The sequence below is a fragment of the Wyeomyia smithii genome, chromosome 2 (assembly GCF_029784165.1).
Source record: "Wyeomyia smithii strain HCP4-BCI-WySm-NY-G18 chromosome 2, ASM2978416v1, whole genome shotgun sequence".
In the NCBI taxonomy this organism is placed as follows: Eukaryota; Metazoa; Arthropoda; class Insecta; order Diptera; family Culicidae; genus Wyeomyia; species Wyeomyia smithii.
Window position 1 is genome coordinate 26,729,352 of NC_073695.1, and position 72,089 is coordinate 26,801,440.

At 38.7% G+C, this 72,089-nt stretch overlaps 2 protein-coding genes across 7 annotated transcripts; both read left to right on the forward strand.

Moving 5' to 3' along the window:
- Nucleotides 1-2,919: 2,919 nt before the first annotated feature.
- Nucleotides 2,920-38,027, forward strand: LOC129721841 (thioester-containing protein 1 allele S3-like). 6 transcript variants are annotated; one of them, XM_055674892.1, is made up of 14 exons: nt 2,920-3,949; nt 17,782-17,968; nt 18,039-18,401; nt 18,462-18,789; nt 18,889-19,187; nt 19,280-19,380; nt 19,443-19,698; nt 19,761-19,931; nt 19,989-20,031; nt 20,091-20,501; nt 35,720-36,013; nt 36,076-37,334; nt 37,403-37,556; nt 37,619-38,027. In XM_055674892.1, exons 2-14 carry the CDS (start codon nt 17,846-17,848, stop codon nt 37,705-37,707), a joined length of 3,891 nt encoding a protein of 1,296 aa, XP_055530867.1. In that variant the 5' UTR covers nt 2,920-3,949; nt 17,782-17,845; the 3' UTR covers nt 37,708-38,027. The 6 variants fall into 6 exon arrangements, with proteins under 6 accessions (XP_055530867.1, XP_055530869.1, XP_055530871.1 ...); XM_055674894.1 differs by having other exon boundaries at nt 2,920-3,464; XM_055674896.1 differs by having other exon boundaries at nt 2,920-3,405.
- A 20,696-nt stretch (nt 38,028-58,723) lies between these two features.
- Nucleotides 58,724-59,778, forward strand: LOC129721842 (uncharacterized). The gene is made up of 2 exons (XM_055674897.1): nt 58,724-58,898; nt 59,182-59,778. Exons 1-2 carry the CDS (start codon nt 58,866-58,868, stop codon nt 59,596-59,598), a joined length of 450 nt encoding a protein of 149 aa, XP_055530872.1. The 5' UTR covers nt 58,724-58,865; the 3' UTR covers nt 59,599-59,778.
- Nucleotides 59,779-72,089: the final 12,311 nt, after the last annotated feature.

Genomic DNA, 72,089 nt, shown 5'->3' on the forward strand with positions numbered 1-72,089 from the left:
AAGTCTCGAATGAACTACTAAGTTCCTTCTAATGTATCTATCTAGGATTGCAGCAAAAAAAGGAATCAAAAACAAAAACAAAAAGGAGTAACATTTGGCTGCATACTTTATCCTCGCGTATTCACCCCGCACCGCTTCGATTACGAGATCACAACTTCCTGGCAGGTAATGGCCAGGGGCCTATAAACGTCAACATTTTGCCTACCAATCATATATTCATCACGGCGGTGATATTTCATTTCGAATACTTACAAAACTTATCTTATTCATTGAAAGTGCACATTGTACAGAAAACCAAATGTCGAGCTCTTGTTTTTTCCATCTAAAACGACATTTACTCGAGAATAAGTCTACCGAAAAAATGGGACGTTTACTCTATTTCACTTGTTTTAGGGCAAGCCAACCAAAAAGTGGGTACCAGAAACGCTGGTACCAGAATCAATAAGTGGTAGATGGAAAATGTATGGAGTTTGACAGCCACAAGAGCCCCCTAGTAATGGCCACATACACATCGGGGACCAGATGCCCCAGTAATGCTGTTAAAATTTTACCCGGTCAAATGGATGTCAGGTTTTTTATTGCCTGGTGTAAAGCGTACCAACACTTAATTTGATATTGTTAAGTGGCTTATCAGGTGGGTGTAATGCGATCCGGTGCACAAAGTCCATTGTATCGCAAGGTTATTATCATTGATCGCCGCTGAAATTGCAATTTGTTTTGGTTATCGAACGAGCTTCAAAAAAGCAACTGTTTGCTGTACTGTATAACAATACAGGTAAGTGGGCGCTAAGTGAAGACAATTCGTGCTCCGGTTATGGGTGTGGCTGTGCTGTGCTGCAGCCACAAGTCGTGTGAACGAACGAATCGCACGGCCGTCGGAAACAAAACAAAAATACAATTTCATAATGGGTTACATCGCCTCACCGCTGATGATCGAGATTTGCTTCTTGATGCTTCCTCTAAGCAGCAGAGATGCAGCGTAATTGTGTCATATGCACCTATTGCGATCCGATGGCGGTACCATTAACGAATCATTGGTAACAAAGCCTAGAGGGCATCATCAGAGTGTTTCCAGCCAGAATGACCTGATAATAATAAAATTCTTCAATTTTTCCAGGTTTTCCAAAAGGATATTTTTTGAAATACTTCTTTCCTCAGTCAAATACCAATAAGCCTGAAAAGTTTCAAAGTCCCAGAAATGTGATATTTTTCATATTTTTTTTTTTTTGAGATGACACCATATCTCGACGTTTCATGCATTTCGAAGACATTTAGTATCAATACGATACTGAAGTATCGGACATACTATACTATAATTTCTTTTTGTTTCTATCTTTTTTCCACTTTCCGAAGTCTGATTGGACTTAAATTTTGCATGGAGATTTTTCTGGACAAGTCGAAAGTCGCACGATTGGTCGTTTGGCATAGAAATACTCATTAGCCGCCAGCTTCATATAGTAAATAAGGAAGGACGCACAATTCCACGCAAAATATCTCACGCACTCTACGCTGTTCCGCCATCCATTATGAATAATGAAGATCAAATTGATAAGGATGGCTCATAATGAGATATTAGCATTGGCCAAAATCTGCAAAAGTATCGATACTCGAGGATCGATAATTTTTTTCAGGTCGAATCGATACCAGGTCGATATCAAACGCGGAGCATCGATATCAGATGTATCGATATTTTACCTGCTACTTAAAACAGGTCTATGAAAAGCGGCAATTTTTTTTATATTCATGACGGTCAGTCAGAGATGGCAGATGTTTTTGAAGAAAGTTTGCAACTGCTCGAAAAACTGACAAAATCTGCTTGAAATTTGAAAAAAAATCTGGCCGTGATTTGAATAAAAAATGCGTTTGCGTAGGCAAAGGCTGCAGAAATCTGCAAAGATTTTGAAAAAGTCTGCGCAAGTATAAAGAAACTCTGACAAAAACACAGAAATTATGGAAAAACTGCAATTATTTGCGAATCAAAAATCTGAGTTTTGCAGACAAATCTGCACATTTAGTATCCCTGCGGTCAATAGACCTAATGGGAATTATATGTCACATAAGCGCGTCTGCGGCCTGATTTGAAATTTCGGGCAGCACAAAAGCTCTGGCGTTTTATGGCCTTGCAGTGTTAAGGAGATGACTTGTTGAAGAAAGAAGATACAGTTTAACAATGGTAAGAAATTTTCAAATAGGGAACAAGAAACATTCTGCAGTGCTTCAAAACAGTACAAGACATCGACCTAATTTAAGTAAGGCTTCCGTTTTATGTTTAGAGTTATCCGTTTTACAAACAAATCACAATTTCTGGTGAAAATGATGCATTTTTGTCTTTAAACTGATCACTCTCTTTTGAATAAGCAGAAAGATTTTAGAACGGTTTGCTTAGCAATTCAACTCAATTTAGTCATATTTTACGCGTTTTCATAAAAATTTGAGACGAAACCCCCGCATAAAAAGACTGCTGTATAATTATTGGAATACTAAGCCATTCACCACAAAATGCTTGTCAGGTTAGTGACGCGGCGATTCCGGTTTTGCTCTGCATAGACAGTATTGTCAATTGCGAAACAATTTTTCTCGCAAGAGGCATGAAAATCATCTTAGAAGTGCGCGGGTATACGCAATCTGTTGGTGACTTTTACAAAAAGAGTTAAATTTCCGCGCAGCTTGTTTAAGACATTCAGGCAATTGGTCGTATCCGTAAATTCTCCGATTTTATAGTTCCCTCCAGTATGGAAAAAATATCGGGGCGAAAGTATCGATCCAGCTTAATATCAGCGTCAGTTGCATCGATAAAAAATTCCAATATTCAGGCCCCGCGGTATCGATACCGAAGGTATCGATATGGTATCGGCCAATGCTAATGAGATTTGTCTTTGGTCCGTGCATCACCCGATCGAATCACTTCGATCAGAATATTCGACAGAGACGGACGCGTTTCCATTAGCGCAGCATTATCGGACCAAATGTGGTTACTGCGAGTTCTGCTTGCCGCTGGGCTGTTTGTGGGCCTTTGTCAATGCCAGGGGTCAGTTATGGGTTGGATTACAGAAGTTTTCCCGAGTGCCCGTGTGTGGTGTTTAAAGTTGCAAGTTTTGGAGCGTTTTAAATTTGTGTTAAAGAAAAGCGCTTAGGGCGGTGTGTGAAGACAGTAGAAGATGAAATTAAACGTGTGAATTGCCTGCTTGTTGGTTACTGCAATGCTGTGTGTTTAAGGTGTAAGCAACAAAAATTCGTCTGGATAAATACAAACTTTAATTGGATAATTATACCAGCAGTAGCAGTGTGTTCAATAGCATTTGATACTGGGTTTCTATTCCGTGTGGTGTATGGTAAAAAAGTTGAAGTTTTGGTGATTAGTAACCATCTTCGGAAAAATATTTTCCTACCAACAAAAGTGTACAGGTACTATGTGTTCGGTTCTTTGTTTACTGCTATTTGTTGAAGAGAGTGCAAAACATTTGGTATGTTTTTTTTTTCTTCCTGTGAATTAACCTGCCTCAGTCTGTCAGCGCACGTGTGTATTGATATTCGTTGAAAAGCTGTGGAAGATACAGTTTCCTTTGTTTAAAGCGCGTTTGAACAAAAAAATATGTACCGTACTGCATCAAATTTCGAACACTTAAGCTACGATATTACTAAAAATCAACGAAAAACGGACTTTTTTTTGCTCGATCTTAATGGTTAAGCATGTTGGTTATTTCATTGTTGTTGCGATTAAATGCTATTAAATTAGATTTAAACACATTTTGTACAAGAAAACAAGGCGAATTAAGAAATCGGCTTTGATTCAAATTCCGAACACTTCAACGTAATCGCTAAGAGATAGATAGGAAAATCGTCTGAATACTGAGTGTCATTTTTTTCAACGCCTGCTGATGCCCCGGAAGTGGCCCAACAGTGAAGAGCTATACATCACTGGGTAAAGGACATTTCAAGGAACGAAATGGTATATGATAATCATTCTTTTTATTACACTAGCTATAATAATTCGATTTTTAGTGGAAAGTGCGCGAAGTTTGAGACTGTTCGAAGTTTGAATCACAACGGTACAAACCCCTGCTACAGAGTACAATCAATTCGCTTTGTATATTGAGAGCCGTGCTCCTCAGTAATCGAAGAAGGTGGCGGAAGATAAAACTATATATGCAATATTAAAATTATGAAATTTATCAGTGTGTGGAAAAAAACTTTAACAAAACACATATAATTAGCCTGGCAACAAAATTCACGTATTTTACTTTGAAGAAGTTTTAAATCAATATCTCTATAATCTTTTAGCGGGCAAATTCCTTAGAAGAAACCTTTTATTTTGTTTTCAACTATTATTCGGAAAAATATTCGTAGGTCACTTGACTCTCGAACTTCATATAGCTCCATAATAAAAATAACTCACTGACCATAAATCTAAAAACAGTTTTTAAAAATCCCTGTGCAAAGAAAATCGAAAGAAAAAAATCCAGCAGGTATGGTTCGTGACCATAGAGTAGCTGTTAGTTATATAAATTTACGGTGAAATATACTTAGCAATTTCGACAAAATATAATGAAGTTTCGCAAAAAATCATGCAGAAGCAAAAATGAGATCCTGGCACGATGCAAAATGTCCACAAAATTCGTACAAATGAACTGTGTATCTTTACATTTTTGTAACAAAAAGTTCAAGAAACCGATAATTTTGCTAGCGCCATTCTTTTTTCTCACAGTGAATTCACGTAGGTACCACCGTGCGGGAATTTTGACATTTTTTCCAAGTTTTGCCTTTCTCCTAGAAAGGTATAGTAATCACTGGCAAAACCGAAGGTGTAAAAGTACTCCAAAGAGCTGAATGGCATATATCACTCGACTCAGTTCGACGAGCTGCGCATTTTCTGTATGTGTGTGTGTATGTGCAACTTTTCAATCTCACTCGATTTTCTCAGAAATGGGTGAACCGATTTCCACAAAATTATTCTCAAAGGAAAGGTCCAGCTGCCTCATCGCACCCTATTGAATTTTACTGTAATCGGACTGTAACTTTGTCTGTAATGTATCAAAATGTGAAAATCACGAAACTTCATTATCTCAGAAACTATACAACCGAATTGAACAACACTGATATCAGATGAATGGTAGTTAAGGGTTAACTGATAAATTTGGTAAGGATTGAACACGTGGTTCAAAAGTTGTGAAAAGAATGTCATATTTGAAATAGAAAAGAGATCCTACTATAAATAATCGAATCTAAAATGATACTTTATCGAATGATATACAATCGAGTCCAACCTAAATATAAGTAAAGTGACGTTTCGATTATACCACAATCAAAAAAAAAAATTTGCGTCATATATTTGAAACAGATTTATTTCATGCACAACCTCACAATATGAGTAACTCCACAAAAAATGTCCCAGTTTTAATTATTTTTTCTTCAATTTTCATTTTTGATTTTGATAGATTTTTATTTTTGATAGATGTTTCTATGAACAAAAGATGCCATTTGATACTATTGTTTTTTTTTTTTTTGAATCAAGAGTCATCGTTGGTAAGTGTCTGATCTACGTAAAATGTCAGCAACATGTCGATTTTACCCCAATTCTCCTACAATATGAAATTAGGTTTACCTCGACGTTAAATTAACTTATTTGAAATCTGTTTAATGTAAAATCAAGAGTTAAAGCGATACTCAAAGATACAATAACAATTTGGCATCAAATGATCCTCCCCCTTTTGCAGAGAGGGGGTTGCATTCTTGGCCAGGACCGGTAAAAACATAAAAATCTCGCTTCAGCTATGAGACAGAATCATCGCGTCTTCGATAAAGTAAAACGCGACCCCCTCCCCGCAAAAAGGCGAGGATCATGTGATGTCAAATTGTTATTGTATCTTTAAGTATCGCTGACACTCTTTATATTACATTAAACAGATTTCAAATAAGTCAATTTAACGTCGAGATAAACCTTATTTAATATTGTAGGGGAATTGGGGTAAAATCGACATGTTGCTGACATTTTACGTAGATCAGACATCTACCAATCGATTTCTGAGACTTTTTCACTCAATATAAGATATAATTTGACTACCACTTTATCTATTTAAGCGCATTACCATTAATGCCCATACATACTCGATATTATATTGCTCTGTGAAATATTTAGTATATTTAGTATAACTATGCCAAAACCGGTTTCGTAGAATTACCGTTTTGAGCTCAGTTTTTGTTCGATTTAAGATCTGTTTTTTAAAAGATGGGTAAGAAGATGCTAATATGTGGACAAACTCATGGAATTTTGATATTTGGTCTTGAAACAAAATGGCGTCTAAAAAACATGAAAAATTTTCGATTTCTCAAAAGTTCAAAATGACGCTGTTGTTGCCCCTTAAGTTGAAATATGTTACTTTTGACGATTACTTTCTGCAGCATTTTGGAGAACTTCTCTGCTGTCGGCTTATTGAAGCAATGAAAGTTTTTTTCCAGAGTGACAACACCGTTTGCGTGCAACACCGTGCGTTATGAACTATACTGTCTCGTCTTTGGTGACTCATGCTACCCCAATCATTAGTTAGTTCACGATTGTGATATTCCTGTTTATTCTACAATTATTTATGCTAATAAGCATATTATTTAATACATCATGAGCAAAACTGCTTCTGTAATAAAGGTTTACTTCAAATCATGAAGCGTACGACGAAAGAACACGGTTTTTCAAAAGTGTGAATCGCGTAAGAAACTTAGCGAAAAAATATTTTTTTTATTAAAAACAAGCAATATGCAAATATGAACAATGAACACGTGATACATAGTCGAAAATACGTTACGCATCATGCAAAATAAGTATCACCACAAATAAAGTTATTGCACGTTCAAAAACGGTACTGACCCATCTTGCCCACCTTACCCTATCTATAATTGACCCAAAAACTACACTCTGAAAAAATGCACGTAAAATTTACCGGGAAAAGTGACAGATTCTCATCCACCTTCTTTTCACGTAACTTTTGCCGATTTCTCGAAAGCCGATCATGTGTCAGTGTGTTAGAGTCAATCAACCAGGTGTTGATCGGGTAATTGTTACCTGATTTTCACGTACCTTTTTACGTGATATTTAGGTGAAACCATAAATAAAACGCATAAACCCCACATGATTTTCACGTACTTTTTACGTGTTATTCAGATGGAATCCACGTGATCTTTAAGTAAACACGGCGCATATGACAAATAAAATTTATTTTCAAATATCAACAAATATTTACTTGCTCTGAATCGACATTTCCGTCAACCGTTCATCCAATCCACAGCTGGTGCCAGAGGTGTTCTGCTCAAGACTGACTGTTGACGATTCCAATAGTTCCGGAAAGAATTCACCAACTGAAAATTCAAAAGATTTATATGTTTCTTTTGTTAATATGAATATTATTCTGGCTACTTACATTGCCTGTTTTCCAATATTGAATTAGCTGGGGCAGCTCAGGAGTCCTTCGTCCGCCATATTGACTTTTTTACATACTAAAAATTCACGTAAATATCGTTGTCGGAAACGTCAAACCACAGCGGCACTAACACTAACAAAGTTAAAAAACACAAATACCAACGAACTGAAACCATCTACCGATTGTATGTGAATTGATTTTTCTTACTTACTAGTCACTTGCGTGTTTTTTCAGGTGGATTTTACGTGCGTGTTTTTAGAGTGTAGTAAACCAATTGGGTTCTAGAGCTTTAGGGGTACCTGGGGCAATAAGCACCGTTGAGGCAAGATGCACCCCCTCTGATTTACAATGGAGAAACATTTCAATAACAAAATAATAATTCTATTATTTGAAACTATGTTTTCTATAGTCACCCTGTCAATTTGGCAGCACTAAAGTGTCAGAAAATGTGAATAAATACAAAAAAAAAGTTTTCGTTGCAAACGCTCTATTTTGACGTAGGACTACGTCTAACCGCACTATATCGAGATACATTCCGCGAAAACAAAAACCTAGATGTAACGTCGGAATGAAAGATTTCAAACGGTTATACTGATGTAACCACAAGATGGATCACAATAATCAATATGTCGTTGGATTGATAAAATGATGGACAATTTTGTGATTCTTTAATTTTCATTATCACTTCATTGTTAAACAGTGAAAATTGAACAAAAGTTTCAAGGTCGAATTTTCACCAACAATGTACCAATCATATGCGAGCACGCCTGGCACAGACTTCATGAATAGACACCAACTGCCTGCTGTGATATCCTGTATAGCAGTGGCAAAAAAAATTGACAGAATCTCCCCGTCCCAATAGGTCAACTAATGTTAGCTTTCATGAGCCTAGACTATTGTGATGTCTTGAAGGTAAAGCTTTTTCGGAAAATTCGTAACCACTTCCACTATCAGACAGTATTACGTTCTGCTGTTAATAAATATGTTAATGTTAATAAAACTGATGTCTTGAAGGAAAACATGATGGTACAGGCAACAGTACTGCACCGAGCAATGTATGAACAGAGCGCTGGTTATTCGTCGTCTATCAGTGCAGAAAAACTCGACATTCATCTTCGTGCAAGCCAAGTGGAAACTACATTGCCGCTGTTGACGCGCAGTGGGGCGTGGAACACAATCAAGTTGCTGTTTGAATTGTCTTCTTCTTCTTCTTCTTGTTTCGTATAGCAGCAAATATAAGAATTCAATTGGATTTTTCGGGTGCCGCAAAATACCCTGCGCCGCCGATAACAAGAAAATACGTTGTTTATTTTTGAATCTGCTTTTCCCAGATTTATTTAAACAACTGAATATAGGGTATTTAAAAGACAATAGAAAACCAAAATGCTCCGTATAGATCCTTGAACAGGTAGTTAAACGAGCTGCACTGATGATTATATTTTACTAGCTAGATGAATTAAGTCCAATATGACAATACTAGTTGCATCCCGCGGTGGCGGTATAGAGAAAAACCAAATTCATTTCATCTTGATATTAGAGGTTCGACTTTAGTATTTGTATTTTTCAATTGTTTTTAATTAGCATTTGCAAAAAAATATTACTTTCCATAACCTTACTTGTAATTGAACAACGCTATGCAAACAATAATTGCTGAGGCTAATGTTGTGCATCACTCTAGCCCAGTTAATTTTCGAAGACAACAGACATATAACTTTCAAATATGGTATCTTCGTTATTCTTTGAAACTGATCAATTTTTTTCTGATTGATTCTGTATACTGATAAAATGTTTAAATTGACCTGAATTGAATGTTAACATGTTCATGAAACTCTATGTCAATTTCAAATTTTCTGTGAAAATACATTTCCTACTAAAACTGTAATTCGTTATCGATATTTTTTCCACGAGCTTGTATTTGCAGGAAAAAAAATTATGTAACATCTTTGCCGCTTTGTGATCGGTGAGTGAGCCAACTCCAACAAGACAAATAGATATAGAAGAAAATTTATTTTCTAATAAATCGTACTCAATTAAATATTTTATAGAAGGTTACCTTTTCGCGTATTGAAGAAAATTCGCTGTATTAGAATGAAAGATTTTTATCAATGGTCCAGAAACCAAATTTCAGGGAAAATTTGGGGCTAGAGCTCTATAGCAATATTTTAGAGAAAAACTTTCTTCTACAAAGTTGTTACATATGATAAAGCGCTTATTGAAAAAGTATCATAAATTAGAGTGACCAAAATTTTCGATGCTATCAAGTATCTAACTTTTTTGTTTTTGTAGATAGAAAAGACGACCTTAACAGTAGAAATGGCCACCAATGAACTAGTTTTAGTTCCAAGTCGTTTGAGGTGTCGCTTGATGAATTTGGGCTGACGACCTAGATACTTGATATTACCACCCGAAACAAAATACCCTCCTTTTGGAAGATGTTGAGCTTAAATTGGTTAAAATAAGTCAAGCAAACTACAAAAGTAAAACGAGCTCAAATCAAACATAGCTTCCCAATAAAAATATAAATATATATAAAACATATATAAATTATTGTAGTCCTACGTCAACTATGCGGTCGTGTCTTGGATACCACCCTCCTACTATTTTTTCTTCTCAGCTAAATTAAGTGTTCTTAGCTCTTAAATTGATGTTTTCCATCAGCAGAAAGTGTTATTGCATCGAATATATGTCGAGCAACATATTTCTGATGAAATATCGGTAAGTTTCAATGAGAGTTACCGTTATGTAACGAGAAGCATTCTCTTGTTACGTTCGGGACATAACGCTTCCCTTAGCTCGGACTCTTTGTAAACAAATTTTTTGCTTACATTTCATCTCGTTTCGAGCATTGTCCGGAAGTCCAATCGGCGGTCATGGATCGTTGAACAACTACGATCGGTGCTAGAGGCAATCAAAAACGGTGATTCCCAAAACCATGCCGCTCGAGTGTATGGAATTCCATAGAAACCTTTTTGCCTTTATTTATTAGATGACAAAATGAGTCGTACTGCCCCAATATTGTAGTGCGTTCTGCCCCCTAGACGGGGTGCATTTTACCTCATCTGTATGGTGCTTCTTGCCCCTTTGTTGCGGTGCATTTTACCCCAGGAAGAGTGCATTTTGCCTCGATTGACGACTTCTATGAAATTATTACACTCACTTAAGAAATGTGTATTATGCACGCAAAACTTTTCCTTATTACTTAAGAAGCAATAGCGCAAAATTGCCTTTTGGGTAACAAACCTATTACTTAAAAGGCAATAAAATTCTTCCCCAGTCGAGTAACAACACATACTGTCATATATTTAGCACGTGTTACGGGAGAACGACTATCTAATAATGGTCGTTTCAACCACATGCAAATTTTTTTCTATCGCAAAATGCTCCCTTTCCATCTCAAGTAAAAAAAAAACCACACACCGTCGCATATGTTGCACATGTTAGGCCTCTGCCAGGCTGAATGCCAACGCGAGCGATCGGGCGAGATTCTTGCCGTCGGTAAATAAACAGCCGTAAGTAAAACTGTTCATTAACCTGCGGCAGAAATCTCGCCCCATCGCTCGTGTTGGCGTTCAACCTGGCAGAGGCCTTTCAAGTTTCTTCTATCTCCAATTCATCCGGTGAGCGTGTATTAGTTCGCTCGTTGTATGCATACGGAGTAGCGAAAAAACATGGCAAGAGCTGCCAAGCAGCATTTTCCCCGTCATAGAGTGAGCAAACGTTGATGATTTTAAAGACTTGAAATGCGCCTTAAAATGACATCACGATCTGTAAACCGCGTTAGAGAAAAACAAAAACATTCGCTTTCTTGCAAGCTATCTACAGCACATAATCGTTGGTTCATGGAAACTTATTTGGACCTGTTTGAAAATACAAAACTTGTGCCCATCCAGAACAATATTCGCAACTTCGGCAACTCTGGTCAGACAGTATTACATATTTCCATTTCAAGTAAACACTGGGGAACGAAACGAAAGTGTTTCTAATTATACAATTGAGGTTGACGGTATAGATTCTGATTATGAGTGGATGAAAGGGACAAAAATAAACCAGATCTTTGCATCAATACAAATGTAGCGAGTGAAGTCTTGCTAACACATGCAGTGCGGTGCTTGGCTGTATGTTCTCCTGCAGGAACACATACAAGCGTGTGGCCGTCATAATTTTTGTTACTTTTTAGTTGTTACTAATTGTGTATAATGCGCAGTCATAAGACACAATTAGTAATAAAAAATTGCCCTAAAGTAATAAAATGTTCCCCGTTTGCGTTGGGTGTGCATTTTCTAAAATGTTTTAGCATCAGATGCGAGTTTGAACGAATAAATAAAGGTTTTTATATATTGATCAGTATATAGCATTGGTTTTATCTCTCAGCTTCAACAAGAATGTACTCTGCTTCCGTTAACTGGTGCGTTTTACCCCAGAAACCCCTAACAGTTTTGATATATCATTTGAAAGAGATACGTTTTCTGAACAAAACGTGAATTTTGAAAAAAGTTTGTCGTTGTTTGTGCTCATGTACGGTATATGAGCTAACTGTCATTTACCGTCTGTTATCGTTATCGACGATGACGCTTACGTCTTCAGACATTATCGTCATTGTCAATGACGATAGCTACTGTACGGTATCGAATCAATAACGTTTGTTTATTACCATCCACTGCAATACCATTTTTTGCTTTTTTAGTTATATCATTTAGATACATTTCAATGCAAATATGAAATTGCTACATACCTTACTATTCGAATTTGTGCTTTAAAAAGTGCCTCATAAGCTAGAACAATCAAAACTGAGGAATTTATTTTCCTGATGAGAAGCGAAACATAAACAAATAAGGATAAGTTTCTTCCTGTTGCCTAGTGATGTTTCGTCACCAATCCTCCGAAGTGAAAAAACGTTTCACACCCCGTGCCTGCTTTGATCAAGTCGTACACCATTCGCTACCACAGCAGACAAAACTGGCATAAGGCGTTAGTGAGCTGATAACGTCTGGTGACTATCGTTATCGCCGATATCGTTAATGTTTGAAGACGGTTATCGGTCGGTACGTTATCGGTAACGGCGATGCCGATTATCGACGATAATCTATCGTATTAAAAACCTTGATGGTCACAATATATGGACAAGGGGTAACATGACGAAAAAATGCATTTTTCTTCTTGAAATTTTCAATGTTCAGGGTCACTCTACTCTCCTCAACATCGCTAGAAAAAAAAATCCGAATATAGCGTTTTGTTGAGCAATTCAAGAGCTTTAATTTCATGTATAAGCCAAGTGCGCCAAATAGGGTAAAACGGCCTAAGAAAGTTTTTTTCCAAAAACTGTCAAAACCACTAAAATCTCAATATTTCCTGCTAGACTTAATAGATCTTGCTGAAAGTTTGAATAATCACTCTTCCTTACTAGATTTACCTACTTTACCAGAAGATACGCAATGCCCTCAAAATCATCAAAACTGCAAGAGCTCGGGTTAGACCGGATAGATTTACTCAAAATTTAGATTATTACTCTAGTTGAATAAGAAATTTGAGGGTAAGATGACAAGAGTACAAAAGTGACAAATATGTTAATTTACATGACGAAAAAAAAATATTTTTTTTGGAAAATACTTTCTCTACACAACCCGAAGTAAGCATTTTATAAAACAACTAAAGCAAAGCCCTGGTGTGCACCATTCCGATTCGAAACTCGACCTTCTGTTTATTATACACAGACTTCGCAGCCAACTGTTAAGTGTACAGGACAATTGCGGGGCTAGCGCTACGATCCTACTGAGACTAACAGTCTCTTCCGAGTCAAAACGAACCTCGACGACTGGCTTGTTAGGCCAGCATCGTACCTCGAGACCAGCTGGGAGAGTAAATCTATCAAGTCTAACCCAAGTTCCTGCAGTTTTAGTAATTTTGATGGTATTTTTCAAAGAAAAATTCCTTCAAGGAGCGTTTTACCCCAAGTGGCGTATCTTCTGGTAAAGTAGGTCGTTCTGGCAAGGGAGAGTGATTATCCCAATTTTCAGCAAAATCTATTAGGTCTAGTGGGAAATATTGTGATTCTAGTGATCTTGACGGATTTTAAAAAAACCTTCTGGAGCCGTTTTACCCCATTTGGCGCACTTGGCTTATACATGAAATTAAAGCTCTTAAGTTGCGCTACGAAACGCTATATTCAGACATTTTTTCTAGCGATGTTTAGAAGAGTAAGATGATCCTGAACGACAATTTTTGACTTTCTACCTTGAATAGACAAACAAACGCTGAAAATTCCTGCTCAATCGGAGAACATCAAAACCAATCACCAACCAAGTGAAACCAATCAGCCTCAAATTTTTTTTCCACAGAAATGATTTTTTGTTACGCCACTGCATCATTCAAGTAATAATGAGAGAAAATAGTTATTTTACGTTCGTTAAGGCAGTTTTGTAAAAAAAATAGTGATTCGATTTTCAACATTTGCAACAATCGATTGGACAGTTTGTTACGCGTTGTACTATTGAAGAATGTCAAGACATGTTTCAAATGTTGATTTCGATCAATGAGAGCTGTAAACAAGGTTAAATACGTGCCAATATGGGTATTTTTGGAAACTGAATGATATCTAGAGACCTGCAATCGACCTTAGTCGCCGTTTTGAATTTCGAGATGGTGTCTCCCGGCTTCTAGAAAATGGTCAAAATGGCCGAAAGCCACCCAATATAATTCTCGGAATCAAGATGAGAGGGCGGAAATCGACTCCAGGCATCATTTTGGAACACGATACGGTGTTACTTTCGATTTCCGATCAATAGCAAAAAATGGTCCCCGTGGCTCTGTGGTTAGCGATGTCGGTCGGCTAGCTCTCCCACACGGTCGTGATATCGGGTTCGATTCCCTATCGAGTCGAGCATCTTTTCGAGCTGGAAATTTTCTCGACTCAGCACTGGGGCACGGTGTATCGTTGTACTTATCCTACACATGCAAAATGCGCCAAAAACAATATCGATAACGAATTCTCTCAACTAATCTAGTTGATCGAGACCGCTATTAGCCCAAGGCTAAGCGTGCGATAAAAAAAGCCATTTTGAAATCCACAACGGCGACTTCCGGTTCCCATAAAACAGTTTGAGATGCCCAACTACCACCCAACACGGGTATTTTCGTAACTTAGATGATTGACATAGGGCAAAAAACGCCCCCAGAAGTTATTTTAAAATCAAGGAGGCAACTTCCGGTTTTCGGAAAACAGCCATATTGGATGGTTTTTGTCCATTTTGGTTATATCCGGAACCAAAATGCGCCCAGAAATCGGCCCCATTTTCAAAATTCAAGGTAGTAACGGTAGAACAAACCTTCAATTCCAAATTAAAATCTTGCGCAACTTATTTTTCTATACTTGTTTGTTTATTCTAGTGATGTAACTCATTTACAAACCTCATAGGAAAAACTCAGCTCCACATCGCGCTGATTTCCTGATACTCTTGGGTACTTGCTTTATAGCTTCCTGAATTCCGGATGTTTCAATTGTTTTGAGCTCCTTCTTGATTTTTCTCTCAAACAATCGACGTTTTTTGCTCTATAACCTTTATGGTAGACCATTCGCTTCAAATTTGCTCGGAAAATTTCAATAGACTGCAGCAGTGGCACATTTTGAGGATTGTTTTCTTTCGGAATAAATCCGATATTGCCTTGCCGCAAATCCGCTAAAGTTGCATTAGCATAGTTTGACAATGCAAGGTCTGGCCAAAACACTACTTTGTCATTTTTATAGTGCTTATATTTATAGTTTTAAACCCGTTTTATGCAGATACTAGTTCATCGTTTTTTAATCAATCGGATATTTATTGTCCAGCTCACGATATGTTTACGCCGACCGACCAGGCGTTTCCACCCTTAATTTCCCTCGAACTTTGCTCTCTTGCAAAGGCATTTTCGTCCGTTACCAGATTTTTTTTGAAGGTATTTCCATTTTCGAAGAGTTTTTCATTAATTTATATAAATGTTTTTTTCTATATCCAAGATCTTGTGAATAGTGGAACACTTCACTTTAAGATTTTTCTTCATTTCGCTCACAAAAATTGCAAATCAATTTACGACGATCTTCTTTCGGCCACGCCTTTTTCCCAACTAAGCGTCACTTGACAGTATCGACTAGTGTTACCAGTTATATAAAAGTGGATCTTCATTTTGTGGAAAAGTATTTTTCGATTTGTGCAGCACCTTGAAATCGTAGACCAATTTAAAAGTTGTTCGGATTTCTTCCTCACACGTTAACGGTGTCTGGGAAGCAGTCAGAAATGATAAAATACCACCTAATATAAGTACCGATTGTGCCAGCGGGGGTGAGATTGTGCCATATGTCATCCATCTCATGACGATCATAAGACCAAGCTCTCTTAAATAAAGTTGGCAAAGATGGCTGACAAGTTACGGGTTGGATAGTATAATTCCATAACCGGGAAGATATCCAGAGGCCGAAAATTGACTCTAGATGCTATTTTGAATTTTTTCAGGGTAACCACAATATTTCTAGAAAGTTATTTAATTAGTTTAATTAGCCTAAATAGCTCATTTAAATTAAGTTAAATTGGGATCATACTGATACTGCTGATTTTGCTAATTCTAAAACAACATTTTTAATACTGTTTTCTCGAATGCATTCGTTAGAATTTTGATAGAAATTAGAACATTGTAGAAACATGATTTAAGAAAACAGATTTTGGAGATGGTCGAGTTTGTTTTTTTTTTCAAACCCGTACCCGATTTTTTTTTCGGTTGAAACCCGAACCCGAAACTTTTTTTTTATCAAACCCGTACCCGACTCGTACCCGAAAATTTTATTTTTGTGAAACCCGAACCAGACATTTTTTCGGGGTCGATTTCTTAAACCAATTTGAGGCTGTTCTGAAGCTTTGAGCTTGCATGATATTAGACATCATTATCTTATAAATATGCTTATTTGATATGGTCGGATTTTCAAACCCAAGCTGGCCTAACAAGCCAGTCGTCATAGGTTCGAGTCTCGGCTTGGAAAAGACTGTTAATGTCAGTTAGATTGTAGCGCAAGCCCCGCAATTGTCCTGTATATTGACTAGTTGATTGTATATTGACTAGGCTGCGAAGTCTGTGTATAATAAACAAATGGTCAAGTTCCGTATCGGATCGGAATAGAACTCTATACCAGTGCTGATAAAAGTCATTTTCCCCAGCAAAATTCTTCGAAAATTACAGCCAATCATTTTCAATTTTCACTTCCAATGATCGCAGCACTCTTTCAGATACACTAGATTTTCGTCCTAGTAACGTGCTGTTATACTCAGATGAAATAGATCGCGCGCATCGTTCACGGTTACAGAATAAAATTTGACGATAAATCCAACCAAATGATCTTCACTTCAAAGCGAAAAAGAAAAACAAACAGTCCACTCAACCAAAATAAACCTCACCGAAACACTTTTTCACTGACACTGACCGATGCCTTGACAATCTTCGTTAACTGATAAACTGATTTTGTTGTCTTGCTTTTATCGCATGAAATATAATTCACTTCCATGCAAAAAGCGGGGAGGGAGAACTCTGAAGGGATTGTAAAATAATAACGTTTATGGATGCTTTTTTTCACTTTCACTCAAGAGTGTCAACAAATATCAACCCTGCTCTATACAATTCACAAATGATTAGCCAATTACGCTAGAGAGTTAAATAATTAAACTATAAAGATTGGCTAATCACTAGCCAAGATTAATTTCATCACCGTTTGAAAAAGTAATGGGTTACTTAACTTGCATACTGCGGAGCAGTGAAAACATTGTTATTTACCTATTTCCGGTACTGTACATATAAAAGTAAAAGACACGCCGAAATGATTATATCGCTACCGCCGCTAGGTAGATAGGGAACATAGAAATTTTCTCACATTACCTCAATTACGAATATAACTGCATTATAATTTATTTAACATGTGGGGGCTCGATTCTGTAACTCAGTTGTGCAAATGTACAAGACAGTTGTGGGCTTACGTGACAAGATGCACCACCGCAATCAAATTAACGCGCCGGCAGCAGAGTGGGCCGCTCAACCCGAAGACACTTTACCGGACATCTTACAATTCCGTAATATGAAACCTTTTTGGTAGTTACCATTGATTGATGTGCTTTTGGTTGCATTAATATCTGCTAATGGTACTTTTAGGTACCTTTTCCCTAATGGATGGGATAGGAAAACAGTAAGCAATAAATTCGGAATAGGTGCAACTTCGTGGTGTAGGAGATGCTTATAGTTGATTGATTGATAAATTTTGTAATTGAAATAACTTTAGAACGACAACTAATCATTTCATCGGCCTGGCTGGTGTTGGCTTTGAGACTGATCATACAATTTACAACAATCGCAATTATTGCAGCTTGTCGGTTATAGGGCCAAAATCAATTCGGTTGAAGCAACCGTATACGGTTGTGGTTAGTAACATGCTACCACACAGCGTTCGGCTCGATATGACGTTAGAAGGTACAAATGGAGATGAGACTCTACTCAGAGAAAGCACAGACGTCGTGGTAAAAAGCAGAACGGAGAATACAACTTCCTTTCAGGTAAATGATGTACAAATCGTTTGTCCAATCGTTTGTTTGTGTGATTACAATCCAATTTGTTACATTTCAGGTAGGAGATATTCCCTGGGGTACGTATAAGCTTTCGATGAGAAGCGTAGAAAGTGGTCTCAACTTCCAAGATGTGATAGATCTAAGGTACGATCCAATGGAGATCCACGCCTTGGTTCAAACCGATAAGCCTGTCTACAGGCCGGGGGATAAAATACGCTTCCGCGTCGTTGTTATCGACGGAGACTCCAAACCTGTGACCAGCATCAGAACGGTGAAAATAAAACTCCTCGACGCTATTGGCAGAATATTTCGACAGTGGCCCTATGCCAGGTTGAAAAATGGAGTGTTCGATTCTGAGGTACAATTACCCGCGCTGCCGGTGAATGGCAACTGGACTTTCTCTGTGATGACGCCGGAAAAGGTAGTCGAACTTTTATTCCCCCTTTATTCTACAATAATATTATGCTTTTATATTTTTTAGTCCGTTGAGAAAATCGTGCTCGTAGAGGAGTACGAATTGCCACGATTTTTCGTCCGAGTGTTTCCACCGGAAATCCTTTTGATACCGAAGAGAAAGATTCGAATAGCCGTGGAAGCGGTAGACGCATTCGGCATGCAGGTCGAGGGAACTGCACGAGTGGATTTGTACCTAGATAAACCGGGTGGAACACCGGAATATTCCAAAGTGATGTCCACAGCCGGAATAGCAGTCGCGCAGTTCGATCTGCGTGATGAACTTAAAATTGAAAATAGAAGTCACGGATTTAAAAATGTGCTAGTGAAGGCTCAAGTTACCGAAACTAACACTAGTGAGTTTTGTTTCAGAGGACGTTTTCCTCAAATTGCAATGAATTTTATGAATTGAGCTAATGAGTTTGGTATCGCTTTCTCGGTTATTTTTCTTCAAGATCACACAGTTAAACAGGAGCAAACTATACCAGTGTTTATGCATCCTTATAAGATAACAGCAAAACTCATGCCACAGTTCTCGCCGCACGTGCCATTTCCGGTGGAAATTTTACTAATAGATCACTACGGAAAACCGGTTCCAAATGGCCTATATGCTGAGATAACGGTGAGCTACGAAGGACTCGGCTCGCTGAACGAAGCCGAGTTGGTGGAGCGTTTCGATGAGCGATTCGACAAGTATGGGGTAGCTTCTTTCATCCTGAGGCCTCCACTAAACGCAATACGGATGTTTATCATGGTACGTAACATGAATTTCATTGGCTCGCTTTAATTTAGCATAGATTTCAGTTCAATTGTGCTTTAATTCATTCCATGTTCTAATCCTGGAAGGTAAACTACGCCTCAGTTGACTACGGAATCGTTGGCAGTAGCGAGATTGCCAATTCGCAAGATAAGCAATTTATTCGGGCAACAATGCAACCAGGCACAAAGTAAGTTTTGAACAGGAAGAAAACAACACAAACGAATATTTCTTTCCATCACCTTTTATCAGAATCAGTCCAGGTAGAAAAGTTACGCTGGATGTTTGCTGCTCGGAAAATATGAATCAATTTTCCTATGTGGTGGGCGCGAAAAATACTATGATCACTTCCGGTACGATTCCGGTAGAGAACAAACCCAGTTCCGAGCTTCAGCTCACTTTGATGCCGGAAATGTCACCCAAAGCCACCCTGCTGATCTACCACATCGGCAATGATTCACTGATATTCGATGAAATCGATCTAATTTTTGACACTTTCAGCAACGATGTAGGTATTCGAAAGCCCTCCAAATTTTTTTCCACCTGTTTATACCACGAATTTTATTTCAGTTCGATCTTCGCTTGGATCGTTCAGACCTTCTGCCAGGTCAGGACGTTGTAGTCGAAGTGGAAGCCTCCAACGATTCGTACATAGCACTGGGGGCAATCGATCAGAATGCATTCCTGGTGGGCCCCGAAAGTCATGATTTCACGCGGCGTAACGTTCTTGACCTTTTGAAGGTACGGTCGACATTTCATTCTTGTTTATTTTATAACTTGTTCTCTTTCTCGCGACAGATGATGGACTTTTTCATAAGCACCACAACTGATGTAAAAATGAGTGAGTTGAAAGTACGATTTTAGTTCCATTTTTAATACTCAACATTTTTTTCCATTTAGGCAGAACGAATGCGACACGAATCAATACACTTCACACTCCGGTTCTCAAGTCGAAGTTGTTTGCAAAAAGTAAACTACACGAGACTAGTCTTTGGAAAGCTTTCCCAATGAATGGTGAAAGCAAAATGTTGAACTCGATGGACCAGCTGCCGGATAAGGTTGCCCCGTGGTTACTATCGGGTTTTGCACTGAGCCCTACTCTAGGCCTAGGGTTCATGAGTGAACCGCAGATGATTAGCGTGCGGAAACTTTTCTATGTCGTTGCAGATCTACCGTACTCGGTCAAGCGAAATACGCCGATACACTTTTACGCGATGGTTTATAACTACCTGGATAACACACTGGTGACGGATGTGACGCTTTACAGTAAAAACAACGAGTTCGAAATACTCGAGAGAAAATCAGACGACGGTAAGTTTGTTCCGAATGTATGTCTAAAGTGGGTATTACACGAGGCTTGAAATGACGGTCGGTATCTGTTTTCCGGTGTAATATCAAAATATTTGCTCAATCTATTTATTAGAAAGTATTTGCTATCATATTTGCTGAAAAAAATTGACAAATATTTACTTCGTCTAATGTCGTCTTCGTAAAGCCCCCATGCAAAGTTCCTGCTCAATCGTGTAGGAATAAGTTGAGGCCGCCAGGCGCGGATTAATATGAAGACGAAACAGGCGGTCGCCAAATGAGTGAGCGAAAAATTAAAAAAAAAAAAAACTAGAATGATAATAATAATTTGAATGTTCGGCAGGTTATCAACTTTTCAAGGACTGCCTGGCAGTGCCTACTTCTTCAAAAATGCTCATAACATAAACTTAATAATGATGAGCAGGGGTGGCGCCAAATTAATTTACGCCTGCAGCTCAAATTACTCTTCGTCCGCCCCTGGAGGCCGCGATATCAACGTGATAATCATCTTCTGCTTCAATCAAACTCTAAAACAGATTAATATTAAGTCATATCGAGCTGTGGTTTCCACTTAACCAAACAATGAGTTTTAGAGCACGTGAATCAACTCAATGGTGCCATATGGCATCATTTGACACATTGAACATTTCTCGGGTTAACTTGAAATTCATTGATTATTTGGCAATAATTTTATGAACACCAATAGATGCCGCTTAGTAGAGAAAATCATGTAAGTTTAGTTTAGTTTAGTAGGGCGTCCCAGAATTGCCTCAAGTCTGGATTGTTGGGTGCTCGCCTTCCAAATGGTAGGAAATGGAGTAAATAACAATCTTTTCTCCGGCGGCAACTCTAAGAAAAGATGGCCCGATCAGTTTAAAAAAAAAAAAAAAAAATTGGGTTTTCTTATGTTAAATTCAACAAGTTTGTCTAGCTATTTAATTTTCCACAGGGTCCAAACCTATGAGGAAGAAAATTGTTTCGGTTTGTTTGTGGGCAATTTATTTTGCTGCAAATTGTTTTGTCCTTTGGAAAGGGAATTTTTCACACATTTTAACATTCAATCATTTAAAAGGAATGTCAAACCAAATGCTATCACCAACTTAATGCCACTAAAGAATGGGAAATTTTATGGCGAAACTTTTTGCCAAAGACTATATTGCCCTGGAAGAACGTGATTTTAGCCCATTCCCCGCGGGTTATGCCATATGGCATCACGTGACATATAAACTTTGATAACAGTTTAACAATTATACTTGAAATTTCTAACGATGAAATTATTCTAAGCAGTTAGAGAACAGATTGATCTTCAATATACAATATAGTTTGTGACAATTATGCATGCGGTTGCTAAGTCATAAGAGTTTGAATGTTTCATTTTTTAACGTAAAAACTGATTTCTCTCTATACGGGAAAAGGGTTAATTTATTCGTGATTTACTTTGGAATATAGGGTTGCATTTTTATTTCTTCCAACACTCATATGTTGTTTTGCCATATCAGTTAGTATTATAAATTCAACTAAACTCAATTAAGAAGAAATGGGAAGCAGAGAAATTGATAAATTGACAAGTGAGGCCTTTGAGAAATTATTTGGATTTTTGCGGTTTTCTTCTACCATTAGCTCATGTTTGTTTGACACAATGATTCTTTTTCTTGGCCAGCCTTGGGATCTTCCTCGTTCAAAAAACTGCTATCAAGCTGTATCCAAGGCCTGGACAAAAATAAATAATTATCTTGATGCCAAATCGAAATGTGATAGCTCTACAGATATCAATGATTCTGCAGAACGTGCCTAGAGGGTCCATTTTCCGAAAGTTTTTAGTTTCTCGGCATTCGGGAAATAAAAATTTGGTTTGCCAGGAAATCCCGGGAACCCGGGAAATACGAAAATTTGCTAAGAAATAAAAACCGGCAAATTGCTCAATTTGGATTGAAACGTTGAGATCCGGTGTTATCCCCAAGAAATATTCAAAAAAAAAAAATTAAGACTTGGGACTGGGAGACTCTTCCAGCTTGAAAATTTTCTTAGGCTTATAAAAGTCGACACGATATCTCGACACTCTATACGTTTCCACGGCGTATGGCGTCAAATAAATTTTTGCATTTCTTTTATCGACCAAAGGATTTAAGCTCTGACCGCTTTGAGGCTCCATTTGCCGAAGCCCTGTTGGACTTGTTTGTGTGAATACCAAAATAAACTTAAAAGATCAAATTTTTCCATACATTTCAGTACACTACGGAGCAGCGATGCCAACCTTTTTGCCTTTCTCCTAGAAAGGTATAGCAATCACTTGAAAAAACCGAAAGTATAAAAGTGCTCCAAAGGGCCGAATGGCATATATCACTCGACTCAGCTCGACGAGCTGAGCATTTTCTGTATGTATGTGTGTGTGTGTGTGTGTGTGTGTGTGTGTGTGTGTGTGTATGTGTGTGTGTGTATGTGCAGATTTTTATTCTCACTAACTTTTCTCAGAGATGGCTGGACCGATTTTCATGAAATTAATTGCAAATGAAAGGTCTCGTTGTCCCATAAGACCCTATTAAATTTCATTGTAATCGGATTTTTAGTTTAAAGGTAATGGTTCAAAATGTAAAAATCATGAAACATCATTATCTCGAAAACTACACAACCGATTTGAACAAAAATGATTTGAAATGAACGGGCTACCTGAAATACCCTTAACTTTTGCATTTCATAAAGATTGAACTTGTGGTTCGAAAGTTATAACAAGAAACGTGTTTTGAAGACTACTTAATCTCACTCATGTTTCTCAGAGATGGCTGAACCGATTTTCATAAAATCAGTGTCAAATGGAAGGTCTAGTTGCCCCATAAGACCCTATTGATTTGTTTTGCAATCAAACTATTACTTTTCCTGTTATGTTTAAAAATGTGAAATCCAGCTATGAAAAGGAACATATTCCGAAGACTACTTGAACTCACTCACTTTTCTCAGTGATGGCTGACCCGATTTCTACAAAATTAGTGTCAACTAATAAGTCTAGCTGCCTCGTAACACCCTATTGAATTTTACTGTAATCGGACTGTAACTTCGTCTGTAAAGTACCGAAATGTGAAAATCACGAAACTTCATTAACTCAGAAACTACACAACCGATTTGATCAATATTAATATCAGATGAGCGGGCTAGTTAAGGGTTAACTGATGAATTATGATTGAACACGTGGTTTCAAAGTTTGGCTGCCCTATACGTTCCCATTTCATTTGGTTATAATTGAACTTAAGCCATCGTTATGTATTAAATTGTTAATAAAACAACGAAAGTCTATTATTTCAAAGATTACATGACTAATTTGAACATAACTAGTGTCATACGAACGAGTCATCTCTCAAACTTACAAATAACAAACTTCATAACAGTTTGATATGTGGCTCAAAAGTTATGGAAAGAAAAGAAATTCAAAGGCTATTTAAAACTATACCTGATTTGATTGATATATGTAGTCTCAACATAATTTAAATGTGGTTTTGTACTATTTGAACGTTTCAAATTAATTGAATCCTCGCGATGTGTTTAAAGTCTGCAAATACACGACGAATCGGCCATAGGATATGATCAAAGTCAAATAACAAATCGTTTAAAATGATTGGTTTTATCGAAATGACAATATCCTCGACTTTTGGCTTTTGGCGCCCTAATTCTGAATATATTCATATTGGGTGGTATTCGATCATTTTCAGCAGATTTTCTGGCATCAATCTGACACCGGAAATACCCATATTGGGAGGTATTCAGTTATTTTAGTTGTTTTCCAGAAACTAACAGTGGTCGTCTTTAAATTCAAAATGGTGTCCAGGGTCAATGTTTGGTTTCTATGCATCATCTCGATTACGGAAATATCCATGTTGAGTATTATTTGGTCATTTTCGGCTGTTTCCTATAAGTTGCCATTTAGCGATTCAAAACGGTGCCTGAGGTCAATTGTTAGCTCATTGCATCATTCTGGTTCCAGAGATACTCATATTGGATGGTATTTGGTTATTTTAGGCTGTTTTGCACGAACCGGAAGTCGCCATTTTGGATTTCAAAATGGTATTTAAAAAAATTGCTGGCCTCTGAGCGTCATTCTGGTTGAAGAAACACCCATATTGGGTGTAATTCGATCATTTTCCGCTGTTTCCCAGGAACCGGAAGTCGCCAACCTAGAATCCAAAATAGGGTCTGTGGTCGATTTCAGCAGCTGTGTATCATTTGTTACCACTAAAAACATTCACCTGCCAAATATGGTTCCATTTAGTTGATTAGTTCGCGAGATGTGCAGAAATTTGTGCAGACACATGTGCTTCCATAAGAGGGAGGGGCGTCGAACCATTATGGACATATTTATTACCCTTTAAAACATCCACATGCCAAATTCGGTTTCATTTGCTTGGTTTGTTCTTGAGTTGTGCAGAAATGTATGTTTCATTTGTATTGGACCCCTCCTTTCCAGAAGTGGGAGGTGTCTCAAACTATCATAGGAACCTTTATCGAGACCAAAAACCCCTACATACAAATTTTCACGTCGATCGGTTCGGTAGTTTCGAGCCTATATGGATCAAACAGACTGACAGACCGGACTACATTTTTTTTTTCTCGCTTATTTTCCGTCGGTCTAGTTCCGCCACTGTTGTGGCCAATTACCGACGCCCAGGAAGGCGACTCTACACCCAGGTCCCTAACTCACGACCCGTTTATTAACGGACCGGCGCCAACGGCTTTACTTCCTCATGCGATGGAAGGCGTGATCCCAGAGATTTTTCGCCTCAGAAAATCTCCCGGTGTCGGCTAGGATTGAATCTAGACCAGTTGGGTTGGTTGTGAGTGGATCACGCCACCTCACAACCATCGACACCTATGTCGGCGGTGGTGGTTCAAAAATGCTACGGTGCAGCATTTTGCATGTAACCAAAAAGGCTGAAAGAAAATTGTTTACACGTGGAGTTTATAGTCACTGGCGTACTTGAAATTGAGTAGATTTCGAATAAAATCTTACAACCGAGGCGCATGAATGCACAAAATACTGAAAAGACCATACATGTAATGGGAATGAGTTCAAAAAATGTGTTGATGAACAGAAAACTGGATAAAACTGGAACAATTTTCAAAAAACTGGAAATATTCAACCTTCAGCTGTTCCGCTGACGATCTTCAAAAAACTGGAGATATCCAGTAAAAACTGGAGGGTTGGCAACGCTGCTACGGAGAATATTTATGGACGAAGAGTAAAGAGATGATTCATACTGTTTAGGGCCGGGTTTGTTATACAAGATTACGAATCAAAGAATATGATAGGTGGGCCCACTCGGAAATACTACAAGGTATACAGCCCTAGGGGTTGTATGAAATGGTGACGTAGGACTAAATTTATAATATATGCTAAACTAAATATTATTCAATGCTGCGCTAAACTGTTCATAGGTAACACTACCGTTTATTTTTGATAGTCGTTTTTTTAAAACTAACGATGCATGAATACATGAAAATTTTACACTAGTAGTAGTTGCGAAAATTCTCATAACTCTTATCTTCAAGCATCTATAGTTCTGAAAAGAACCGATTCCATAATATTCAGTTAGAAATTCGTGCTACAGAACGCTGATAATCGCACCATGAATATTTCGTTGGCCGCGCATAAAATTTGCTCTCCGCTGTGCCCTTCAGTAGCTGTGCCAGCAAAATATCCTGCATCGAATGATGGTAACTGTTGCTGCCGTATGCAGAATAAAGGTGTAACATGTTCCGCAGTGCCTGGAAGTTGACTCGTATGCAGCTCTCGTTTCTCATATCGCGTACCTTTACCAGCTGCACTGCTCTCGCTTATGTGTAACAAACTGAACTGAAGCTGAATTTTCCACACGCAATCTTTGGTATCGAGTTCAGCGTAGAATTTTACCATTAAGGCGTGGCCACGTAGCTTATAGAAAGAAAGAGAAACAAACCAAAACATCTTCAATACTACTGAGTGATTTTTATAAGCATCAAAAGAAAGTTTTTGCTTTCCCGATGCGCAAATCACTCTGGTTCTTAGATTAACTAATTTTCGTTTCTAATATTTGACTGATAACGGTGTTCGAGTGAACACAAACAAACAATTAAACCGGAAAATCACTCAATTTAGCAGTGTAAATTCTTGAAATGAGGGTTATGTCTTGTTGTGATAAACTATTGATAGGTAACACTACCGTTTATCTTTGGTGTGTCCTAGTCATTATTGTAAAAATGATTATTTAGAAATAGATGAGCATTTCACACTAGTAGTAGTTGTGAAAATTCTCATAACTCTTATCTTCATCATCTTATAGTTCTGAAAAGAACCGATTTCATAATCTTCAGCTCGAAATGTAGCTACAGAATGCTGATGATCACACCACCACCGGTAGCATCGAATATTTTGTTGGCCGCGCATAAAATTTGCTCTCAGCTGTGCCCTCCAGCAGCTGTATCAGCAAAATATCCTGCAGCGTAATGGTTATTGTTGCTGCCGTGTACAGAATAAAGGTAACATGCTCCGCGGTGCCTGGAAGTTGACTCGTATGCAGCTCTCGTTTCTCAATGTCGCGAAGCTTTAACAGCTGCACCACACTCGCTATTGTGGAACAAACTAAACTGAAGCTGAATTTTCCACACGCAGTCTTTTGTATCGAGTTCAGCGTAGATTTTTACCATTAAGACGTGGCCACGCAGCTTAGACAAAGACAAACAAACCAAAACACTTTGTTGAGACAAAATATGTAGGCAGTGGAATATATTTCGTCCATGTTATTGTTATCTGTGCTTGGGAAGCAAGCCAAGAACAAGGGAAATGAATGGGAAAGCTTGACCTTGGAACTTTTCACCTTTTTCCACCATTAAGCAGTAAAGCAACAATGTTGAACATAATATCAAAAAATTGTTACATATTTTATCTATCCACCGACATATAAACGACTAAGATGCATTAAATCGTTCGCTTGCTATAACCGTTTGAAATCTGACGCAACATTTGCCAGTTTCATTTTCATTTTCACAAAGTGTAATCTAGTATAGAAAACAAAGTCGTAGTCCTACGTCGAAAATCTGTGGGTACTTATCCACTCGAGATTTTCGGGAAAAAATACTATAAGGTATACAGCCCTAGGATTGTATAAAATGGTGACGTGGGACTAAACACTGTAATTAGGGGACTTTTTAATACATAATATATACAGAGTCCGCAGACAGAATCAATGTGTTCAGTGACTTACGTATTTTAATTTTCAGCCTTCACTGGAAAACTATTTTCAGAAATATACAGTAAGGTCTTTTTTTACGCGGATTGCTTTCCTCCATTACTCGAAAACGGTATAAGATATTAACCTTATTTCAATCGCATTTTCCGTTTTAGGCCACGAGTGATCAGTTTTCGAAAAAATTTACAATTTTTGGTGTAAATACTCAAAATTTAAAATATTGCATTTTGGTCTTTAGATTGAACACTATCATATTTGAAAGAGGTTCAAACATACTAGGACGATTTTCTGCGTTATATTTGCAACTCAAAAAGTCGGTTTTCACGCGGGTCCATACAAATTTGGAACGCGTCCCTCACGTCAAAAAAGACCTTAGTGTATTTAACAAAAATCGAAAGAATATCATTTATATTTGGCGATATCATGCCTGTAGTATTTTTTTTTGTGTGCAAACAACATGTATTTGACTAGGCGCAAGCATATCGCTCTTGATGAAGAAGCACAAAGAATGTTTTGTAATGCGTCATAGTCAAAATTAACTCTATATCCTCAAAAACCAAATCCAATAATACTTATGTTATCATAATGAATGGTTTTGTCTTATTTAAGCCTGATTAAATCAAATTTATAATGGATCTTTCTTTTAAAATAATATGGAAGCCCTTACAAAAGTTCATTAATTGGCAAACATCAGAAGATATGTGAAACAAAATTATCAACAACTTCCAGCAAAAAATCGTAGCAACCAACAATTCTATTTAAGTTTTTTGCTTAACAATTTTTTCATTTAACTACAATTACATTCGGTGTAATACGAAGACAGATAATATACGGTTATTATGGTGAAGTTTAAAATAATTATGTATTATCTAACAATTTTGAAATGCAATAAAAGATCCTAAATGTATCTTAGTAAATGGACCAAAAATTCACAAGTATTTGCCGACTCTTACTCTTTTATAAATTTGCTTTTTTGGGAATTCACTCTTTCGTTACTATCCGGTCACGATTATTTAGTGAATGTCGAAGATAAAATTAAATAAATATAACATATGACTGTTGCAAAAATGTACAATTCTTGTTGAGTAATTTACGGTAGTCATATTTATGAGATAAACTTTTGATCACCATAAGCAGCAGCATTACAGTTTTTCCTAGATTGCACACGAATAGAAATGTACGAACAGAAGTGTACCACTGGAAAACGAATAGTACCACTGCAGTACGAATCGAAGTGTATCTCTGAAATGTGTGAATAGAAGAGTACCGCTGCAATCTTAGACGACGAGAGACTTGCGGCGCTCTGCTCCACTGGTACTGTTGCTTTTACCAGCATGTTTTCTTTCAAGACATTAGTTTTTATTACGTTCTGAAAGCAGGTTTAAGAATTGTTCAAGAATGGGGATTGTTTCAAACTTTTCGAAGAACTTTTACCTTCGAGACATCGAATTAGTGTAGGTTCATGAAAGCAAAAATAAATTGACCTATTGGGACGGGGAGGTTCTGTCAATTTTTTTTACGATATTGATACAGAGAATGTCACAGGGAACGGATGGTGTCCATTCACGTCGTCTGTGCTAGGAATGCTCGCATGTAATTGGTTCATTGTTCGAGTAAATTTGTCATCGAAACTTTTTATCAATTTTACCGCTTAGCAATGAAATTAGACTGATAGCTATCATATTACAAAATTGTTATACATTTTATTTATCCAACAACATATTGGTTATTGTTATCCATCATGTGGTTATGCTGTTATTAACGTTTGAAATCTGACGCAACTTTTGCCAGTTTCATTTCCAATTTTACAGAATGCATCCCAGTATAGAAAACAAAGACGTAGTCCCACGTCAAAATATTCTAATATTTTCCACGTTCAAAATTTAAAATATACGTGTAGATGCGTGAGTGATGGTAAGAAATTCTCTAAACAAAATTCGTAGAACTGGAAACTCTGATCGCGAGTAATGCATTTGTATAAAGGCGTTGTCGCATCTATTTTCCTCCCCGATTCCATATTACCCACTCGGGGAAAAAGTGTGACACCGGCCCTGAACAGAAGTCTGTCACAGGTCTGCGATTTTCAATCAATTTTTCCAAAAATTTCATTGTAGAAAATATTTCAAATATCCGGGATCCCGCTGCTGAAATAAAATGTTGCCGAGATTCGGGAATCCCGGGTAAATAAAATTTCCTGAGAAATTCCATTTCGAGACGTCCCGGGAAGGACGCTCTAAACGTGCTCTTGGAGTAGCAGGATGAATTTGGATGAAGGCTGACCAAGAAAAACATTTATGGTAATGGTTGTGAAATTAACCGCAAAAATCGAAAAAATTCCTCAAAGACTTCAGTTGTGGGTAGCATCTTCATATTGTTTAATTTATCGATTTTCTTTATTCAATCCTAAGTACTATAATTCTTTTTGTTTCTCATTCCTTCTCAATTTAGTTTAGTTAAATTTATAATACTATCTGAAAAGGCAAATAAACATTCGAGTATTGAGAAACATAAAAATGCAATTTTATATTCCGAAGTAAATCACGAGTAACTTGAAATCACGTTCTTCTTGAGCTATATAATCTTTGGCAAAGTTTTTCGCCATAAAATTTCCCATCGTTTCATGGTAATAAGTTAGTGATATCATTAGGTTTGATACTCACTTTTGATGTCAGATTGTGCTTAAAAAATTCCCTTTCCATAGGACAAAAACTTTTGCAGCAAAATAAATTGGCCACAAACAAACATTATTTTCCTCATATTTCAGGCCCTAGGGAACCTGCAAGAAATATAAAAGGATTAGATTTCAAGGAAAAATTAATAACTAGACATATTTTTTGGATTTAACATTAGAAAACCCAATTTTTTCTAAAAAAATATCAGAGCCAGTTGAAAACATCATTTTCTAGAGTCACCGCTGAAGAAAAGTTTGGAGGGTGACCCCTCAGGATTTCAGACTGGAAGCAATTCTAGACGTGGTAGACATCCAGAGTTGAAATAACATTTTCTTGTCTGTTTCGGGTTAAACCGCTGAATAGCGAAATAACGTTCCAGTCAATCAGCCAAACTTCTTAGGAACCAGTCGCGAATACCGCGAATACTAGGTCTTGTTTCTGGGTTATCCGATCGGACTGAAACTTTCAGGGTTTGTTTATCTATATAATAGTACAATGTTTTGCAGAACATCAAATTTTTTGAATAGGGGTAAGTGGGGTAGAAAAGCACGTCAAGAATTGATGTCTGCGGGGGCCTAGTGTGGTTGGTAACGTCTCCGCCAACCACGCTCGACGCCTGGGTTCGAATCCCACCGCCGACATAGGTGTCGATGGTTGTGAGGTGGCGTGATCCACTCACAACCAACCCAACTGGTCTAGATTCAATCCTAGCCGACACCGGGAGATTTTCTGAGGCGAAAAATCTCTGGGATCACGCCTTCCATCGCATGAGGAAGTAAAGCCGTTGGCGCCGGTCCGTTAATAAACGGGTCGTGAGTTAGGGTCCTGGGTGTGGAGTCGCCTCCCTGGGCGTCGGTGATTGGCCACAACAGTGGCGGAACTAGACCGACAGAAAATAAGCGAGAATAAAAAAAAAAAAAAGAATTGATGTCCAAAAACTGCTAAAAACGTTAAACTGTTATAACTTTATATAAACTGAATCGATTTCCATGAAAATTAGCATGTTTAGTCTACTCTATGAAGGGAACAAAATGAGGGTTGCGTTTCTCGCGAACTGGTTCTTGAACGGAATACTGTTTTCTAATCAATGAAGATAGCAACTCTAGAAAAATGTGCTAAATAAATTAAGTTCACGCGCAAGAAGTATTGATATCATAGCGAAACGTCATCGGAAAAGTTGACTGCAGCTTTCTTGTTCGTTTCTGAAGCTTAAGATTCTGAAGACTTTTCTGATTTCCATGATTTCCGATGGTCGATTGGCAAACACATACGAAAAGACAAACTAATAACACATTTTCTCGTTAGAGATTAGCTATTAGCACTCGAAACAAAATGAACAATATCGAAAACTGCCGTGATCAACCAAAACAAACAAATAAGAATTTCCAGTGATAGAAAACATCGCGGGTTCCACGAAATCGTCCACCTTCGAATACTTACAACTTAAGTCAGTTTCCAATGGGATCCACTATTGTTGTTGTATTGCTCGCTCGGGTGCACAACGACACGGCCACCGAAAGTATAACTCTCAGTGTTCACGTATGAAAGCTAGCGCAGAAAATTCAGTTTTCAATGTATAACCGACCACTGCAGCAAGAGGATGGCGACTATTGCAAAAACATGTTCGTATAATGTTTGTACAGTACACCCTCATTCCATCGTAGCTTTTCACAGCTGATGAACTACGAGGGGAAACCGGTGGATCGCACTGCACAGCATTGCTGAGCATGTCCGGACATGTTAGTGATTCTGTTCGGATCTGACGCGTTCGCTCTAGAGCCATTTGGCCGCTGCTAATAGTTTTGCGTGTGCAGGTAGCGTGTGTGTGTAATCGTTTGTTTACTTGTACTATGTATTGTTCACTTGCTTGCAGTGCGTGCGAAAAAATATCAGAAACAAAGAATCATCCCGCGTCATCGGGAATTACAATAAATGGCAATGACGATAAATTAACAAATTTGCCAGTGTTAACATTGTGAAACATCAATGTAACTTTCAAACGCCCCAAAATCATTTTGATATTTTTCCCTGCCATTCGCCAAAACGTTGCCCAAAAACCCAATTTTAAATATCCAGCAGACTCTCATAGCGAACGAACCAACACGGCGGACCGCGCACTGCCATAACGCTAAATTTTGGATCTCCCGTCTGTGTGGGAACCATCGTCATACAGGAATGTCTTACAATTATGTACGCTAAAACCAACCGTCTTTTTATGGACTACCACATCAACTGAAATAGTAAAATTGAGTACTCGTGTGTTTACTATGAAGAAACGGGGTGCTATTTACTGTAAGGAACTATTGGCATTAGAAAAATACAGCACCCATGGTTCGCAGTCATTCTACAAAACGAATAACGAAAAAAAAATTTCACAAAATTGGCATTTTGAACGGGCACTACCTACTCATACTTCATGGTATGGAGAAAAACGAGTTTGAAATAACCATTCACATAGGAAAGTAGTACCAGTTATAGCAACACTTGAAAAATGTACCAGTTATGGCGTGAACCAGTTATGGCCTATGGAGTTTAAATGTAGATAAACAAAGTTTTACCACTATCCGCAATGTTTAGCGAGTGGCAGAAAAGTTTACTTTGCAATCAAATGAGTTTAAGGCGTTAAGAAGCGTACATTGGTACACTCCAGCATCAGAGCAATTTTCTTCGCACTGGGGGTGATGAATTCGGCCTACCGGAAATTGGAGCCCGGCACGGGATGAATAGGATTTTGCCTTTCCCTTCTCTGCCGCGACCAGACTTTACCGTTTTCATGGTACTGGCGTAGGAATAGAAACGAAGTTGAAATTTCTGGTTGCTACCTTTAGTACCAGAACTTGGGGAGAAATTCTTAGACGACAATATGAGAAAAAGGAAACGAAACAGTTGTTTGCCATTTTCAATTCAGCTTTCTACGAGCGTTAATGGCAGACAGTGCACGCAGCCCATTTTGACGACTTCTGTAGATCAGGCAATCTTCAATCGCAGTTACGGAGTGAAAAACAAAAAAAAAGTATAGCAAATTTACTAAACAGTTCGCTCCGCGCATGCGCACGATGGGATTTAAATAACAAAACGTCCATTGGAGTTGCTATGTTACATTACAATGTTGTTATATTTTCCACTCCGTTACTGCGATTGAAAATTACCCGACCTACGAAAGACGTCAAAATGAGCTGTATGCACTGTCCGCCATTACCGCTCGTGGAATCGATCCTGGGTTACTCATCGCCAATTTCCTAGGCGTCTCGACACTCGTAGATCCGCTTCAACCAACTTTCTCGCGACAGGTCCGGCCCATCACAGCCTCCCGACCATCAGGTGCACAATACGAATCTCTCCGAGTAGTCCCGGCCGCTCGTGATTCATACGCCTGCACCACTTTCTGCTTTCAGTTTGTACTCCACCAAATATTATCCGCAACACTTTCTGTTCTAATTCGGCAAGTGCGCGTTTGTCCTCCGTGAGCAGCGTCACGGTTTCTAGTCTATAGATTTCTAGTCCTGGTATATTTGGGGATTTGAACACTATATTTCGTGCGGCGCCGTATGCTCTTGGATCGAAGCGTCCTTTAAAGGCCAAAGTAGGCTCGATTTCCAGCTTGAATACGTAGTTGGATCTCCGTACTTGTGTTATTAGTAGCCTCCGCCATCCCAAAGCTTCTCGTAATAACGTCGTGATGGTCTACGAAGCCTGTGAGTTGACTACTTCTGCTGAAAATCATGCTTCTCGTTTCGATGCTCGCTCAATGAACAACGTGCAACGTTATTTAAACCCTCTGCGCGCTTCGAAGTGATTCGAGAGTATCCTTTCCCTGATCGCACACGTAACACATCACTCGATCCAAGGCAGCCAGTGTTTATCCGGAGAACCGTAGTCATGCATTGTTAGCTGCTCCATAGCTGGTCTCTATCGACTTATGATACTGTGCCTTGAAGTCCACGAAGACGTGATGTATGGGCACTTTGTACTCCCAGCTCAGCATTTCTAAAGGATCTGCCGGAGAGTAAAAATTTTTCCGTAGCATCGTGAGATTGTGTGAAGCCTAATTGGTGCTGCCCTACAAATCCTTTATATAGAGGAGAAAGAAGGCAGAGCAGAATTTAAGAAAGGACTTTGTAGGCGACGTTGATCAACGTTATGCCACGGTAGTTGCTGCATTGTAGCCGATCGTCCTTTTTATAGATGGGGCGCTTGGATGAGTATAACTCCTTCCATTCTTTCCTCCGGTAGTCTCTCAATATACTGGAAAATAAACAGTGGAGTGCCTCCTTGCCGTGTTATAAGAGGATGACATCATGCTATCTCTTTCTAATGTGAGAGTGAATAGTTATTCCTGGATCCATTACAAGCTAAATGGAATTTTTGCTGGACTTTTCTCATATCAGTCAGAGAATTGCGGACCATTGAGATGTTGGGTACGCAGCAAATATATGGGATTTGATAGCGATAACATAGTCCTGGTTGTTAGAGCTCTGCCGGTAGTCTGTTCTTACCTGCGGCTCGATTGTTCTTTAGTGACCCAATTACGCCTTTGATTTCCTGGATATCGGGAACGGGGACACTGTTATCGTTTGTAGGAACTCCAAGATTAACTGTTCTTCCGTTGCTCCACTATTGGGGTGCTCATCGAAAAGCTGTCGACCATCTCGCGCTCGCTTGTGATCAGGTTTCCCTCCTCGTCTCTACATATGTCTGGACTCTGTGTGCAACCCCTACGGAATGATTGTTAAAGGTGAAAACGGAAAGAATTGCGCACGTCATTTGAGGTGTTAGCGACGAACTCGTCATTTTGTTTTATCTGCTATCAAAACAATTTTTTTCTCATGCTCAAACATACCTTTGAATAAATGCAAAAGATTAAATTTCCGTTACCCTTTTTTCCCAAAAAGGGATATTCCCTAAGTTTAATGTCTTTGTTTTTTTCCTCGTTTTGACAATTTTTATCGATTTTATAAAACAGCTTCACTCATTAGATTGTTTATGTTTGCTTATAGAAAATAAATTACAAAACCTCTGTTGACACAGTTCTTCAGCGGTTAATCAAATATGTTAGCATTAGTTATTTTATAACAAAGTATAATTATTGACTTGTTAAAATAGGAACTTGTTAATGCCATCATTAATGATTCGTAAGCCATCCAAAAGGACGAATTTAAATATTTATTCTGAAAATAGAAATGATCAGGCCACAAGTCAAACTTCTATTGAAACACATTGAAAGGTAAAATGTGTTTTTAAAATAAAAAAAGCAGTTGGAAGTTTTGCTTCGCGTTATGAACGCAAAAAAAGTTTGAAATCACTTTGACCCACAAATATAATTCACAATTCGTTGCAGATGCCTTCAAAACTAAAATAATCGCTATACCACCCAACGGGAAAAAACCGGTGTCGTTCATGATCACACCGCGGACGCTGGGTGAGATTACGGTTCGGATCGAAGCGAATAATATTCTTGCCTCAGACTCGACAGAACAGGTGGTGCGGGTCGTTCCGGAAGGTTATCTAGTCGAAAAGAAGGAAGCGAAGTTCATCGAGTTGAATCGACGCGGCAGACTGAACTATGAACTCAATATCGACATTCCGCGAAATATCGACGAGGGTTCGGCCAACGTGAAGCTGATGCTGTATGGTAAGTTACGACTTGTTTCATTGTAATATCCTTAAATTGGACCTATTTTCTCGTTGGTACAGGTGACATACTAGGGCCTCCGATTATGCACATGGAAGCGCTCATCCGACCACCGGCTGGCTCCGGGGAGGAAAATATGTTAATTTTTGCCTACAATGTTGCAGTACTGGATTATCTCACAGAGACGGGAACGCTGAAAGATGACACTGGACAGCTGGTTATTTATTACCTCGAGAATGGTTACCAGAAGCAACAAGACTTCAAACAGAGAGACGGATCGTTCAGTGATGCAGGTTCTGCGGATCTCATAGGAAGCACACTGCTGACAGCCTTTGCCGCGAAATGGTTTAGCAAGGCTAGCAAATTTATCGAAGTGGACAAAGCAATGGTATCTTCAGCTTTCCGGTGGTTGGCGAGTGCACAGAAGTCGAACGGTCGAGCAGTTGAGTTTGGAAAAATCAACAACCCAGATATGAAGGGTGATTTGTTGACGGGTAAATATGCGCTCACTGCTTATGTGTTGGCTGCGTTTCTAGAGAATGAGGATGCTGCTGCTGAGCACCGGTTGACCACAGCAAAAATGATGAACTATCTCGCGAAAAAAATGAACAACATCAACGATCTGCATGACTTAGCGATCACAACGTATGCCGTATCACTGGGAAAGCATAACAAAAGTAACGACTTTTTCGATAAACTATACCGAAGCTCGATGTTCGATAGTGTGAATGGTTCCCACTACTATAGTAGACCTCCGAGTGATATCGAAGCTACCGGTTATGCGCTGTTATCATTTATTCTGAACGAAAAACTCATCCAAGCGACGTCGATTATGAGATGGTTACAGCAGCAACAATATACGTCTGCAGGAGCGCAATCGTTTGTTGGCCTGGAAGCGTTAACCAAGCTGGCTGCACATGAGAATCCGCAGAAAAACGATCTTCGAGTCGTTCTGAGTCACCACAATCGTAGGATGAAGGTGATCGATATGGACCAGAATAACGCGCAGAAAACGGAAATGACTATACCGAGCAACATTCGTATGCTCGATGTCCAAATCGAGGGAATTGGCAGATGTGTGTTGCAGCTCATCTATCAATACTGTCTGGATGCTCAGAAAACCAAAAGTAACTACATGATAGACGCGACAGTACTCAACAGTAGTACCCACTACGAGCAACACTTGAAGGTTTGCGTCCGGTATACCGGAAGGGACACTACCCCGTCTACCGAACCGGTATTCGTCGAAGTGTTTTTTCCGAGTGGGTTCATTGCCGACGAAGAAGGCATCAAAGATCTTTCTACAGCTGGTAAAATTAGGGTAGGTGTCAAGTTTTATATCGATTGAAGTTACTAACCACTGAAGATAAAAAAATCATTTATCCATAGCAAACAGACATTCGCTTCGGGGCCTCGTCGGTAGTAGTTTTTTACGACAGTATGGGCTATGAGAACAATTGCTTCCAGATCACCTCGTACCGGAGATTCAAAGCTGCAATGCATCGTCCGGCGTACGTCGTGGTATCCGATACACGTGATTCAGGTTAGCTTAACTAATAAATTTAGGTTTCTTTGTTTTCTTTTCACATTTGATTACAATTTTAGGGCGTATGGCTGTCAAATCGTATGAGGGTACGATCGAGCAGAAGTGTGACATTTGTCTGGACCAGAAGTGTACTGCAACGACCTGTTAGGGTTTATTTCAAGCTGACGGGATGCCAAAATAAAACAGGAACACGCGAGATATTAAGTTAGGTTTGTTATTTATTTCAGAGACTTAGAGTGGAAATATACAATCCGGTTGAAGTTCTTACTGTGAATCGCAGGTAAGAACGTTCCACAACGTATGTTGTAACCATTATTTGCGAGTTGCACGAGTTTATTGTATTGATAACGTACCTGTAACATGTGCGCTCACGATTTTAAAATAATAGGTATATCAAAAATGAAGCGACAAATGTGCTATTTTAGACTGAAAAAAAATCGTTTTAATAAAAAAGCATTGTTATTTTTTACACTTTTATTTCTGTTTTCCATTTTTTCTGGATCCCTGGTTTACAAGTCTTAACACCTCGCATCACATTTATTCGTTTTTGTGAAAAATTTTACAAAATAAATGTTTTCAAGCCATGACATATAACGAAAAACAAGTAAATCGTGATAGCTGGCATTACAGTAGTGGACAGCTGCAACGTGCTGCCGTTTTAAGTAAATTTGTATAAAGAATTAGGAGCTAGGAGTTTTTTATTTTGTATTTTGTTACTGTTTTTGCATTCCTCGAGTTCGAAGCTACTTTGAGCTAGATCGAGAAACGTATTTCCAAGAAATGTTGAATGTAAAATGCAAGAAACGTATTTCCAAGAAATGTTGAGTGTAAAATGGAAGGCACGTTCCACCGGTTAGGTAATGCAGAATTGGAATGGGACCAATCTTCTAGGGTGGTGCTCCGCTCTGCTTAGAAAGTCGTCCGGAGATATAACGCACGATGGATATTGTCAAGAATAAACTGCTGGATGAAACCTTAAAACGGAGTGAAAAAATTTGGTCGGGGCGAATCAATCTTGAGCGTAGATTATTCTCATTCCATTATTCTCATAAGGTATGCGTATGTTCGCGGAGAATGTACGGATTAAACTCCAATTTTTTTACGTAATTAGTGAAAAAATGAACAAAATATGCTCATCTGCTCTCAAGAAATCGACCGAATTGGAAATCCCGGCGCTCTCCTATTCGTCGACCTTCAGCTTCCGTAAAGAAACTTATCCGCACACTGTCGAAGTAGGTTACTAAGGTATCCGCAGATGTTGATTACGTACAACATCCTACCTATGCTTAACGGGTGACAACAAAAAGTTTGAAACTTTTTTCTGCTGCTGTGGTGGATGAACTTAAAGAAAATCTCCAGTTATTTTTGCACCGAAGGAACCTAATAACCTGAAGAAATGTTCGATTGGATGACAATGAGCTAGATCCGTTGAGATGCGTATTTGGAGTACAAATAGATTCCTGAACAACCAGAACGTTTGTGTTTTTGGCGATTATGTGATGATATTTTATCAAAAAAATAGATACCATCCATTGGTTTATTGAAATTAAATCAAAATTTTGTTAAAACATTCGTTTAGGTATAAATTTTGATTGATAACCAAGCCTTTAGGCTCTAACCATGATTTATACTCTTCTTGTTTCTGCTCTTTGTGTTGCTTCTTGAATACTCCTTGTTTCGACGCCATTTCGAACAGGACTGAGCATGCATAAACAAAACAAAAAATAAACAAAAGAAGAAGGGAGAGAGAGAGCTTACATATACAAACACTCATTTCTCTCTGAGCGTGTTTGTTATGGAGTGAAAGAGCCAAAAAAATTCAAAATTTCAAATTTCCCATGGGAACTAATATTAGTTTTTTTACAAAAAAATTTACGCCATTGCGTGCGGCCTTACGGCGGTTAAGCGGAACATTCGCCATGGCGGACTAAAACATGCGTGCAGTTCATTCTTCGGTTTTATTTATCAATTCCTCCTCAGTTATCACGACGAAAATTGTTGGAGTAGATCTTACGTTTCGCCGACTTGGGTTACCACATTGCTTCAAGTAGCGGGTAGACGCCAGATTCGACCAGAACACCGGGTCCTTACGTCCTTGATGAACGACGTAACTTTTGGCAGGTAAATTTTCTCGTTCACGGCTAGTCCGGAACGAAATAAGACACGGCTTTGACATCCCCTTCTCACAGCAGCATCTTCTTGGGGAACTTGGTGTGTGAAATTAACTTCATCTCGGAGCTCAATTCCTTCGTGGGGGAAAAGAAATATGAAGTGCACTGCCAGTCGTTGCCATCCAGTATGAGATAGGTCTCGTCGTCCATTATCACCGGCACGGCGCGATTTGCCGGATCGGGCGTCTGGAGCCGGGCTTTCTTTCGATGATCAGATTGTTGTCCAATATTGCAAAAATGTTGTAGATGGCAGAACGGGTGTATCCGGTATCCACGAAGTGCCGGACAATATCCGTTTCGACGCGGGAAAGCTTTACAGTTAGAGTTCGACTCATGGGTTATTATGATTGATGCTGCATTAGTGGTTTCGTCTGTGCGTGTTAAGGTAAACCCACACTAATAAAATTTTACACGTAAAATTTAAAATTTATGGTATGGTCAGGGCTCGAAGCGGTTAGACAATGCAATAGTAAAACAATATCGCACGCTTAGCCTTGGGGCTAATAGCGGTCTCGATCAACTAGATTAGTTGAGAGAATTCGTTATCGATATTGTTTTTGGCACATTTTGTATGTGTAGGATAAGTACAACGATACACCGTGCCCCAGTGCTGAGTCGAGAAAATTTCCAGCTCGAAAAGATCCTCGACTCGATCGGGAATCGAACCCGATATCACAACCGTGTAGGAGAGCTAGCCGACCGACATCGCTAACCACAGAGCCACGGGGACCACGAACAATGCAATAGTAGTGACTTTATTGACCAGAATATCAAAAATAGTGACCAAATAGTGACTTTATAGCGAATGAAAAGTGACCAAATAGTGACTACGAAGTCATCAAACAGTTAGCATAAAATGCTGTTACGTTTTTTCATAAAAGAGCCAATGGTTAGACGGGATTTTCTTTCTCCACGGTTTGTTGTATTTCATCAGCACAGCAGCACACTTTTGTGTAGACTATTGCTTCCGAACTATTGACACAACCTCCAACGTCGCCTTAGCAAGCTCGACCTCCACCATATTATGTTTTTCAATGTTTTTAATACGAGCATAAGCTTCCAAAAACAATCTGAATTATATAAAAATAAAAAATAATAATATTTTTATTTATGATGATAATGTACATCATAAATGAAAAAAAATTCACGCCTATCGACACCAGTGTTGAAAATGATACAACAGCAGTTTCACTCTTACTCTCTTCAAGCTAATATTGAGTGTCCCCCGAGTCAACTATCAGTGAAATAAACGATATGTCCCAATTAATATCGGAATTATTCGATCTGAACCAATCCATTGCATGAAGTCGATGTAGTAGGTAGGCATTTTTATCCTCCACCGCATGAACATCGCGTGTGAAATCATTTGGTATAGTATTCGATGGATTTCTTTCGTTCTTGCAGCAATAGATTGCAAAATCTTCTAAGATTCTTTCCAAAATAAGATAATTGTAATTTTACTATTCACACTATTGTACTATTGAAAATAGTCAAGCCTTGTCAAAACGAAAAATTCGACCTCTGATTGGTCGTTATATGCTTGCTTCCCAAGCACGGTCGACAGGATCATATACCTTGCAATTGAAAACATGCTATTTGGCCTATATAAGAGCCTGTTTCAGCCGGAACCGCTCATGATTCGCTCTCAGACTGTTGAGAAGTACAGTTCTATTTCTGAAAAGCCGGGTTAGTTAAAAATTTTATTCCGTTTTGTGCGACAGTTCGTCGCTTGCATCGCTGTGTGATGTCAAAGAAAAAGAGAAGAGCAGGCTCGAGCCCTGCGAAACAAAACTCTGCTGCTGAAGTAGGCAGTAAAAAGAAGAAACCAGGGGGAAGCAGTTGCACTTCGAAAAGTGTGGCTGACTGCGACACGGTGACAAACGCTAGCGACGTTGGAGATTTTGGCGGCTCGACTGATGTTCCGGATTCTGCCAGCCCCAATACGGTGAAAGTGAAGCTTCCCCCGCTGGTAGTGAAAAACGTTCCTCTCAACAAGCTCATTAGCGACTTTGCATCGCTGGGCGTAGCAGCTGAATATAAGTTATGCGGCATCGGTACGAAGGTTATGCTCCACACGAAGGTGGATTTTGAGAAGGCCACGAAGTTTTTGAAAAATTCTAAATCTGAGTTCTTCACCCACGACATTCCTGGGGAAAAGCCTTTCAAGGTGGTCATCAGAGGCTTGCCAGGTTTCGACCCCAAGCTGATCGGTGCCGAAATCAAGGATCGGTACAAATTGGCCCCAATTGCTGTCTATCCGATCAAACGCAGAAATGAAAATGAAAGGAAATACCCGGACTGCCTCTTTCTGGTTCATTTCCCAAAAGGGACAGTTACTCTGAGCGCTTTGCGAGCCATCCGCTCTTTGTTCTCCATTATCATCCGTTGGGAGCCCTATCGAGGAGGCCGCCGAGACGTTACGCAGTGTCAGAGGTGCCTCAACTTCGGTCACGGTACCCGGAACTGCAACATCAAACCGCGTTGCAACATTTGCGCCAAGGACCACTCTACATCGGATTGCCCTGTGGACGGTGCCGGTGCGGTACAGTTTAAGTGTGCTAACTGTGGCGGTGATCACCAGAGCTCTGATCGACAGTGCCCGAAAAGGGAGAGCTTCAAACATATCCGCAAGCAGGCGTCGTCAACCAACCAGCCGAGCAGGAAGAAAGACAAACCACCGGTCTTCAGGGCGGAAGATTTTCCTCCTCTGCGTTCATCCCAGCAAGCAGGGCACCCAAGTACGCGTACGCAACTTGACCTTCCACACTTACCATCCGGCGGGTCAGCCGGTCAACGGTCGCCTCCCCCCCCTGGCTACTGGCGTCCACCCACAACAACACCACCGAGCGCTGAGTCCGAGAAGTACTCTGCGGATGAGCTGCTAGAAATTTTTAGCAGCATGACCAATGCCCTTCGTGCGTGTCGCAACAAGCCCGAGCAAATCCATGTGCTCGGTAAATTTATTATCCAATATGGATCCTAAACCCATCTCCATCGTCACCTGGAACGCTTGCTCTATTAGAGCAAAAAACATTGAGCTTGCTGACTTTCTCCGCAAGTACAACATCGACGTGGGTCTACTCACAGAGACCCACCTAAAGTCCGGCGACAGTTTTTGGCTGCCGGATCACAACATCATCCGTCTCGATCGCACCAACTCCAGGGGGGGTGGTATAGCGATCATCGTTAGAAAAGGGATGAAATACAACATCTTGCCGCACATCCACACCGCCATCATCGAAGCCCTTAGTGTGGAGGTCAAATCAGCTACCGGGTTCATCCGGTTCATCGTCGTCTACTGTCCTCGCCAGTGTAGTATCAGCAACGGTACAGCAATGCAGTTCAAGAACGACCTGGCAACCATCACCAGGACCAACTCCCGCTTCGTCGTTGGGGGAGACCTAAATGCTCGGCACGAGGCTTGGCGAAATTATCGGCAGAATCTGAACGGTCGTCAACTCTTCGAACACTCGCAGCATGGGTTTTATACGGTGCAGTTTCCGGATGAGCCGACTTTCATCTCCCCAGCGGGAAACCCTTCAACCCTGGACTTCTTCCTGGCCAACATCGAGCTCTCCAAACCAGTGGCCCTCAACGATCTGAGCTCAGACCACCAACCTGTCGTTGCTGAGGTGGGGATCGGTGTTGCTCCTGTCAGCTGTCTGCGGAAAGATTACCATCATGTCGACTGGGAGCGCTTTGCTCGAATGGTGGACAACAACATCGACGAGGCGCCGCCGCTCGACAGCGTGGAAAACATCGACCAGGCGTTGGAGGGTCTCCAACGAGCCATAAACGTGGCCGACGAGGCGTGTGTGCGACGTGTTCCTGTGAGGGGTAAGTTCCTTGCTATTGATTCCCATACCCGGCTGCTAATTAGATTGCGGAATGTGCGTAGACGCCAGTTCCAGAGGACCAGGGATCTGGACATTAGGCTCGAGGTGACCGATCTGAATAGGCAAAATGCTTCCAGGATGGTCTCACTCCGGAATGAAAATTTCGGACGCTTAGTCCAAAGTTTGGACGACCGCTCCAGGCCATTCTGGAAAGTAGCCAAAGTGCTGAAATCGCACCCCAAACCGGTTCCTCCCCTCAGGGTCGGAGAGAGGCTTCTTGTTGCACCGGTCGAGAGAGCAAATGCGGTAGGCAATCACATTGCTTCATCGCATTTGCTTGGCTCGACCATGGCTAGTCCAATGGAAGACCAGGTCGAGCAGTGCGTCCGCGACCTCGAAAACTTCCCCTGTACCGTTCCTCAAGAACATAAAATCACAGCAGAACAGGTTTGCTCAGCGCTGATGAGTACTAAGAACATGAAGGCTCCTGGGTTTGACGGGGTCTTCAATATGGTCTTAAAAAAGCTCAGCAACAGGGTTCACCTGTTGTTGAGCTCTATCTTCAACAGATGCTTGGAATTGCACTACTATCCAAGCATTTGGAAGATAGCCAAGATCATACCGATCCGCAAACCCGGGAAAGATCCGACGTTAGCATCAAGCTACATTCCGATCAGCCTACTCTCATCGCTGGGCAAACTGTTTGAAAAACTGATCCTCAACCGCATGATGAAGGTGGCTGAGGAAAACAACATCTTACTCCCGGAACAGTTTGGGTTTAGGAAGGGTCACTCCACCACGCACCAGCTGGTGCGGGTGATGAACAACATCAGAAGGGACAGGGCTGTATCCAAGTCCACAGCCATGGCATTGTTGGACGTCGAAAAGGCGTTTGACAATGTCTGGCATGACGGTCTGGTATACAAGCTCTGTGCCTTCAACTTTCCATCATATTTGACGAAAATCATCTGCAGCTACCTTCGGCAGAGGTCGTTCAGGGTATCGCTGAATGGTTGTTTATCAAATACTTTTTCCATCCCAGCAGGGGTCCCGCAGGGCAGTCTGCTGGGCCCTTTGCTATACAACATTTACACCTCCGACATTCCTTCCCTGGGAGATGGCTGCGTGCTCTTTCTGTTCGCAGATGACACTGCAATTGCCGTCAAGGGAAGAATGCCTCGTGAGATCACCAACAAACTTCAGCGATGCTTAGACGCCTTTGTCGAGTATGCTAACACCTGGAAAATCAAGATCAACGCTTCCAAAACCCAGACAATAATGTTCCTTCATCGACAATCCCCCAAACTGAAGCCCCCTCCATCATGCGTTGTGGTTATGAACGGTACAGGGGTTGAGTGGTCTTCCGAAGTTACCTATCTTGGACTGCTATTCGACGAGAAACTTCTTTTCCGATCGCATGTGGAGAGGACACTGGTTAAGTGCTCAGCTTTGGTTCGGTCACTATACCCGCTAATTTGTCGCAGATCTCGCCTCTCAAGAACAAACAAACTGGCAGTCTACAAACAAATAATTGCCCCCGCGGTCTTTTACGCAGCTCCGGTGTGGGAGTCATGTGCACAAACTCACAGGAACAAAATACAGATTGCGCAAAACCGAATCTTACGGATGATCCTCGATTGTCCCTATGACACCAGGATCACAGATCTCCACCAAGAAGCAGTTACTCCAAAAGTAGATGCCAGAATAACAGAAACCAAAACCAAATTTGTACATAAATGTCAGCATTCAGAATACGCTTTAATAAGCGGTTTGTACATAGTAGGTTAAGTTAGTTCTAAGCTGTAAATAGTAATTTTAAGCTGTAAATAGTAGTTTTAAGTAGTTTTCTTTCAAACAAGCGCCACCAAAGTGGACAATCCAAAATTCAAAATCTCTACAATTAGAAAGCTTAGTAAAACAAAAATCAAAACTCGCACATCAAAGATGAAAACAGTAATGTGAATCACTTATACTTTAAAAACATGTATTATACCCTACAAAAGCATAAAAAATACAGATAAACTTAAATAAACAACAACAACGGAACCGCTCATAATGAGTCTAGACAGCGACAACAGCAGTCGTTCTTCCTTAGCAGCAGCACTAGCCCTGTGGTTGGTCACCACGTCTCAGGAGCAGCGCGGTTTATCTCAGCGTGTGTCGCCAGACAGCCATTATTCCCCCCGTGTTGGGGCAGCATGAAGATTGCCATCAGGAAATCCAATTTTGGGAATTTTTTAAGGCAAATAAACAAGTCATTGGAAGTTAATAATTTTTGTCAACGCAAGCAAGTATTCTGTGTTGCATCCTAGCAATTTAAATTTGTCGCACCCGTCTAATTTACTGAATGTGAAATAGCTTCCACAGTGCATGTTGTCCGTGTATCTTAATTCCCCCAATGTTAGGGCAGCTTAAAGGTTGTAATTAGCAACCGATTTTGAACCGCAACATGCTTTTTTCAAGGCAAATAAAAAATAATTGAAGGTTAATAATTTTCTGGCATCAACACAAGCAGACATTCTGTGCGGGATGCAATCAAATTCTGTTGTAGTTGTCTAATTTTTACTTTCATTTTATTTAGTAAACCCCCCACTGTAGGGGCAGCGCAAAGGCTGCGATCAGCATAACCGACATTGAATAATTAACTGCCCTGTTAGTACGCATTAACAAAAGCAGTTAGTTCGACTATGCAGAGCTAATATGAAGTCGATTCAATCAATCAGCATGAACAGAATTTCGTCGTCACCCAGCTGCCAAGTTGCAACATGATGCAACACGCAACAGCGAGCAAACGAAATCGCTTGATGTTACAAACCGCAATAAGATACGGGTTAAAACCGTTGCGTGTGTGAGAGCACCATCGGTGTTTATTCGCTGGATACACTATCTACTGTCTACTGAACGCAATAATCTGCTTACATGCGACATGGGGACGGGAACATTTTCTTCAACCAAGCTGCACAACACGACACAAAACATGTTTTTTTGTTGCTTCAATGAGAGTGCTATCGGTCCGGTTCGACAAGAAATCATTTTTGTGCATCCGTGCTACGAAACTGAGGAAAAACTTTAGAAACTGAAAAAAGAGGTGGAGCTTAGCAAATGATCGCTCTGAACCAGAATGAAGTCACACATATTCTTCAAGTTATATCATTCCACCACGTACGTAAAATAATTCATTCCTATTTTCATCCCTATATAGCCTGTTTTATTCGAAGTCGCTTATAATAGTTCTGAACAGCGACGACAGCAGTTCTCTCTTAGCAGCAGCGGGAGCGAGCAGTGGGTACCATCGATAGCAGATAGCGGCCACAACTGTGGCATGGCTGCGGATAAGCGTAGCAGTTTCAGCGGATCTCACCATCGATAGCAGCAAGGCCAGCAGATGCAGTTACAGTGGATACCAATGGCGGCCACAACTGTGGCATGGCTACGGATAGCGTTGCAATTGCTCAGCAGTTAGGCCAGCGTAAAGCGTCCACAACTGTGGCATGGCTATGCATAGCGTAGCTGTTGCAGCGGGTATATCAGCATCGATAGTAGCAGGGTCAGCTGACGCAACGACACTCCCTTCACTAAAATGCTGTTTCAGTGTGGTAGCGGGAAGCATCAGCAGCAGGCTTGCATGAAGTGAATACATCAGCCAGCAACTTTCTCTAAGGCCTCTGCCATAGTAGACGCGAAAAGCGGCGCGAACCGATTCGCTCGGCCGTAGGTTGATGTACAGCTCTACTGATGGCTGTACATTAACCTACAGCTGAGCGAATCGGTTCGCGTCGCTTTTCGCGTCTATTATGGCAGAGGCCTAATGGGAAAGTTGTATCATTTTGTTCAGAAGAATATTATTGTCGGTAATATTACAGAGATGCGATTGCGTAAATCCGATTTTGAATTGAACAATTGTTCTTTTGAGAACAAATAAAACACTTATTTGAAGAGTTAATAGCTTTTGGTACCAATAGCAGTATAGTGACAGCCTCAGCGGTAGATGCAGATGCAGCCGCTACTTCCCTGAGGCCGATGTAAAGGTAAATGGGAGCAGCACGGCGAAACAGTTCGGGTTATGCTTAGACGCGCGTCATTTTTCGTTCTTGGTATTCCCCACATGAAACGACGCGCTTTCGTATGATAGCGGTGGTATTAGCGGTAGATGCATTTGCCAACACTTCCTCCAGTAAAGCCGTGTCTAGTTTTCAATGTGAAAACACCTTTGTCATTGTGTTGACCGTGCGCCTTAGTCCTCACTATCAAGGTAACACAGAGATGTAAGATAAACACTACATCCTATGATAAATTGAACAATTGTCCTTATAAGGACAACAAATGAATAAATGAAGATTTAATTTTGAATTAGAATACTTCTCTCAGGAAGTTCGGCTACATAGGGTGTGAAATGAAAATCTAAAACTGAAAAAATTGAGAAAAATTTCAAATGCTAATAAACCGGTTAGTTTTCGATGGATTTCCTTCGTTTTTGCAGCAATTGATTAGAAAATCTTCTAAGATTCCTACCAAATGCATGAAATTGCAATTTCATCATTCGAACTATTGTACTATTGAAAACTCTTAAGCCTTGTCAAAACACAAAATTCGACCTCTGATTGGTCGTTATACCGCGCTTTCCCAAGCACGGTCGGCAGAGTTATGGACCTAGTAAATTGGGAATGCATCATTTGGCCTATATAAGAGCTTCATCAGATAATAAACACACATTTCATCGGATATTAAATTGAACAACTGAAATTTGAAGAACACAAATGATTATTTGAAGAGTTAATATTTTCTCGTTTGGCGCTATAATCCAAAGTTAATTATCTTCATCTACATGCATACTCTGATTATTATTACGTGTTTGCGTCGCTTAGTGTTTGGCTACGGTCATGCAGAACGCAAATAACGGCGCGATGCGATTCGGCAAGACGAAATCTGTTGAAATGTATAGCTCTACTTCGCCTTAAAAAGAGCTGTACATTTCACCACGGTAAGGCGAATCGCATCGCGCCGGCATTCGCGTTCTGCATAACCGTAGCCTTTGTTCCGTTCCCGTTTAATGATGTCGTATTAAATGTGCATATTACAATTCGGCAGCACCTCAACTTCTCATTTGCACAAATTCAAAAATATTCAATGAACTTCATTCAAAATATTAGACAAAAAGAAATTACAATACTGCCAATGAACGGTCAACGTTTATTTACTAGGAAAAATGACTGACACGCAAGCAGCCGGGTTATCTTTCTTGTAAAAGTATTCTACTTCAACCTTTCGGTCGTGGCTTTGCATACAACCTTCTTGTGATTTTTTCATCAATTTCTTATCACTTAACAGATTTCTTTTTTCTTTAAAAAAAATAGGAACGTTAAGTAGTAAAAAACGCAAGCTTGCAAATTCATCTGGATCAATAAAACGACGGAATGACACTTTTGAAAGCACGAAAATGCGAGCAGAGATGCCAGATGTTTTTGAAGAGCGTCTGAAACTGTGCGAAAATCCGAAAACTGTTTGAAATCTGCAATAAATCTAGCCGTAACTTGTAAAAATTGCGCTTGCAACTGCGAAAGTTTGCACGGTCCGTTCCGACGGTGGCAGATGGTATATGTAAGTTAGGCTTGATTCTCGCTTGATTGCGCTGAGAGCTGTGCTCGTTAATTTTTTTTTTGGAAAAAGTGACTTTGGTGACTGTTTTTCGGGAAATAGTGACTTTAGTAATCTTTTGATGAAAAAAGTGACTTTTCAGTGACTGGCCTGAAAATAGTGACCAAGTCACTAAAAAGTGACCCGCTTCGAGCCCTGTATGGTTCATAACAGGTAATACACACTATTTATATGAGTCATCGGAGCCTCCAGTATCTGTAAGCACCTCCCCATAGAACATCACAAATGCCGAGAAGACGTCATAATGACAGTGCAGTACGCCAATAGAAAGAGAGAAGAAGACAAAACGTCAGCGCGTCTGATATCCAAGTCGTAAACATTTAGCTAACTCTAACGTGAAGAGCTAATCAATCGGAATATTTATATTCAAAATTATGCTAAAATTATCATTCAGGTGAAGGGAAAATTTACATTCGTTACAGCTATTCGCTTAATACTACATTTCTTAAAATAAACCTAACTACTAGAGGAAATAAGTGTAATAGTACGGCAGATTGATTAACGGTGAGAATCGAGGTTGAATTACATACATGGATTTTCTTACCAATTAACTTAATATAGCGAGCAAAGTGGAAGAAATTACCGACAGAAGAAACGACCTACAGAGACAGAAAATAGATTCGAAGCACTAAAACGTAAGATAATTGTAATCCTAGTTAAAATTTAACTCTAAATTAAAACTTAAACGTACACATGCATGAATTAAAAACGGATCATACTTCGTGCGAATAAAATGACCGTTAAGAATTCGGAAAAGTAGAATTCGTCTTATCTATTTCTTGTTGCACCGCGCTACGCAAGCAACAATATGTATGCAGCCATGAAAAACATAGCTAGCACTTCCTAGTTGAAAGCTATGTGGTCACACATATACTTTTAACGTTTCACGTCAATGCACGTAATAAGATGGCGTCAGAAAATAAAGGTTTGTTAAACCGCCTCCCAGCGGAACTTTCAAGTTCGAATTATGTTGTTTATCATTTCACTGTCAAAACACTTGTTCATTTATTGCAGCAAAAAAAAAAATATTAAAATAACCGCAGCATCACTCTTTAAAATTTCACGTATTGAATTTACGTATAGAAACCGCGTGGAATGTAGACGAAATCTTTCATCTTTAACCGTATGGGGCAACTCAAATGTGAGAATATTATATACAACAGAATTCACATATCGGAATAACATTTTCGTAGTCGAAGGAATTATGTATTATGTTACATAAATGATATACTGTAATAATAATATTTTATTCTGGCCTAAACATAAAATTTATGTACTACAAATCGATAATTTTTATGTGTCAAACAAATATATGTATATATATATATATATATATATATATATATATATATATATATATATATATATATATATATATATATATATATATATATATATATATATATATATATATATATATATATATATATATATATATATATATATATATATATATATATATATATATATATATATATATATATATATATATATATATACATATATATATTTATATATATATGGGTGGTTTTGCACATGAGAGATATACGCAAATTTGTATGAGTGCATGGAAAATCGGAAATTCTTAAATGCAAACTTTAGATGAAGTTATGAGATTTAATGCTTGAAAATTATGTTTAGTTTAGAACTGTTAAGATAGTTTTTAGGGTTTATACTTTAAGTGAAACCTAGAGTAGACCAAGAGGAATCCATTTCATGAATTGGCAAACTGATTTAATAAGAAAATATGAGTATTTTTTAGTTTTTACTTGAGTGTTAATGTTCCTTAAGATCTTTATAGAGACTGAGATGAATAACGGAACAATTTCCCTATGTAGAACCACTAAACAAGTTTTTCTTCATTCGTTATCTGAGTTTCACAGAATACAGACGTCTTTTTACGGTTCTTTACTAAACTACTAGTGCCTCAAGTCTTTGGAGATATTGATGAACGAGATATCAATTACGGGAAATGTAAGCATACGCGAGCTCGGTTAACAATTACTCTGCGGCCTTTTGACGCACTTCCGAGTCGGCTAGATGCACCAAAATTTACAGGAACGGTTAAAAAGCTATAATCTCTCATTTTTTTCAGTTTGAGTTTTAGGGCGAAACCTGTCAGAGCCTCGTCGCGAATCGAAAGGTTCGGATTACGCTTGAAATAATCCAACACCTTTCGGGCCTTCATAGAGTCAGGTGTCTTCGATTTTCTTTTACTTCAAGTCCGCCGCTCAGTCGTCTGGGACTACTTGAAAGATTTCTACACCCGAGACACAGTGTTATGGGAGATTCTCAGTTGTCTTCCGATCCATCTCATGGCGCGCAAAATTCTCTTGCGATTTTCTACTTTTTTTTTATTCTCGCTAATTTTCCGTCGGTCTAGTTTCGCCACTGTTGTTGTGCCAATCACCGACGCCCGGGGAAGCAACTCCACCCAGGACCTTAACTCACGACCCGTTGATTAACGGACCGGCGCCAACGGTTTTATACTTCCTCATGCGATGGAAGGCGTGATCCCAGAGATTTTCCGCCTCAGAAAATCTCCCGGTGTCGGCTAGGATTGAATTTAGACCAGCTGGGTTAGTTGTGAGTGGACCACGCCACCTCACAACCATCGACACCTATGTCGGCGGTGGAATTCGAACCCAGGCGTCGAGCGTGGTTGGCGAAGACGTTACCAACCACACTAGACCCCCTCCTTAATTTTCTACTTGTTTCGATAACATCTCAGTAACCTCTGAACTGGATGTTATGAAATTTTGCACACGTAAATAATACAGTCCAAACCAGTTATACCCAGCTTATCATAAATTTTTACTCATGTTACAAAGTTACCACGGATCATGCATTTTTTTTCGAGTACAGGCCTTAGGATCAAAATGCGAATATATTAACAAACAATTCATATTTTTTCTGTCTGATAAATCAGCGGTGATCATGGTGTAGAAGAACTGAACCAGTCTTTTGCCAGATATCATCCACGGTACCCACACTGAGTCCTCACGAATTTCAACTGGTAAATTTACCTTATTTCACATGAAATATCTGCCACATTATTGGTAAGATTTTGGTTTGCATTTTTCCAGTTTTTATTTGAGACCTAATGGTTCCTTTGCAAGTAAAAACAATACCGCACGCTAGCCTGGGGGGCTAATGCGGTCTCGATCAACTAGATTAGTTGAGAGAATACGTTATCGATATTGTTTTCGGCACATTTTGCATGTTGTAGGATAAGTACAACGATACACCGTGCCCCAGTGCTGAGTCGAGAAAATTTCCAGCCCGATAAGACCCTCGACCTGATCGGGAATCGAACCCGACATCACAACCGTGTGGGAGAGCTAGCCGACCGACATCGCTAACCACAGAACCACGGGGACCAAGAAGGTGTACCGAAAAAATAATATGACCGCTAAGCCACTACATGATGAAATCTTACGGAAGTGCATGAAATCTTAAAATGTCCAGAGAATAGTGGATACTCTTTTCAGATTCCTTCAGTTCATACCCAATTCAATCAAACTCTAGACCTTTATATATTTATGGCTTAATTTGGTTTCGATCTTTTCTTTTAAATGATTATGTTTGTACCTTACTTGCGGTTCAATTCTGATGAAGTTGAAAACAATTCAAACGTAATTACAAGTAAACATAGGGAGAGAGAGAAGGAAAGCGAACGAAAAAAATATGATTTTCTCATTAAGTAAGAGGAATACGGGATAATGTAGTTACAGTAAAAAACTATATAAAAAGTGAGTACAAAAACAAAGAAGACGAAGAAAGGATTTCATCCCAAATTGAACCAGAATCGCTGGAAATCGCCTCCAAAGCCACAAAACCGAAAAAAGATTTGATCTCTAATTTCGCTCTGAATCGCAAGAAACGTTTCTAAGAATCTAAAAAGAAGAATATTAATCACTCATATTAATCCAGAAACACTGACAATCAATTATGTTGTATCCTCTATATTCAATACTCAATTCATGTTCCATTTTGGTTCCAGTTTTTTTCCGTGTTGGGTATTTTATCACTGCGACCAATTTTTTTATCTTTTGTGACATATGCCCTTTTTAATTTTGCTAAGTCAGGATAACGTACCACTATTGGAAGTGGCCGTCATGATATGACCAATAGCATTAGTCCAGTCTGGTATTACACTTCGCATGAAGCGAATAACCGTACTGGGAGTTGTTCTCCAGATTTCAGAGGGTTCTAACAGCCCCCTATTGAAGAACTTCTTATCTCTTATTAATATTTGCCGGACATCGGCGTAACAGGTGTTCCGATTTTTCTTTTTCCATGCCACATAAGCGACACGTATCATCTTGAAGTTTTTCATAAGCTTCAAGTGATAACGGTTCGGACAATGCCCTGTTATTAGACCAGTATATGTGCTTAGATCTTTCTTTGAAAGCTCCAGTATTTTGCGAGTCATAGGACCGTTCGGTGTTATAAACCTCTTTGACTGTTGGACTCCACCTTCGAAATTTCCCATGCTTTCAGCTCCATTTTGAGTTAAAAAGCTGATAAGCCACAGAAAGGTTCTGGTCCCATGAACTGATGAGACGATCCGAGTCTTGCAAGTTCATCGGCTTTTTCGTTCCCATCGATTCCACAGTGATCAGGAACCCAATATAAATTTACTTGATTTTTGCAACCCAGTGTTTGAAGTGATTGAGAACACTCCCAAACAAGTTTTTATGTGCATGTTGCAGACTTCAGAGCATTTAAAGCTGCTTGACTGTCGGACATGATGCAAATGTTTGAGTGTCTGTATTTCCTGCGTAGGCATATAACAGAACATTCTAGTATAGCTTGGACTTCGGCTTGGAAAACGGTTGGCCATCGACCCATCGGAATTGATAGATCTACTCCTGGGCCTGTTACTCTTGCTCCCACTCGATCGTTCATTTTTGTACCATCTGTGTAAAAAACAATTGATCCCGGGCGGAGATCGGGACCCCCGCGTTCCCAAATATCGCGCTCAGGTTTAACTATTTGATATTTTCTTTCAAAGTTGTATCTTTTCTCCATCCAGTCTTCATTGTTGGTTACTAGGGGTTTGATACGAATAGTTTTTAGAATATTCAGATGACCTGTTAGGTCACCTTCAAAAAGTTTTAAGAGTATTTTAATCCTTAAAGCACTCTTCTCTGCTTCTAATTGTATAAACTGTAAAGCTTCCAATGCCTTGGTTGGTGTACTTCTCATTGCACCCGTTATTGAGAGAGTAGCTAGCCGTTGAAGTTTTTCAAACTTATCTTGAGCACCTCTTTCTTTTGTTTTTGGCCACCAGACCAGTGAAGCGTAGGTAGTTCTGGGTCTCACAATAGCCGAATAAATCCAATGGATCATTTTCGGTTTTAGTCCCCATTGTTTACCAAAAGTTTTATTACATATCCATAGAAAGTTTGTGGCTTTGCCTATAACTTGCTCTAGATGTGTATTCCAGTTAAGTTTTTTGTCAAGGAGTACCCCGAGATATTTGACGTTGTCTGAGAGTTTCAAGAGCTCACCTTTCAAGCTTATATTATTTAGCATAACTTTTCTCCTTCGTGTAAATGGAACGATAGTAGTTTTTGAAGGATTTACATTTAGACCTTCCCTATCGCACCACGAGGAAACAATGTTTAGGGCAGTTTGCATTCGGTAAGCGATGATATCGTCATACTTGCCACGAACAATTATGACTATATCATCAGCGAACCCAACTATTTCAAACCCTTCATCTATCATTTTTTTAAGAAGATCATCAACTGTTAACGACCACAATAGAGGAGATATCACTCCTCCTTGCGGGCATCTATTTATTGCTTTTACACTTATGTACGAGCTTCCAAGGTTTGCTGATATTTCTCTTTTTGATAACATCTCGGTGATCCAATGAATAATGCAATTATCGAAACCACGTTTCTTCATTGCAGCCGTCATTGAGTCATGGGATGAATTATCAAATGCTCCTTCTATATCAAGGAACGCCGAAAGTGAAATTTCTTTCGCTGCAAAAGATTTCTCTAGTTCTGTAACAACAGTATTAGGTGTTGTTACAGACGATTTACCCTCCTGACATGCAAATTGATATTTGCTGAGAGGAGATTTAGAAAAATATGATGACTTATGTGTTCACCGGACTGACAATAAGCTTATAGGCCTAAAGGATTTTGGTGATGTTTTGTTCCTTTTATTGACCTTGGGGATGAAAATACCCCGTACTTGTCGCCACGCTTTCGGAATATAACCTAGAATTAGGCTTGACTTGAAGAGTTGTGTTAGAACAGGTAATAAAACTGCTTTACCCCTCTGTAGTAGTACTGGATAAATCCCGTCCCTACCAGGTGACTTGAAGGGCTCAAAGGAGTCTATTGCCCATTCAACTCTACTTTCAGTAAAAATTTTGTTGGCCAACGTGATTGTATCATCCCTGGTTATATCCAGCCCAGTCGTCATATTCACTATTTCGTGAATTCCCGTCCTAGTTTCAGGAATTCCAGTTCTCGATGCAGATGTACTTTGGTCTACACGTGAGTCAATAATGGACCCGGGAAAGTGTGTTCTCATCATTAGCTCCAATGTTTCGTTAGTAGAGCTAGTATAAGAACCATCTTCTTTCTTTGGAGTACCTAGTTCATTTGAATGATTTTTTGCAAGGACTCTTTGCAGCCTGGCGGCTGCTGGAGTATTTTCGATGTTTTCACATGTATGCCTCCAATGTGTCCTCTTTGATCTTCGAATTTCCTTGTTATAGGCGGTGAGGGATTGTTTATATTCATCCCACTGTTGAGTTAGTTTAGCCCGGTTGAACAATTTCCGGTTTTTTTTTCCGAAGTTTTTGTATAGATTGATTCCACCAAGATACCTCTCTCCCAGTCAACCACAAATCGTATATCAATGTGTGAAAATCATCGCAAATATATCTTAACAAAGTCAAAATCGTATACCACGCTTATTATCATGCGCAGAAATTCAGTTTCAATTGTATATCATGGTGGAGTCTAACCGATTTACGATTGTAGGCTCAGAATTGTAAGATAGTGTGAAACAAATCATTTTCAATCGGAAATTATCGTATATAAATACGGATATCAATAAATTGCATACCATTATTCCTCAGTACGTATATCGCCTCCAAAATAGTACGCATATGCTGTTTTTGTGCATCAAATGCGAGTTTGTATGATATATATGAGTGCGGATATTGGAATCGAAACATTATTATACGTATGAAAATGTTGACTGGGCTGTTTGTAGAACGTATCTTTGTAGGACAGCAATCTGAGTATGATTGTTGGATTAAATTTGAAAGATGTTTTGAGTTTATTTCCAGCTCTCTGTATGATTTGGAACATCCTTCAAACCCGTTCAAATCACCCATTAGTTTTGAGTTATATTGCTCCCAGTTAGGTTTTATGGTATATCCCAGATTATGAATTTTTTGAATTTTATGAATTTCCCACAACTTCAAGATAACTTTCCCAAGACCATAAATTAATAACGAAATCCACCTTTTTCCCATATGTTTCCAAGAAACCTTTTTCCCATATGCTTTCAAGAATAGCCAAGCAAAGTATTGCTTTATTTCCCACTCACAAACCATAATTTCCAAACCACTCCTGATTCCCACAAGTCCCAAAACGATTAACAAATCCTTTAATTTTCTCACCAGTCTAAAGTACATGTCCAGCAGTTATTCTGGGTCACGTTCCTTCCCAGCCAATAAATTATTTCCAACCTCACAAGTTGCATAACTAAGCTAATGCACTTGAGTTGCATAATGCCTTACTGCCACAGTGAGAGTGTCCAATGTCACAATCCCATGTCTTGTCCAGACCTATCCCAAGCCCAATGCGATGTGCGCATATGGCTGCAAAATAAACAAACAAACTCACAGGCTATCTGCGCCTGCCGCGCCTGCCGCGCACGCCTGTATGTTTGTATGTTATGTATTCAAATTACCAATCGTAGCGGCGTCATCAAGCTAGCCCACGATTGGATGACAAGTAAAATGAGGTAGCTATGTTTTTCTCCCACTAGTTCGTAGTACTAGAATTAAGCAGCGTAAACTTAGCTGTAAGAACAAACCTGTAAACCTAAAAAAGAAAATAAAGATGATTCAATGTTTTAACGTCAAAGTGATTTAACTTATTATAGTTTTCTGGGATCTCTGATAAATTCAGTGTGTTGTTGATTAGCTTCGTAATCAAATAATATTTGCTTGTGATCAGATAAGGATTCTTCATCTGATACATGCCAGTTTTTTATCCTACCGGAAATAGTCGGACTGCATAATGTTAAGTCAAGAATTTCTTGTCTTATTGCATTTACAAAAGTTGGTTTATCCCCTTTATTACAGTTATAACCAACCTCTTTAGCCATATCGGCAGATTCCGAGAAGGAACATTTGGCACTTCTCCTAAAAGAGGCTATAATAATAATCGATTATCAGTCGTGGGTATTTTGAGCTTATATATCTGCAGTTGTCCAGAAAAACCGGATGAGTAAGTTTCACGTTTCATGGTAAAACTCGAGGTGATTTCCATAATATTGGTACCACGCTAATTGAACTGATTCGAGGACGTTAATATTTTCTAACTTATTCAAAAAGTGATTTCATGGGGTATGTAGCAATAGCAAATCATCAGTCAGCAGGGATGTCATGCAGAAAACTTCATGTAGTATTCGGCATGTTTTCGACGTCGAATACCTCCGGTAGATTACATGGAGAATAAACCAAATTTAAGAATAAAATACAATTCATTTTTAACTTTGAACTAAAGGTGGATTATTTTGTGTGAATTAAAAACAGATTTAACGTATCTGCCTTCATTTTTCGTTAAACCTGAAATTTTTTTAACAGCATTTATAAGTCGTTATCTTCTTCAACCATTCAACCATGCATGTACAGTACACATTTGATCAGCGCAGCAAATGGCATTTAATGATGCATATAGTGTTTTCGAGTTATCGTCATGCACGAGGTATATTTTTCCAAAATCTGTATCATATTCCCAGTTCGCTTATTTTTCGCTTCCCCTGCCGCACACATTGTCTGCCTTAATGAACTTTACACATTTAAAGGCCACACTAGAAGATTGAGTCATTAAAATTTTATACGCCTGTTTTAAAGACGCAAGAATTTGATCTACCCACACAATACCAAATAAATGCACTCTAATTACGACGCGAACTAGTCACTCGTGGAATGCCGCTAACTGCCAGAGATGAATGGTAATGATTGTTGTCTTACTTCCGGATACTCCGGAAGCACGATGACATCCTTATGGATTGGAGAAAACTGATTACTCATTGCTGTGCTGTCGGCACAATTAGTGCAGAGCTGTAGTACTATTTGGATGGTAGTCACATTCGTCTTAAAAGGGGGTGCTAATTTTCTTATTGATTCACCCAGAGCGAAGTGTCAAAGTCCAGTCGGGAGATGCGGGAACGTGTGAAATTGGATATATAAAAATCAAGGCGACAAAACATGGTCAATCCAGTACCTGGCCAGCCAGCGAGTATAGTGAGTGGTGAGGAAATAAAGTGATTTGTTTTATTCTTAGAAGAATCCGCAGCTAGCAAGTGATAAACTAATCGACTAGTTCAGTTAACTTTAGTTACCCGTTTGTTTATAATATAGTACCAGGAAAATGGTCGCAGCCAAAACTGTTCACAGAAGCGAGGTAAACATGAAAGAATAAACAATTTGTAAATCAATGTAACTTTAAAAACACCAAAAAAGTTATTTTGGGAAACTTAGAAAGTGCATCATTAGTAGCGATCATTATTGGACTGGATAGAGTCCTGAAAGTCCTGTCCGAGGTTTAATCAGAACAGGGAGAAAGTGAAAGTTTGCGTATATTCGGGAACGAATAAAGAATATACAATGATTTGGAATTTCCATTGAAATTTAATTTGAAATTTAAATTTTTACTAAAATAACTTTCTTAATTCACTTCATTACAGATAATCTGTCTAGTGGCTCTCGTCTCTGCCGTAATGGGCTTTCCAGTCACACCAGATGATGAAGCTGCGCACGGATCGCCAACAAATGCAGCTGCGAATTTTAACACCAAAACTGTCATCGCTAGCAACGCGCCAAGTGGGTCGACACCCTCCCTCACAATCCCACTCGAGGATGATTCAGTTTCGTCGACTATAAATCAGCTCCAAGAGCTCCACAATCGGCAAAAACGGGTAATTATATTTCGCCCAATATTCGTCTATCGCCAGCAGCAGCTCAAGAAACAAAACTTAAGAAGAGTGCGACAGGAGGAGGAGCAGCAGCAGCAACAAGTTGCAGTAACGACCACGACAATAAACCGTGCGCCTTATATACGACCACAGTGTTTTAATTGTTACGCTTCTCGAAACGGTTACTAATTAGGAGACGAAAATTTGTCAAGCATCAAAAACACAGGGACTTTTATTTTTACAACTCAATGTTGGTCTAAAAAATGATTATGCTCTCACAGCCTAGCTTTGCAATGTATAGAAGCGATTGAGTAGAAAAAGGAAGCAACAATGTACTTCCTCTAGGCTAGTGCTAAATATACCTAAGATGTAAATTAAATTTGTTCAATATACTTTAATAAAATTTATACTTCACACGCACACTGAAATCCAGTTCAATACCTAATCTTTTCAGACTTGCATATTTCTCAATTATTTGAATAGCTAAAACAAAATATTTAACAGCTGCTGCTGCTATAGACCTTACTGACAGTTGGATGTGATATTTGTCCACTGCTCAAAATCAATGCATAGAGAACGATGTTTCTAGTTTACAAGCCGTTATTCTGCCTGCATGAATTCTAGATGCTTTATCATATTTTCAAATTTGATGCTAATTGTCTCCGCATGGTTAGCTGGTTATCTACCGAAATTTTCAAGCTCACTTGACGAGGTAAAGCAAGTCGAAAACATGTTAAAGAAATTATTCTTGCTCTTTAATTGGAGCCCAGCCGAATAGAATTTTATTTGCAACTTTGTTAACAAGTGTTAATTCGTTTTTATCTTTAGACCATGTCATAATACAGATAGGATCTCTCAGAATTGGTTCCAATTGTTGGTGAAAGAATTACAATTTTTTCGGCGTTTGCTGGCGCTTCTGCTGAAAAATTACATATACAAAAACCGTTTTTGAATCGTTTCTTCTAGAAATGATACTAAAGTGGGAAAATAATGAATCTCGGCAGACCGATTTGAACGAAATTAGTTCTTAAACTTTAAATAAAATTTCAAACAGTGCATTCGTGGAAAGACTACTACTTCAGCAAAATTCTAATTGCATCGGTGCTCGAAGCTTTTCTTGCAGAGATTTTTTAAATAACTTTATTCAAAACTTTTTGATACTTTTCTGATTAACATTAGTAGAAAAAATTAATCCACCTAGCGGTCAGACCCAGCCTTTCTCATTCAAACTTATTATTTGTAAAAATAGATTCACATGAACGCTTCAATCCAATAAATGTTTATCCACTCTTTGGGTTCTAAAATATTGATGTTGTAATTAAAGTATAAAATATGAAATTTGACGTAATGTAAATGCTCAATAAATAGCGAAATAAAAGAAATGACTCTTAATTTCAAACAATGTAATCACGAGCGATACCGGGAACGTTCAAATAGTACGATACCACATTTAAATTATACTGTGGCCACATATATTGATCAAAGCAGGTATAGTTTTAAATAGCCTTTGAATTTCTTTTCTTTCCATAACTTTTGAACCACATATCAATTTGTTATGAAGTTTGTTATTTGTAAGTTTGAGAGATGACTCGTTCGTATGACACTATTAATGTTCAAACAAGTCGTGTTATCTTTGAGATAATAGAATTTCGTTGTTTTATTAACAATTTAATACATAACGGTTGCTTAGTTCGATTATAATCATATGAAATGGGAACGTATAGGGCAGCCAAACTTTGAAACCACGTGTTAAATCATAATTCATCAGTTAACCCTTAACTAGCCTGTTCATCTGATAATACAATTGATCCAATCGGTTGTGTACTTTCAGAGATAATGAAGTTTCGTGATTTTCACAATTCGGTACATTACAGACAAAGTTACAGTTCGATTACAGTGAAATTCAATAGGGTGTTATGAGTCAGCTGGACCTTTCATTTGACACTAATTTCGTGAAAATCGGTTCAGCCATTTCTGAGAAAAGTGAGTGAGTTTAAGTAGTCTTCGGAATATGTTTCTTTTCATAGCTAGATTCACATTTTTAAACATAACAGGCAAAGTAATAGTCCGATTGCAAAAAAATCAATAGGGTCTTATGGGGTAACTAGACCTTTCATATGACACTAATTTTGTGGAAATCGGTAGCCATCTCTGAGAAACATTAGTGAAATTAAACAGTCTTCAGAAGACGTTTCTTTTCATAACTTTTGAACCACATGTTCAATCTATATAAAATTCAAAAGTTAAGGATTTTTAAGATAGCCCGTTCATTTGATACCAATTTTATTGAAATTTGTGTGGTTTCTGAGATATTGATGTTTCGCGATTTTTACATTTTTAAACATAACCTCTAGAATAAAAATTCAATTACAATGAAATTTAATAGGGTCTTATGGGGCAACTAGAACTTTCATTTGCATATAATTTTATTAAAATCGTTCCAGCCATCTCTTAGAAAAGTGAGTGAAAATAAAAATCTGCACATACACACACACACACACACACACATACACACATACATACAGAAAATGCTCAGCTCGTCGAACTGAGTCGAGTGATATATGTCATTCGGCCCTTTGGAGCACTTTCATATCTTCGGTTTTGCAAGTGATTGCTATACCTTTCTAGGAGAAAGACAAAAAGTTAAAAAAATTAATAATTAGGAGTAAAATATTCGTGCTGAAGAAATAGCGAAATAAAAAAAAATTACTTCGAATTTCGTACACTTCAATCACGAGCAATACCGGGAACGTACGAATAGCACAATACCAAATTTAAATTTTGTTGAGGCCATATGTTTTGATCAAAGCAGATACAGTTTTGAATAGTCTTTGAATTTCGTTTCTTTTCATAACTTTTGGACCACATATCAAATTGCTATGAAATTTCTTACTTGTGAGTTTGAGAGACAACCCGTTCAAATGACACTAGATATGTTTAAATAAGTCGTGTGATCTTTGAGATAATAGAACTTCGTTGTTTTCATAATTTAATACAAACCGGTTGGAATAAAAATACGATTATAATCAAATGAAATGGGAACCTATAGAAAAAGCCAAACTTTTCATTTGACACTAAGATTGTTGAATTTAGTCCAGCCATTTTTGGGAAAACGAGTGAGTCACCGGAACAAGATTCTTTTCACAATTTTTGAGCCACGTGTTTAATCACTATAAAATTCATCAATTAACCTTTAACTAGCTCGTTCATTTGATACCAATATTGTTCAAATTGGTTGTGTACTTTTTGAGATAATGAAGTTTCGTGATTTTCATATTTTGATACATTAAAGAAAAAGTAACAGACCGATTACATTGAAATTCAATAGGGTGTTATGAGTCAGCTGGACCTTTCATTTGACACTAATTTCGAGGAAATCGGTTCAGCCATTTCTGAGAAAAGTGAGTGAGTTTAAGTAGTCTTCGGAATATGTTTCTTTTCATAGCTAAATTTCACATTTTTAAACATAACAGGCAAAGTAATAGTCCGATTGCAAAAAAAAATCAATAGGGTCTTATGAGGTAATTAGACCTTCCAAATGACACTAATTTTGTGGAAATCGGTTCAGCCATCTCTGAGAAATATGAGTGAGATTAAACACTCTCCAGAACACGTTTCTTTAAATAACTTCTGAACCACGCGTTCAATCTTCATGAAACTCAAAAGTTAAGGGTTTTTAAGTAGCTCGTTCATTTGATACCAATTTTGTCAAAATCGGTTGAGTAGTTTCTGAGATAATGATGTTTCGTGATTTTCACATTTTTAAACATAACCTCTAAACTGAAAATCCGATTGCAATGAAATTCAATAGGGTCTTATGGGGCAACTAGACCTCTCATTTGCAACTAATTTCATGAAGATCGGTCCAGCCATCTCTGAGAAAAACGAGTGAGATTGGGAGAGCGTTACATACACACACATACACACACACATACAGAAAATGCCCAGCTCGTCAAACTAAGTCGAGTGATATACGAGATTCGACTCTTTGGAGCACTTTTATACCTTTGGTTTTTCCAGTGATTGCTATACCTTTCTAGGAGAAAGGCAAAAACTGGTCGAAAACCAGTCCGCTTGGGTTTGTTATGATTTCAGACCGTTCATCACAAAAGCAATTTAAAAAAAATCTGAATTTGAGATTCTATTTTCATGATACATGAAAGTAGAAAAATGCTTTATAGCTGTAAAACTAGTAAGAAATTTATTCACGAACAATCCTGCTGTTATCTATTATTTCATTTTTTCATTTATCCTGGTTTCGTTTTTTTCTCACAGCGGAAAATATTTTTCGGTTTCACACAATTTAAAAAATTCTCTTTTCGATCTAGTAACAAACATTTCATAGAGGGCCTAATGAATAATCATCTGAAACAATGTTTGTTTTATGCTCAGTTCGCTAATTAACGTTAGAGATCTTCGATAAAATTTAAATTTACTCTGTCTCCAGTTTTTGAATTTAGATTGAATTTTTCTTTGAAAAAATTTATTTTATCTCGACTGACTACGTTCATCACTTATAAGTTTGAACTACATCTTTAAGCAAGGTCTATTGGGGTGAAATGAAAATCTGAAATCGAGACAGGGGACGAAATCATGTCCAATTTCAAACGCTTATCACTCTTTTTTTCCTGTACGGAAAATGCAACCAGAGTCGTTGATCTATTTGTGAGATATGCCTGGATGTCTGTTGTACTTCTATTTTAAGCAATACCAATTCCGCGTGTGTGTATGTGTGTATTTTTTTTTGTAACTTAAACTGGGGTGACTTTGATCACTTGTTTGAATGTTTCCCAAATATTTTCATGTTATGCTAAATACAATATTGTTTGATATTTTTTAAAATAAGTACTGGCATGCATCGAGCAAGATCCAGTTATTATATTAAAACTTTAGCAACAATTCTGCTGTTTTGAAATGTGATGATTAATTTATAAATTAATCATCATTCCTGGGTGATTTAATCACTCCATTGATTCGATGAATTTGGAGTGAAACTTTGCTGCTTTAACAATATTGAACAGCCTAAAACGGCTTAAATGAGTTCACGAATATGGAAAGCAATTTGGGGGCCATTCACATTCTACGTAAAAAGTTTATGTTGGTGAATGTCCAGGATTTATACATAATTTTTAGAATATATATGAATGATTATATACGGAGAGGGAAGGTGATCTTAAATCATCAAAAACTAGTCCACGTGAAATATGGCTTATGCAATTGTCTCAATTTACATGTTACGTTACGTCTTGGGTTGCTGTTATTAAAAAAATCTGTAACACGCTGTGGAGATTATTGGGACTTAACATTTCCTTCGGGGAAAAACTTGCAAAACTAATAAAAAAAATCGTTGTTATAATATCTGTTCATCTTAAGAACTAATCTAGGAACGAAATAAAAAAAACTTTACTTATTGTAGCTTGTTGTTTTGAATCTGTTTGAACCGATGCAACAAAAATCGCCACTTTATTTTTGATTAATGTTTTGGCATGAAAAACACTCTTGAAATAGCAGGAAATGCATGAATAGTAGAAATGTAAGCATATATCATACACAATCAGTGAAGATTACGACAAATACCAAGAACTGCGAGCGGTTTTTTATCACTATTTCAAAAAAGAGGTGAAGTGATCAAAGACAACCCGCTGATCAAAGTCACCCCAGTTTACGGTACATCTTTTTTCGCTTATATCGCCAATTATAATTTTTTTGGTGAAGTTTCGTAAGTGTCCTTTTGGCTAGTTTTTTCCCTGGGTAGTGTACCCGATCCAAACGACGATCAAATCCAAATCTCGAGATCCCAAAGACTCGGAAAGTCTTTCATTCTGGATGATGAAGGCTACTTTCCTCTAAAACTCCCGCAGTGGCGTCCAATGGAAGTTTTTTGCGGATTACTGAGGATTATTGGACGACCGAGATTATAAAGCAACTCATCATCAAGATCAAAAGCTGCATAAGGAAAATCGATGGGGCTTTCGTCTAACGGTCGTGTTCTAATGTCATGACTGAGCTGGATCAAAGATCGTATGTCAGCGAAGTAATCAGTTTTAAGAACACTTTTCTGTTGTTCCTTTCTTGCCAATTTTTTATTCTCAGTTTTTAGTGAACACCCGTTATAGAAACCCGCTTCGACTCGAACACATCATTTTACTTGCGGACGGTCACATCTTATCAGTGATTTTCGATCAACTTATCCGATTTCAGAAGAAACCACACTTGGCACTTTGAATAAACGTATGGAATGGGAAATTATCAGAGATATATCAGGTGGAAACCGGCTATTCTGGGAAAACGCATAAATCCTAAAAGTGAAACTAGCTACTGAATAAAAAAAGGCGTCTAATCTACTTCAAATGCAATAAGAAAATTCCTCAATTTTCTGGTTTTCCAGCGGAATGTTTTTTTTGAGATTAACGGGTTGGAACATTATTCTTGAGTGTTTTTGTTGAAAGAGAAATTTTCTACTACATGTTCTTAATCGTACAAATATGCTCATTAGCGTTAGAATAAGAGAGAGAAAAAATAGGAACAATTAAAATTAAAAAATTAAAATTAGATATTTAGGGCAAAATATTTCAGCAATATCAAAACTGTTCTGATTGTAGTAGAAGTTCTTTTAAAGGTTTTGAGCATGAGCATGAGCATGAGCATGATTGACCGCCCGCGGTTGCTACTCCGTTATTGCCAGATCAGCTGTAATTACACAGAGAACCAATAGATGATGCTTGGGATTAACATTCATCCTCAATGTGTAAAAACTGGTGACCTTAATCTTTATATTAGGCAATACCAGCGCCGGCCGCATCCGAATGCAGGTCAAAGAAGGAGTGTGTATAGGAATATGTTGACGTGATACTCGCTTTATTGGAAGCCGAGAACACCTCTGCACTTCCACGAGAAATCACTGGGATGTTGGAGAAAAGGGTAAGGTTTGAAGCAGATTTCGTTTTGGTAAACGATGCGCTGAGTTCTAATACCGGGTTCATAATACCAAATATCGCGCGTACGAGTTCATTATATCTTTTACGGAAATCATAACGCGATCCGAACTCATTCCGGTTGATGATGTAACACCGCAAAAATAAAGCTCACGCAAGGATACCGGACCTATAACCTAATCAAGACAGACTCAAATGTTCTAAAATCTGTTTATGAAGTCATTATGAAACTACCGAAACGTATCTCTCATTGATTTATCTCAGCTGACTACACAATGTTACGAAGCAACCATATATGCATTAACCAAAAACAAGAAAAAATTAAATATATAGGCCCTCAACACATACTGCAAGCGGTCAGCAAGAGAACTTCAAAAACGGCCTATTTGCTTGGCCATCGCCGTTTGAAACGAACGAAAAAAGAAAGAAAAAGAAAAAAAAAGGGTTGTGTGCGTTGACAGACGAGTCGCGTATAATCCTGATATTAATTGCAAATAATTGCGATATTTGGTGGCGATTAATTACGATGTTTTGTCGCGATTAATTATTTACGATATTTATCGAACGAACGGAACCTACTCCGAATCACTGCGTGCTGGAATAGAACCTACGGATGGACAGTCTGCGAATAAATGGTTTGGTACACCTCGGAAGTCACAACACACCGAAAATCCATATTCGAGCAAAGCTCACCTGGGCCGAAAACACGTTTACCCCGGAAAGTTATGCGCGACCGCTCTATTCCCTCTTACCGACGCATACGCGGAGACACGGTATTTCGCGTTGATTACCACTTACTTCTTGAATAATGAAGCGAAGATACCTACTGAGTATGAAAAACTGGCAAAGTTTCATGCATTCATAGCTAGAAAATTTAAAAAAATGCAAATATGCATATCTAACAAGATCGAGTACTAATTAGATTCAACAAAATGCCAAAATAATTGCAATCAAAATTTATTTGCCATGCTAACCGACAAGATTTCTACTTAATTAAATTAAAAATTGTCTATGTGTTTCAGTATTCACTCAAAAGCTAGAAAAATCATAAAACAAGGGCATAAAACTGCTCAAAATGAAAGCAGAGAAAAAAACAAAAAAAAACAAAAAAAACATTGGTTCCCTTTTGCCATGCAAATCAAACAAAAAACACAGGCAAAACGTCACCAACACCAACCCGGTGGTATCGGTCTTGTTTCCTGAAGCTGCCGTGAAAGACAGTGGCGCTAGTCTCATTTATGTTCTTGAAGGTTTGTTCACACAGCAGTGTAAGCGTGACGAGCAAAGCATAATATATGTTGTAGAGAGTTACGCGGCTTGAATCAATTTAAATAATAAAATTAGCTTGGCTTAGCTTTGTAAATTTGAAACACACAGGCATTGATACGCTTTCTCTTTTACACATACATTGAGATTGTATTCTTTAAGTCATCGCACGTTTGCCAGCCACCTGCAAGAAACACCGCCATTCGCAATCGGCAAGAGCAAACGTTGTGTACATTCTATAACAATGCAACGCATTTATTTTTTGTTTTATCAAGTAAACCTCTCGACGTTATGTGTAATAAACATATCATCCGAAAACAACACGTAAGTACACTGCCGCTGAACACCGACACTGTGTGCACGTATGAACAATGCTTTTTTTCTTGTTTCGATGAATCAGCTGTCAAATTGCATGTAAAATTGATCCAGTGATCCAGCTAATGCTGGCTTCACTCATGTTGTACGTAAACGTCAGTGATGCCACCGGGTTGACCAACACTAATACTTATCCTTTAATTCCCGCGTCCTCTCTGAACTATCATGCTAGTGCGAGAAAGTGCCGCACGCAAGAGCAACGGTCATCCTGCACTCGCACTTCTCTCGCTTTTTCTTGTTCACCTTGCACTTACTCACACACACACTTATGAAAAGGCAAGGGCTAGCGGGAAACGTGCTCCGCCACCGAAAAAGAAATGCAGCTCTCACAAATTAGCCACAAAATTGCACGAATCTTTCACGGATTTCAACATTGACGTCACTCTCACCGATAATACGAAACCACCACATTTCGTATTACCTTTTACTTCACCCTTTGCACTTAAAATATAACGATTACGCGACGGGAAGGCTAAATAAAATACGTCGACATTATTGCACTATCCCCAACCGTACTCGACAATCCTCGGAACACTTCATCGCGATTCAAATCAAACACTCGGAATTCACACCGAAACAACAGCGGCCTTCATTCAATGAACGTAGACACATCACTTTTCCAGATAGAAAATATATAACTTATAAAAACTTGAAAAAACGATGAAAAAATTCCGACGAGAAACATTTTCACGGCCGTTCTTGATCACAGCTTGCTTCGATCATAGTAAAAGTTCTTTTAAAGGTTTTCCAGATAAAATCGAGTTCTCTCCTAATTCGGGGTTGTAAATGTCGGCCGGTAGCTGAAAATACGAGTGGTTAAAAACTTTTTTTTTATTCCCGCTTTTTTCCGTCGGTCTAGTTCCGCCACTGTTGTATTGCCAATCACCGATGCCCGGGGAGGCGACTCGACACCCAGGACCCTAACTTACGACCCGTTTATTAACGGACCGGCGCCAACGGCTTTACTACCTCATGCGATGGAAGGCCTGATCCCAGAGATTTTTTACCTTAGAAAATCTCCCGGGGTTGACTAGGATTAAATATAGACCGGTTGGGTTGGTTGTAAGTGGATCACGCCATCCCACAATCATCGACACCTATGCCGGCAATGGGATTCGAACCGAGGCTAGAACAAGTTTTTTGTTCATTTTATTCTGGGTAGTTGCCATCCAAATGACCTATTTTAATGAGTAATGGTGGAGCCAGAAATTTTTCCTGGAGTGTAGGAAAAGTAGAATGGTTGTATCCAAGACACGCCGCATAACTGACGTAGAACTACGTACACTTTTAATGACCTCTCGAATAAATGATTAATCTACAATTACTTGTTTATGTGTATTGAGAAAAGCAGTTTGCTGTTCAAAATTTCGAATGCTGTCCCGACAGTGGGGAGTAAAGGCACTCTGACAACACACACTAAAAAGAACCGCGTTGCTGCTGAGACATTTTTTTTTCAAGCCGGAAGCTAATTCGAAAAACCAGCTGACACTTACACAATCCGCTCCTGCTAGTGACACAACCCGCAACGCTACTATTAATATTGGACCATCCAATCGTCTCAACTCCATCAAAAAAAATGTTATTAGTTTGACTAGAAGCACTCTTTTGTAGTCGAAGGGTGTTCTGAAATGAGCTCCGCTTTTTTATTAAGTTTCACCACATTCCCTTGCCTTCTTTAGACAACAGATTCCATGATTCGCATTTAATTTTTGCAACCAGTGGAAAAAGAACGATGAGGCTCTCACACACGCAACGATATAACCCGTATCGTGTGGCGGCTGGAAACGTCAAGCGATTTTTTTTTCAGCGGTTGCGAGTTGCATCATGTTAAAACTGAGCGGCTGGAAGACGACAAAATCCATACTGATTGATGAATCGAGTTCAAATTATTTCTGTGAAGTCGAGTTTACTGCCTTTGTTAAGGCGTTAACATTTTAAATTAAGTGTTATATTTTCGAGCTAGCTGTTAAAAGGCAATCGCCTTTTAATTTGCCCATAAAAATACGATTACTGATTAGACAGAATAAAAATGTATTTACTTCCAAAGCCTAGCGCTCGAGAAATTTTGAAAAAATATTATTTTTTAATTACTTGCTAATTTGCCTGTGCAGTTTGCTGTTCAAAATCGGATATGCTAAATAGGGCACTCTGGCAACACACTGTAGAAGCTGTTTTCACACTTAGTAAATTAGACGGCCGCGGCAGATTTTGATTACTAGAATCCAGCACAGAATGCTTGATTGTGTTGTTGCCTAAATGAGGCAAAACTTCATCGCGAGGGCGAAGTCCCCAACCAGCAAATCGAAACGTTTGCTGCTACCGCGCTGCTGCTGAGATATGTGACTAACCGGAAAATGATTTGTTGAAACCGAAAGCAAATTCGAAAAGCCAACTTATACTGGCGTAACCTGTTGCTGCTACTGCCGCAGTCCTATTATGTCGACCTTTTTAGGGAAAGTCAGCAAGCAACCAATCAGATTGCTGCAAAATGAAGGAAATCGATGAAAAACAAACTGACTTATAAGCATTTTAAAAGGGACAAGTTTCGTTCCCTTTCGTCACAGATTTCTTATTTACCCCCCTATGTGGTAAGCTAAAGAAAAACGTGGTTCTACGTCAAAAATAAGAATTTTGGAATATTGGAGAGACAGCTTGAGAGAGAGCGGGGATGATTGATAGAGAGGGAAAGAGATAGATAAAGCGGGAAAGGAATAGATGAAGAGGGCAAGAGATAAATAGAGAGGGAAAGAGATAGATAAAGAGGAAAAGAGATAGATAGAGAGGGAAAGAGATAAAAAGAGAGAGAAAGAGATAGATAGAAAGGGAAAAAAATAGATAGAGCGGGAAAGAGATAGATAGACAGTGAAAGAGATGAAGAGGAAAAGAGACAAATATAAAGAGAAAGAGACAAATAGAAAGGGAAAGAGATAAATAGAGAGGAAAAGAGATAGATAGAGGGAGAAATAGATAGATAGAGAGAGAAAGAGATAGATAGAAAGGGTAAGAAATAGATAGAGCGGGAAAGAGATACATAGAGAGGGGAAGAGAGAAATAGATAGGAAAAGAGATAGATAAAGTGAAAGAGAGAGGGAGATGGAGATGGAGAGAGAGAGGGAGAAGGAGAGGGAGGGGAGGGGGAAAGGGGAGGGGAGAGAAAGAAAGTGAGAGAAATTGCAAAACTCAGATTTATCTGGCGTGAACTTCTGCTCTCTCAGGAATACATGAGTAAAATTGAAGGACCGAATCGATCAAATCGGATGTGGTTGACATTTCGACCCGAAATATTCACTTATCAAACTCAAGCTTATAATGGTTGCATTTACACTGGGGTCTTTTTTTACGCGGGTTATTTTTATGCGGTTTTTTTATAAGCGACTTTTTTTACGCGAGTTTTAACAATAACGCGGAGTATTTTCACGCGGTTTTTTGAAATAACGCGGATTATTTTTACGTGATTTGGAAGTTTGTTTTACGCGGTATAAAATAACTTTAGTATAAGTAAATCCAATAGAGTAAAAATCAATCGTATGGTTCATAACAATAAGATATTCTGTTTTATTAATCTAAATAAAGCATATTTTTAGTATATTTGCTGTTGTTCGGGAAGAAGGAACAAAAATACATTAATAATTGTACAACGATACGAGTCAGGGTCGTTGCGATTTACTTCCTATAAAAAAAAAGAAAGCTCAAACATGTGACAAAATTATTATAAAAAAAGTTATTGTCATGTTCTTCAATGAATTTTCATTTTAGAAGCACTATAAACTCATTTTGTGTGATTCATTACCATTTTTATATCATTTTTCAAGTTTATATTTACTTACGTGCTATTATTTTCAATCTGATCTTTTTATTGAACGGAGTGTTTTTTACGCGATTTTTCAAAATTACGCGGTTTTTTTATACGCGGATTTTTTCAACGCGGTACAACCAACCGCGTAAAAAAAGACTCCAGTGTATATAATTTATTTGCGAACGTCAGGAAAATTATCATTTCTGGTCGTACGTTTGATCTAACCTAGCAACAAGATAATAGTTTAATCTAACTTCTCAATCTCAACAAGATAATAGCGACAAGATAATAGATAATAGATAGTGATT

Excerpts from the sequence above, each read along its gene's own strand:
- LOC129721842 (XM_055674897.1), top strand. The coding sequence starts at position 58,866 with ATGGTCGCAGCCAAAACTGTTCACAGAAGCGAG. Across the intron at positions 58,899-59,181 it reads AAACTGTTCACAGAAGCGAG|ATAATCTGTCTAGTGGCTCT; the intron begins GTAAACATGAAA and ends ACTTCATTACAG.
- LOC129721841 (XM_055674891.1), top strand. The coding sequence starts at position 2,967 with ATGTGGTTACTGCGAGTTCTGCTTGCCGCTGGGCTGTTTGTGGGCCTT. Across the intron at positions 3,029-17,781 it reads GGCCTTTGTCAATGCCAGGG|CTTGTCGGTTATAGGGCCAA; the intron begins GTCAGTTATGGG and ends CAATTATTGCAG. Across the intron at positions 37,557-37,618 it reads ATCCGATACACGTGATTCAG|GGCGTATGGCTGTCAAATCG; the intron begins GTTAGCTTAACT and ends TTACAATTTTAG.